Below are 72,089 nucleotides of genomic sequence, written 5' to 3'. Positions count from 1 at the left end.
CCAAGGTTGGAGACCCCTGCTCCAGAATGCCAATAACTTTCTCAGTCCCACTGTTGGTTTCTGGATGATGTGCCAATGACAGGCAGATTTTCACATCCAAAGCCGTCAGCCCTTTCCAAAACTGGGCTGTAAATTGAGTCCCTCTGTCCAATATGACCCTATCAGGTAAGCTGGGCAGCTGGAAAAAATGTTGGATAAACATATGGACAATGGCGCGAGCAGTCGGTAACCCACGACATGGAATGAAATGTGTCATCTTCGTCAGCATGTCCACCCCCACAAACACAGTTGTGAATCCAGAAGACGGAGGCAAATCCATCAAGAAGTCCAAAGAAATGGCACCCCAGGGTCTCTCTGGTGTCGGCAAAGGTTGGAGCAACCCTGGGGAGTCTCCCATTGCCAACTTGGCCTGTCAACAGTGATGTTTCAGGACCAGGCAAAGGTGCTGTTGGTGGCTCTTCTGGGAAGGAGAGTAGATCAGAATGTTGTCCAAATAAATCGCAACAAACGTGTTCAAAAGGTCCCTGAAAATGTCATTCATGAAATGTTGGAAGATGGCAGGAGCATTGGTCAGCCCAAACGGCATGACCAATACTCAAAATGTCTATAACAGATGCCAAATGCCATCTTCCATTCATCCCTGGAACGGATCTGAACAAGATTATAAGACCCTTGCAATTTAGTGAACACGTTTAGTGTTCTGAACATGTTTAGTGAACATGTTAGTCTCCTGAAGCCATTTCAATATTTGGGAATAAGGGGCAAAGGATACCAGTTGTGTACCGTGATGGTGTTTAACTTGCGGTAGTCACAACAAAGCTACAAATCTTCAGTCTTCTTTTTCATGAACAGGACCAGGGCAGAGAGTGGCAATGACTAGGGCCAGATAAAATTCTGAACCAAGTTTTTGTCCTCAAAGTTTCATAACATGGCCAACTCAAGGTTATATAAACGCTCCACTGGGTGTGGCACGTCTGGAATCAAATCAATGGGGCAATCATATGGCCGGTGCGGGGGCAATTGGTCCGTCTCCTACTTGCTGAAAACATCCACAAAGTCCACGAGGTCAGAAGGCAAGGACACCCCAGTTGGACCCTGCAGCTGGCCTGTGCAGACTTGGCAGGTGTGGTCCATGCATTGCAGGCTCAGAAAAGAGATGAACTTCTGAGACCAGTAGATCTGCGGGTCTTGTGACCGGAGCAAAGACCACGGGAAAAGGCTGCAGGCTGAAGGTAATATAAAACTGAATGGCCTCCTCATGAGAACTGATGGTCAAGTTCAAGAGTTGCGTGGTGGCCTTACTAGGCCCAGACAGAAGCACCCAGCCATCAATGGTCTCCACAAGCATGGGAGGATCCACTGGACATTGAGGGACTACATATTTGGCTGTAAACGCTGTGCCAATAAAGTTGACTGCGAAGTCAAACAAGCTGTGAGCCAGAATCCCCTGCAGACTATCAGACAAGAATACTCTTGCTGCCAGGATCAAGTGCCAGGGGGGTCCCGGCTCCACATCCGCTGAGCATGACTTGGTGTTGGTGCACGCCCGACCCAGGGTCTCCCCTAGATTGGGCTCAGGGCATTTCCCGACAGGGTTTTCTGTAACTTTGGCACTCTTCGTCACTTCTAGGAGCAAGAGGTGGCCATGTGCCCGGGTTCCCCGCAATACAAGCACACACACCCTGATCACCGTCTATTTTTCTCAGCCACCGACAGGTGGGGTCTGGCTGCGCCTATTTCCATGGGTTCCTCCTGCAAAACTGGTATACCCGGGCCTCCTGGCAGCCATGGCGACTGGTCCATATCTGCAACTGAGCATTGATCCTAAGGCACAGATTGACCAGCGCGTTGAGGCTTGGAGGGATATCAACCCAGACCAGCTCGTCCTACAACTCCTCCAATAACCCATCCTAGAACTCATTCATGAGGGCCACCTCATTCCAGGCCAAATCCTGGCTAAGCAGCCAAAACTCACTGACATATTCCTGCAGTGGGTTCCAGCCCTGCTTCAGGGTCTTCAGGCATCTGGTGGCAGTCTGCGCTTTGATGGGGTCCTCATACATAAGTCTGAGATGCTCACAAACCCCCCTGAAATCATCCAACAGAGGACTAGCCTGGACCAGCAGAGGTGTGGCCCAGTGAGCCACAGAGGCAGAGCGCAGGCTGATCATAAGCCCCACTTTATCTCAGTCAGTGGGGAAGTCCTCAGTTCTTAGACTGATGAAAAGCTGGTATTGTCCCATAAAAGCAGGAAACATAGCCTGATTGCCATCAAACTTGTCTGGCACAGCAACTGGACATTTTCTATGGGGAGGGGAAGCAGCCGGAACGTGGAGCTGAGCCATCTGTGCAGCTAACAAAGCTAACTGCTACTGAACCTGCGTGTTCTCGGCATGAAGCTGCTCCATCATGGTAAAGGTTTGTTGGTAATTAGCCTTGTGGGTAGGAAAGCAAACTATTGCGACCTAGGCCCAAATAGTTATTACCAGATGCAATCAGTCCTAAACAAACATATTTTATTAGAACAGCTGAGAATTACTTCATTCTCAGCTTAGTCCAAATTAATTTCAAAACAAATCCTTTAGAAAAAATCCTTCAGCCTTACCACAAAACTTTGTCTTCTTTGGCACTCTGCCAAAGACTTTTCTTGGCAAAGCACCACAAAGTTCAGAAACAAGAGACGCCGACGAGAAACAATTGTAGCAACATTGCTTTCCTACAAAGAGTCCAAGAGCCGTTGCTGCTCTTTTAAGCCTTACGGGAGGAGCCAATCATCTCCTGGCCTTACTCCCGAGTCATCCTTTTTCTTTAGCTACTCTTGCCTACTGGCAGCTCTTCTGGTTTCCACCATTCCCCTTTCCACCAGTGCGTTGAATGCTTTACAATTTCTCCATACATTTTTAATAAACATACATTTTAAATAAACATTTAATCAAAGAAACATTCTGTAAGCCACTTTCCAAATGAATCAAATTCATCTATCTGCTCTAATTTATTGCTATTTGTATAACTTGCAATTGTTCATTCGTATTTCTGATCAGAAGTTCTGATATGATACATTAGTTTTCAGGCTTATGCTGTATGATACAATTTGTTACACTGCAAATCTTTTGGGTACTCAGCCAACAATGCATCATTTAAATACAATTTAATGTATTGTACTGACAAATTGAAAGACAAAAAGGACAAGTATAAAAAGTGGAAAGAGGGGCAAATAACTAAGGTAGAATATCAGCAAATAGCCAGAGCCTGTAAAGTTGAAGTGAAGAAAGCTAAGGCTCACAATGAACAAAGGCTAGCGACAAAAGTAAAAAATAACAAAAAAAGCTTCTTCCAACATGTTAAAAACAAGAAAAAAGTCAAGGAAACAATTGGCCCATTGTTGGGAGAAAGTGGCAAGAAAGTGACAAGCAACAGGGAGAAAGCAGATCTACTTAACTCATATTTTGCATCTGTCTTTACACAAAAGGAAAAAAACAATCCAACCTATCAAAAACAGCACCACAAAAAAACAGATTAGAAACACAAGTTAAAATAGGGAAGAAAATGATAAGTGAACACCTGTCTACCCTAGACGAGTTCAAATCACCAGGACCGGATGGATTACACCCCAAGGTTCTGAAGGAACTGGCAGACGTGATCTCAGAACCACTGAACTATATCTTTCAAAGATCCTGGAGCACAGGGGAGCTGCCAGAGGACTGGAAAAGAGCTGATGTAGTTCCCATCTTCAAAAAAGGAAAAAAAAACAGATCCAGGAAACTACAGACCTATCAGCCTGATCTCAATACCAGGGAAGATTCTGGAAAAGATAAGCAACGAATCATCGAACACCTAGAAGCAAACAAAGTAATAACCAAAAGCCAACATGGGTTTGTCAAAAACAGATCATGCCAGACAAATCTTATTGCATTCTTTGACAAAGTAACAAAATTAGTAGACCAGAGGAATTCTGTCAATATAATTTACTTGGACTTCAGTAAAGCATTTGATAAAGTAGACAATAACCTACTACTAGATACTACTAGATAAAGTAGAAAAATGTGGGTTAGACAGCACCACCACCAGATGGATTTATACCTGGCTGACCAACCGCACTCAACGTGCAGTCTTCAATGGAACTACATCCACATGGAGGGAAATATGCAGTGGTGTACCCCAAGGCTCTATTTTAGGCCCAGTACTCTTCAACACCTTCATCAATGACTTGGACAAGGGGATAGATGGGGAACTCATCAAATTTGCAGATGACACCAAGCTGGCAGGAATAGCCAACACTCCAGAAGGTAGGCTCAAGTTACAGAAGGATCTTGACAGACTTGAACATTGGGCTCTATCTAACAAAGTGAAATTCAACAGTGAAAAAAGTAAAGTTCTGCATTTAGGGGGGAAAAAAACGCACAGGTACCGTATATGTGGTACCTTGCTCAGTAGTAGTACCTGTGAGAGGGATTTTGGAGTCCTAGTGGGCAACCATTTAGATATGAGCCAGCAGTGTGCAGCAGCTGCTAAAAAAGCCAACACAGTTCTGGGCTGCATAAACAGAGGGATAGAATCAAGATCATGTGAAGTGTTAGTGCCACTTTATAATGCCTTGGTAAGGCCATACTTGGAATACTGCATTCAGTTTTGGTCGCCGCAATGTAAAAAAGATGCTGAGACTCTAGAAAGAGTGCAGAGAAGAGCAACAAAGATGATTAGGGAGGCTAAAACATATGAAGAACGGTTGCAGGAACTGGGTATGTCTAGTTTAATAAAAAGAAGGACTAGAGGAGACATGATAGCAGTGTTCCAATATCTCAGGGGTTGCCACAAAGAAGACGGAGTCAAACTATTCTCCAATGCACCTGAGGGTAGAACAAGAAGCAATGGGTGGAAACTAATCAAGGAGAGAAGCAACTTATAACTAAGGAGAAATATCCTGATAGTTAGAACAATTAATAAGTGGAACGACTCACCTGCAGAAGTTGTGAATGCTCCAACACTGGAAGTTTTTAAGAAAATGTTGGATAACCATCTGTCTGAAATGGTGTAGGGTTTCCTGCCTGGGCAGGGGGTTGGAGTAGAAGACTTCCAAGGTCCCTTCCAACTCTGTTGTTGTTGTTGTTGTTGTTGTTGTTGTTGTTGTTGTTGTTGTTGTTGTTGTTATTATTATTATTATTATTATTATTATTATTATAACTAAAAATACAAAAATACATGGACTTTCATGTTTCCAGACAACACATTTCTTATCTCAAGCATTTCTAATATGTTTATCTATAAATTTAATCAGCCAAGGAGACATCATGCAACTTGTCTTACTGCTCACAAGTGACGAAGTATAATTTGGCAATATATGAGAATGCAGCATTTCAGAACATGGTTAAGTAGCTATCTATATGGTGCCCATAAACAGGAGAAGTGAGATGCTTTTTCACAAAACTACAAGTATGGGTATATGTAAACATATTTTCATATAGGATTTAAGATATTTTCTATGAGAATCAAGCTTTCATAACAAGTCAGATAAGGAAGTAGTAATAGTAAATAATTGCTTTTGACTGAGAAACGTAGTTACCAAAATCGCTGAAATGATTCTAGAAAACAAGAACTTTGCATAACCTCCTATGATTATACAGAACATGATCCTTCTACATAGAGGAACTTGAGAAATATAATGATTTTTCACTAACATCTGGGTTAACAATACAGAAGTAAAGCCCTCTCATTTCAGCTCTTAAATTGAGGAGCTTTTAAAGTCTGAACAACTTTAGCAGAATTACTTGGCCATTAATACAAACATAGTCATCAATCCTATTAAAACCAGTCTAAATATTTACCTTCATCCTCTCCAAAATGATATGCCTTGATTTATGTTGTTGATAAAAATATTCTTTGTTTGGTTCTTCCATTTCCATTCTCACTGTAACCTTAGGAAGGTCCTGCTACTTTGCAACCAACAATATTAAATACCATGTTATATATTCCATATATAGGAGCAGCACGGTGGCCTAGAGGTGAAGACACTCACCTCCCACTCAGAAGGTTAAGAGTTCAGTCCTGTTTCTCTATCAGGGCCAAAAAAGAAAATATCTGCTGCAAACTCCACATAGGAGTCAGGAAGGGCATCCAACCAGTAAATGCTCAGCTCCACTCCAAAGCAAGAGAATAAAAGGTCATAAAAAGTGTGTGTGTGCGTGTGTGTACTGTACACACACACAGAGAGAAAGAATTATAGAACTGCGAAAAGGAAAGGTACCTCATGGATTATCTAGTGTTTTTCAACCTTGGCAACTTTAAGATATGTGGGCTTCAACTCTCAAAATTCCTTCCAGAATTCTGGGAGTTGAAGTCAACTAATCTTAAAATTACTGAAGTTCAGAAAATTTTAACTAATCCAATTGTTTGCAATGTGCAGGAATAACAATTTCTTGTTCTTCCTTGAAAGCGAGATATGCAGCATTTTCTTAAAAGCTTCCCAAGATGAAAGATCCAAAGTTTCTCCGAATAATGTAGATCAGAATTATCATACAGCTAATATCACAACACTGTATTCCTTTATATCCAATATATAGATATTATTATATTTAAAATACTTGCTCTGCTAATAATTCCAAACAAAGGATAAATGATAAATAATAAACTGAGTATCAAAGACCGTTAGTCCCTGCCCTGAATCAGTTCTAAAATGCCAATATTATTTTGAGATATCCCAAAAGTGCTTTTTCAGGAGGCAACTGGACTTTCTTGTTTTTTCTTTTGAAGACGTTTCACTTTTCATCCAAGAAGCTTCTTCGGCTCTGACAGGATAGTGGGGAATGGAAGGATTTATATTCCTTCCAGACAACTGGTAATCTGTATCCTTTTAGAGGGTCTCTGAAGCATTTGGAGGGGAGATCAGCTACACAATTAACTTTGTGTGATAGAAGTGTTTTCATGATGAGCATCTGTTTTATATTTTAATTTTTTCAGAACTCCTAAAGAGAGTATTTTTTAATCATCTCTGGTGGATTTGCGATAAAGCAAAGAATCTAGAATCTTTGATACCAGGATCTAATTTTTACTTTAATTTAAAAGATTCTTAAAATAAATATAAAACTGAGGCCAGAAGATTTCCATTTAGATTTGATGGACAAAGAACTTGAAAGAAAATTTGAAACTTTGTTATTGTATATGTTGACAGCAGCAAGGATTTTATATGCGTAAAGATGGACACACCAATTCCCACAATGGACGAGTAGATAATAAAGGTGACAGAGTTGGCAAAGAAGGCAAAACTGACTTAAAGAAAGGAACTTATCTAATTTTGTTTCTAGTTAGAAACCTCTTCTGGACTTCTTGCTCAAAGATAAAAAAAATAAAATGTTGATTTTAGATTTTGATGTTAGAATTATTTTGTAATTATAGAAATACTTGAACTGCTGTGAAATGTAAAGCAAAAATTTGAAGTTGTGTTATTTTTTTAATCTACTGCACTGAAGAAAGTTGGAAGTCATTCTAGGGGCAAAAAGGGTGAGAGCTCCCTATTTAAGCCTAGTGAAAGCTCCGGATCCGGGATCTTCTGCATTAATTTATTAATGCAGAACAAAATGCCACGACCATCTCTGCTATCAATCTTAATTTACTTTAAGCAGATGGAGCAAAGACAGGAGGACAGGTTGATGTAAGCACGAGACCTCAACTCGATCTTTGAACGGTACTTGAGAAGAAAGGAAATGGCGCCTCTGCTTAATAGGGCATGAAAACGAAAGTTAAGGAAGTCCTCGTTAGCATCGTTAGCGCCCTTAACTCTGTTTAAACTTGCTGGATTTTATACTTATGTGAAGAAATGTTAAAGAGCAAAGTTGAAGGACTGCAGAATTGATTTACCCAACCCAAATAAGGAATTGATGAACAGATTTGACTTTGTTGCAAAGTATAAAGTAAGATGGCTTCTATGCAATTAAAGCCTGGTGTTTTTAAGGAAATTGGTGCCTCGTTAGCTCAAATATATAAATTACAAGAAGAGTTGAAGGAATTTCTAAAGGCTCAAATTTTTGTTATAGACCAAAAGTTCAAGGAAATTGAAGAGAAAATAATGAAAGTTAAAGATACCCTTGAAGCTCAGGATGAAGAAATAAAAGAAGATACGGTGGCAGCATTTAAAAGTTTTCCTGAATACACAAATCAGCTGGATGAAAGAGTTGAAAAGTTAATCAAGTTAATTTGGACTTAAAAAATAAAATAGAGGAGCTTCAGACTAAGGTAGACACTGCAGATGAAGAATGAGTTTTGTTGCAATATAGAGTAATGGAATCTGCATTGAGAGTGAGAGGTTTGAAAGAAAATAAGCGAGAGAATTTAAAAGATGTCTTTGCAGAGGTTTTTGCACAGATGATTGGACAGAAACCTGTAGATCTTAAAAGGCAAATTGAAAAAAATCTATCATGTTAATTCATGGGTTGCAAGAGAAAGACAGTTACCAAGAGATGTAGTGATTTATTTTACAACTAGGAAGATTAGGACTGAGATTTTACAAGCTTCTTATACAAATAAAACTCAAATATTAGGACAAGAAGTATTAGTGTTAAAAGAAATTCCCTCAAAAATTTTAAGAAATAGAAAAGAGTTTGCTTTTTTGGTGGATGAATTTAGAAATCGTCAGATACAGTTTAGATGGGACGTTCCAGCTGGACTAACAGTAAATTATGCAGGAGAGAAATATCGACTTAATACGGTGTTTAAAGCAAGAGATTTTTATACTAACGTATTGAAGGCTGGAACTCCATCACTGCTAGAAGTTAAAATGGGAAGAGAAGTGGATGTGGTTAAGAAGTGTAAGAAGGTAGCAAAGCAAATACAATCTAAAGTAGAGGCTGTGGCTAAGGAAGAAAGGTTGAAAGCAGCAGGGGAAGAGCAAAGAATGATTGTAATTACTAAACGTAAAGAACAAGGAGTAAAGAAGCAACAATTTCAAACGAAAAGAGCTTCTTTTTATGGGAAAGGGTAAATCACAAGCAAAATTTTTGGATATAAAAAGTAGAAAGGATAATTTATAATTGGCTTTAGTAAGTAGTTAATTAGGTAAGTATAAAACTCAGGGAAAAAAATTCTTATATAAAATGCTTTATAGATGGTATTTGGAAATTAAATTAGGGTGTATATGTCTTAATCTGTAATTTAAATGTGGGAGATATATTGATGTTATTATTTTATTATATATGGTGGATTTAGTTATGTTGGACAAAAACTGATGTTGGGTCATATAAAGTGTTGGGGGGGGAATTAAAAAAAAGAAATGGAATGGGTTAAGGCTTATATGACAAAATGGTTATAAAATATTTGGTAATTCATTGATATGGAAATATGGGGGAGGGAAAAATTGGTTTAAATGTTAATTGTATATAAGTTAAAAAGTTAAGAGAGAAAATTTTATAAAATTTTTAAAGTTTGGTTGATTATATAAAAAAAATCTAGAAGAAGATGTTTATTTAGTAATTGGTGTTATTGGGTATGGATGCTAAAAGTACTGAACTGTTGGAAGTGGTGGAAATTTCAGTGTACCTGAATGAATACCCACAAGAAAATATACTAGAATGAATAAGATGGATTGACTACAATTAGAACAATTATTGGATGAAGAAATATCAAATATCTTATGAATGAACATAGTTTTCCCCCTCTTTATTATGGAGGAGAGTTGAGGTTATAGGGGAGGGATGGGAATTTATGGATAATTAGTGTATTTTAGCTTATGATTATTAGATCTTATATTTTGCTCTGGAAAGTCCAGGTGGGGGGGGGTGAAGATGGGTGGGGGGAGGGGACTGGGATGTATTGAAAAAAATCTTTGAAAAACTCTTTAATAAAAAAAAAAGTCGGAAGTCATTAATTTCTTTTCTCTCTCTGCACTTTTTTCTCTCCTTTTCTTATTTTCCTAACTTTTATTTCTTTTATATTTTTTATCTTACAATGAAACTTAAATTAAAAACCTTTTTTTTTTACAGAACTCTATGCACAAATCATATTGATACCTATCTCGAAGTATTGGATTGCATCAGATTGTCCATTGTGGAGCTGTGCTGTGAAGCCCAGAAGGGGGCATGATAGAACAAAAATAGAAGTCTCTGCAGCTTTAAAGGTTTGCCATAATCTGCACCAGTCTCTATGTTGCTTCCACAGGTCAGAAAAACAAGAAGGATCTATGCATATCCTTCATTGAAATAGGTTAATTGTTTCCAGCAGCTTCCCTTAATGCTTTCAAAAGCAGCCTGAAACCTAGGGTTTAACAGGGTGAAACTTACTTTGCTGGTCCCTTGCCGTGCCAAATTCTGCCAATTTCAGTTCTCAAGTTTCTGGCTTGGGCTGTCCTTCAAGGTGTAAATCAGATTAAAGTCTCCATTAGTGCAGAACTATTTTCTCAGAGAAACCAACCAGATATTTGCAGGGAAGTCTGAAAGCCTTAACTATTATTTCTGACCAATAGACCAATATCTATTTGGTGGATGAGTTGGCAGGGTTTACCAAACCATAAACTAACCAAATACAGGTAGTCCTGGTCTTACAATCACAACTGATCCCAAAATTTCTGTTGCTAAGTGAGATATCTGTTAAGTGAGCTTTGCCCCATTTTGCGACCTTTCTTAGCACAGTTGTTACATGAATCACTGCAGTTGTTAACCCTTAATCACGGGGTTGTTAAGTGAATCTGGATTCCCCATTGACTTTGCTTGACAGACGGTGGCAAAAGGGGATCACATGACCCCAGCACACTGCAACCGTCATAAATATGAGTCAGTTGTCAAGTGTCTGAATTTTGAATTTTGATCACATGACCATGGGGATGCTGTAATGGTTGTAAATGTAAAAAACGGTCATAAGCCGCCTTTTTCAGTGATGTTGTAACTTTGGACGGTCACTAAATGAACTGAGGAGGACTACCTCTATCCAACTACAGTGTTTTACCAGCTGGTTTTTTAGTCTGTTTCGTGTGACACTAAAACCTAGATTGGTTAACCTAAGGATGGGCAATTGGTGTTCCCAAAAACCCTGTTTTCTGTCCCCTACCTCCTAGGGCCGCTCAACCTCCATTATTAGAAACCAGTGGCACAACTACTCACCATTCTGAGACAGGAAATGCACTAAAGCTGTATAACATGGAATTTAGACACTAAAGCACACTTGATAAAATAAAAACCTCTACCTCTCCACCGAACCAAACATCTGTGCCCCCCCCCCCTTTGATATCCTAGCTTCACACTCTAGCTTTTGGGGTTCTATTCCCTGTAACCCACACATCCCCACATCCCCAACAGCAAAAGTTTGCCTGCTCCTGGAGTAAACTATTATTAAATGCTCTGTGGATAGACATGTCCATGTTACATAGACATGTAACAAAGTGAGTGACATCTGCAACAAAATTCTGGAGCACCGGATGCAGCTTTTCCAAGTATATGCTAGCTAGCCAGTCAGTCTTGTTTAGTTCAAAGATACAGCCTATTTCTTCTCCCTCATTCCGGGGCTTTTGTGCTGGAATTCATCTTCAGTAAACTCCCACTCTGCACAGCCAGTGCTGACTGTTCACGAAAGGCTGATCAAAGTTGAAGTCGAGTGTAACTAGGGTATATGACTATTGCTGTTTTTTATTGTTTCATTGGGTTTTTTTTATACTAGTGTTATATTTACATTTTTTTAAAGAAAATTACATTTTCCTGTTGTAAGCCTCCCAGAATAGCCCCACAGAGAGATGGGTGGCAAACGAACAAATAAACAAATAAATAAATAAATGTTGGGTTACTTTTTCCATTGTCTCTTGCAATTCCTCTTTGTCTAGGTTCTTAAACACACACACACACACACACACACACACACACCACCACCACCACCACCACTCAGGCTGGTTTCTCACATTGTTCTAAGCCATAATATGGTTTACTCATAGCATTGTGAGCCAATCCAGTGATTGAAGGCAGCTAGTCCACGAGAGTTTTTACCATGAAAGCGTTGTTGGTCTTTAAGGTATCACAAAATCCTTTTGTTTCTTGTTTTTTTTAAAATCAGGGCAGAGTAATAAAATGACTTTTCTGCTGGTTACCACTTTTTAGAAAGAAGATTTTTGTCTCTCTATCCTCCAAATATATGGAGGAGGAGGAGAAGGAGGAGGAGGAGGATTGCCAACCCTATTGTTCTCTGGTGCCACATCAACAACAGCGCTAAGATATTTGCACAGAACTCACACTGTTTTCTTTGTGTGAAAAAGGAGAAAAGGGAGTGACAGCTATGTTCTGCCACAATTGTAGTGCTAGCAAGCCCTCCTTCTCAGAAGAGATAGACTGGGGTTATCACTGAGGCATTCCTCCTCAGAAGGGGGGCTGTCTACTCTCTCACCACGCACTCAGAAATGTAATGGAAGAAGCCACTGGGGTGAGGGTGAGTACTGCTGACCAAACACAAAGCTGCACTGAGGTTCTGCGAAGGATTCCAGCCAAGGAACAAGCAGTGCCTGGATGCAGATTCCATTCCGAGATAACATGCTTCAGTGGAAAAATTAGTATAGATCAAGCATTCGTGAACCTATACAATGGTCTCTCCAGAAGAGTAAATCTCAGCTAAATGACTCAAGGAACTTATTGGGTGCATAAAGAAGGCAAACTACTATTGAATTTCCATATTGTACTAGCCATTGTTTATTAAAGAGCTGTTGGCTGCTTCACTTTTTTTTTTTTTTTTTTACTGTGGCATGTTAAACTGTGGTACACAAGTTACAATAGCTGATTTCACACGTTATACCTATCTCTTCATTTTTCCTTAAGCTGCTTGTGTGTTTGTGTGACACACATACAGAGAGAGAGACAGACAGACAGACAGAAACAGAAAAAAGAGAGTGAGAAACACAGAGAGAAAGAGAGATTGTATTGTGTAATGTTCTCAAGTTCTGGGTTTTCCCTCAGTAAATCAAAAACCCCAAATCCATCCCCTGCACCCATCAGTCCATCACATGGTCCAATCATCATCCGTCCAATCTCAAGACATCATTCCAACCACTCCTTCTCCAAATGCAGGACTCTCATGACCTTGACAGAAAAGAAGAATGCTATTTTGTCTAACTACATTCCCTCTACTAAATCCACCCTCCTACTTTCCCACACACAAGAAAGTGGCAGTGTGGAAGCTTCCAATGCTAATATGGCTTCCAAAGCTGACAACCCAATTCCAACATCAGGCCCCTCTCCCACCTGTGGTTACATGAAGTTCAGGCATAAACAATCAGATCCACAAGTGAAGAGTTCAATTATCTATGCTACTGCTCATGCCTATAATACAGGAATGTTCTCAGACTGGTGGTTTGCACCTGGGCTAGACTATATAAGGTTCAGTATAATTCAAAGGCAGAGTCAGACCTTGCCCTCTTGTGCCTACATAGAGATTCTAGACCAATTCCCCACTTGACTCCTCCCCCTGATTTGCCCAGTCTCTCTCTGACACATGACTGCAAATTGGGTGTTCGATGGTCGGCTCACATTTGCAGCTGTTATCAGTGGTCATATTACCACGATATATAATGGTCTTGCCAGAAACAAGCATGTATGTCTGGTTTTTAGCAAAAACCATCCAGTTTGTGGCAAAAAAACCCCAACCCATAATGAGTTTTTTTGACAACCATCAGAAAAATGTTATAAAATCAGGTCTGGTCAGGTAGAGACCCACTTTACAACTGTCATGACTTACAACTGTAATTGCCAGGCCCAGTTATGATTGTAACTTGAGGACTACCTGTATATCTGTTTCTCAGACAGTCTAAGGTAAAGATAGACTGTACATATGATTCTACTAAATGCTATATAGTAGATTCCTTCCTGCTTGTATATATCTAATGTGCCATGGTCCTTGAATTCATTTTCCAATGCAGGTAGTCCTTGTTTAACAACTGTCCTGTTTAGCAACCATCAAAGTTACAACAGTCAGAAAAGTAACTTTATGACTGGTTCTCACACTCAAGGCTATCACAGTGCCCCCGTGGTCACATGGCCAAGATTCAAGTGCTTCACAACTGGCAGGTGTTTGTGACCGTTACATCATCCTGCAGCCATATGACTGAGATCTAGGCACTTCACAACTGACAGGTGTTTGGCACCATTGCAAAATCCTATGGTCATGTAATACCAGTCGCACATTTCCCAGCAAGCAGAATCAATGGAGAACCCTACAGTAAAATTCACAATCACATAATATCTCACTTAACAACCGTAGGTGATTGCTTAATGACTGCAGTGGGAAGTGAGGTTGTAAATTTGCTTAGCAATAGCACTGATGATCCCAATTGTAGGGAGGACTATCTGTGGAGGGCTTGAACCCCACTGAAAAAGATTGGGCCATGTACGTCTTTTGAGTCCCACTGTAGGACTTTTTTATGAATTTTGCAAACACAACTTATCCTTTTCATGCAAAAAACCTGGAACATCTTGCATCAGTACCCAGTCTATGGAATTGCTGGGGCACCCTGATTCATGTTTTGGTCCAGGAGTTTGCCTTGGTGCCTCATTACTGGAATCCTTACTATCCAGAGTGCATCCCATTAAATTTCTCTCAGCTAATACTGATGCCAGAGCTATAAGCTGGGTTTTGAAGACACAGCTATCTGGTATTCATGCCTATTGCAAGAACTAAAAAGGTGTTAAGAAAGATCTAGCAACTATCAAGATGCAGACCCGATCTATAGTAGAAATAAGGTTCAGATCTTGGGTGCTTTTAGTTTGTTCTGTTTATGCCCACAGCAGGTAGACTGGGGTTCTCACGGGGGCAGAAGGAGAACCAGTGGCCGCCTGTACCTTGTTCTTATAAAAGACTCATCTACTTTTGGGATAACTAGTTCTAACCAAGTAGCCACCATATTCCCCCCTCCAAGGAATGACTCTGAACAAACATTAATTAGTACCTGACAGCCACCTTGTCTCAATCCTATAACCACAAGAGTCCAGGGTCAGATATTAGACATTGCAAAATAAACTACAGCAACTGCTGAAGGCCAACTGATGTTTGGGTAGCTTCTCCTTTTACACATGTTTTTGCAATTGGCTGGGTTTGCACAACACATTTATAGCTAAGTTGTAAAGTATCATTGAGTGGCTTTACAACTTAGAAAGCCCAAACCAGGCCCCTTACATGTAGAAGGGAAACCCTGATCATTGCATATCACTGGTACCCCTCTGTGCTCCTTCAATACCATGAATTCTGATGCAGCTCAGTAAGCTGTTGACTATGGCCTGAATTCCTACTCCCAAGGGACCACACAAAGAGTTTTACAGCATTTCTTCTACAGTTGTGAGATGAGCAGTTCTCCATGTTAGAGTTCCCATTTGGTCTTGGTTTTTCCTTTTTCCTGTAGCTAACAATGCCACAGTGCCTTGCCATCTTCCCATCATAACTCTCAATTACACCAAGTCGTAATTTTGCATAATTTACATAGGGTATAAGCAATACTTGAGCAGGGTCTGCAGTATTGTCTAGGATGCTATACATCCTCTTCACAACCTGTTTTCCTTGTTGCCTTCTGGGAGGGGGCTTGGTGGTACACACATATGTGCTAGTCTTTCCCGACTCTAGGGGGCGGTGCTCATCTCCGTTTCAAAGCCGAAGAGCCAGCGCTGTCCAAAGACGTCTCCGTCGTCATGTGGCTGGCATGACTAAGTGCCAAAGGTGCACGGAACGCTATTACCTTCCCGCCAAAAATGGTCCCTATTTTTCTACTTGCATTTTTCACATGCTTTCGAACTGCTTGGTTAGCAGAAGCTGGGACAAGTAATGGGAGCTCACCCCATTATGTGGCACTAGGGATTCGAACCACTGAACTGCCGACCTTGTGATTGGACAACTTGGCCACTGAGACACCGCATCCCTAATATATGTGTATATGTATGTGTATGATGTATATATGTGTATACTTTCTTTTGATAGCAGGCAACAGAATTTCATTTTTAATGTGGACCAGTGTGCTTATAGTAAAAACTGACAATAAATGTTATCTTATCATTTAATAAGTATGCAAAAATTTATTCTTTCTTGCAAAAATTAAAGTCAGCTTTCTAAGATTGAGGTGTTGACTGGCTGCTAATCAATTCCTACTAGCAGCTCCAAGAGAGAAGGGGCAGGGGCATGGACCATTTCACTGAAATGCTGCTGTGAGGGGCAAATCCAGTGGCTGTGTAAAAGGGGCCTCAAACACACTGCATTGTAGGAGAGTGTGCTTTATGAATCCAATCAAGGTTAGACAGGACATCAAGATACATTTCTTAGCTTCTTTAGACCAGTACTCTTGTTCTTCATTGGATGAGTCAAAAATAGCTAGTGTTATATTGGGAAGTAAAATTGCCAAGATCAATGGCTTATGCAATCTTTTGGCTTCACACATTCTGTTCAAAAGTACCTGAGATGAAAACAATCACTTCTCCTTTCTTCACTCTATGACTATCTCAGTTTCTGCTACATTCCTTGCTGGACAGACAAAATACATATCCACGTAGCTTGATGATGTATATTACTCAACCATTTCCATATTTTCTCAAGCTTCCGATGACTCTGAGAACAAACATGTCTTCATGCAAGTTTGGTTCCTCGATCCTTAGGTTTGACTCAGCTCCAAACACTGACTCACACACTGCTCTCAGATGGCAATGATTTAGCCGAGTTGTATTTTTCTCTCCTTTCAGGTTTAAAAAAAACATCCTGGAGCAATTATGTGGGTTTGCCAATTTATTGTGTAGATGTCACCTTTTTGTCAGAAATGGGAGGCAAATGGGCTCATTAGAATCTGAATAAATATAAAATCTGTGTCTACATAAAAAGAAAAGAATAAAAATAAATTTTAAACGAAAAACACAAAAATGTATTAGTGAAAAGAAACCTAGATCCAATTTTAAAAAGTACTTAGCAGCTACAGTAAAACAAAGAACCCTGTCAGGACAGAAAAGAAGGTATTTTCCTATGGGCAAAAAGATAACAGAAAGGGGGAAATGTCACTCTCACCTTTTCAGCTGCTCAGGTTGCCAAATTTAAGTTATAGAAAGGAATCTTAGAATATATATAATCTAATGAATGAAACTACAGCATACCTGACAGATGGTCCTTCAACCTCTACCTCAATACCTCCAGAAAAGAAACACCCACCAATTCTTGAAGCTCTCTGATCCTCTATGAAAGCAGTGAGAAAGTTTTCTGTAATAATTTTCTCTAAATTCTTTTTCTTGCCCTTTCCAGGAATATACTTGGTGTTCAGATAAATCAGTCATCAATAGATGCACAAAGATAAACAACATTTATGTTCCATTCAAAAGGGAAAATAAAAAGGTTAAGAAAGAAACAAGCAGACCAGAACACATCCTATCCAGCAGCCTTCATCCGGATAAGTAATGATTAACACCAAACAATCAAGCAGAAAACAATACCTCAGTCAAGGAACTACCATGGAGAAAAGGACATCCTCACCAATACTGGTGGGCAAGCTACTTTACATAAACAAGGAGCAAATATCTAATATCCATTAGGTGTTGATGTTACCTAATTGGTAATGAAATGTCTGCACGCAAACAATCACGCTCAGGGAGCAAGCAATGCCTCCACAGTTCAAACCTGAGCTACCCCTATGCTCTTCTATTAAAATTAATGTATGGCAAATGTGCCCTCCTTTCATCTATCAAAATTAGGTATGTGATTTGCAGGATCCAATCCAAACACGACAGAGAAGGAAGTAATTCTAACGATGAAGAAGCAAATGGTGGGAAATACTTGATTTTATGCTTAACAGCAAAGCAAAGATCCTTGTATATAAGCTTTTTTTTTTTTACTCTTTCTCGTGTGTGTGCATACATATACAGATGCTCTCTATATCATCACTATCTCTCTACCTCTCTATCTTCACCTACTTACCTATCTAATATATATATATATATTAGGGAAGCAGTATGCTCCTCCCATATTTGGGTAGACCAGGTTGCTTCGATAGGAAAAAAACCACTTGATCTTTCTCCTGGTGCAGTTGACAAAGGAGAACCTGTGGTTTAGTGATTAATACATCTGCCTAACGTGCAAGTGAGCCTAGGTTCAAATCCCAGAAAGTATGGCTGGTTGATGAGAGCTAAATAGCTTGAAATAGATCTATACTAGTCTCCCTTTATTTCTTTGTCAGTAAATTTAACATGTATATATGAACTTTATTTCCAATTTTTTTTAGAGTGGCCACGATAACCAGAAAAGGACTGACTTGACTTACTCTTGTAGGAAGTTAGCACCCACCCCTCTCCTAGAATATTTCATTTTTCTAAGAAGAGGGGTTAACTCTATGATAGACATTCTGATATGCAGAAGCTTTTCATGAAAAAAAGATAACTAAGTTGATCATCCACAAATGCCAGAAGGACAGGCACAAGGGACAGACTATGCTCCAAAGTTTGAATATTGAGAATCCAATCAGAAATACTCAGGAATAGAGGAGGTAGTTCAGCATTTCCGTTGTGTTGAATTTCAGCTCCAACCATTTGTCCCAGGACACATATTAATGGGTGACATGGGAATCTGTAGTAAAAATATCTTGTGTCGAACAGATTAGTAAAAGAATTAATGTGCTATGTTATTGTATTATCCACCTTGCTCCGGTTCACACATGCCCATTAATGTTGCTTCCAGTAATCTGATCCAATTCAGAAAAACCACGGCTTGTTTAATGTATTAAATAAGCTGAAATTGGATAGGGTTCTTACAACTGACTATTAAACGTATTGTACAAGACTGTCCACGACTTGGGTTCCTTAGAAGATTTGCATGAAGCAACACCAGAGGCACATCCAGTTATCAGACCATTGCTGTACCCCTGTGGAAGTTTTGTATATAATTATGTCACTGGTGGGTTTCAAAATTTTTTACTACCGGTTCTGTGGGTGTGGCTTGGTGGATGTGGCATGGCTTGGTGGGTGTGGCTTGGTGGGCGTGGCTTGGTGGGCGTGGCAGGGGAAGGATACTATAAAATCTCCATTCCCACCCCACTCCAGGGGAAGGTTACTGCAAAATCCTCATTTCCTCACGATCAGATGGGACTTGGGAGGCAGAGAATAGATGGGGACGGGGCCAGTCAGAATTTTTACTACCAGTTCTCCGAACTACTCAAATTTCCACTACCGGTTCTCCAGAACTGATCAGAACCTGCTGAAACTTACCTCTGAATTACGTGGATGGTGTGTATACATTTGCCTCTCTTTGTCAAGTTCTCATCGCTATACTACGCTATAATACAATGCACTAATTCTTAAACATGGTTTAGGGTGACTGGCTTCACCCCATATATTTAAGGAAACAAAGGACATCACTGTTTAAGGTGTTTTGTGAAGCTACCCTATATTTTATATGATGGTTTAAATCTGATTTAACATATTATGTAGCCACCACAGTGAGTTGCAATTAATTGTAGGTGTGTTACCAGGTCATAAAAGAACAAGTTTGCCACCAATCATAATTAATGAACGAAAGAAGCTGTGCAGGTATTCATCTTAACCAGCCAGAGTGTTTACCGTGATGTCAACCTTGAGGAACCAAATCCATTGAAGGGCAACTAGAGACAATATCTAGAAGTCCATCTGGAGAAGGCATAAGAGAGACTGTAACTTGGACTATCCAAGATGAAGAAATACAGATAGTCCTCGACTTCCAGAATTACCCAACTAGCATGAGCTATCCCGTTCTTGATTGAAAATTTGTCTTTCTCAAAAAGCTGGATTTACTCTGGAGCAAGAGCAAATTTCTCATTTCTGCTCTTCTTCTCAAGTGGTCTTGTATATAGGACTCTGTTACAGTTACTTCTTGATTTATGACCACAATTAAGTCCAACATTTCTGTTGCTAAGTGAGACATTTGTTAAGTGAGTTTTACCCCATTTTGCGACCTTTCTTGCCACGATTGTTTAGTGAATCACTGCAATTGATAAGTTAGTAGCACAATTGTTAAGTGAATCTAGTTTCCCCATTGACTTTGTTTGGTGGCAAAAGGGGATCACATGATCCCGGGACTTACCAACCGTCATAAATATGAGTCATTACTATGCTGTGTGTCTGTGCAATGAAGAGGAGGAGGAGGAGGAAGGATGTAATTGATGTATATGAAGATAGTCCGCTTCTGTGAAGAAAAAGTCGATGGATGCAGGTGAATGAAAGAGCTAAAATAGTTGTGTAGATTGTTTTCAATATTAATGAGAATAGGAATTAATTGGTGGCTGGCAGTTTTATGTTGTGCTCTAAGGCAGAGGTCTCCAACCTTGGCCACTTTAAGACTTGGGGACTTCAACTCCCAGAATTCCTCAGCCAGCAAAGCTGTCTGAGAAATTCTGGGAGTTGAAGTCCACAAGTCTTAAAGTGACCAAGATTGGAGACCCCTGCTCTAGGACAGGGGTCCCCATTCCCCGGGCCAGGGCCCACTACTGGGCCGAGGCCTGTTTGGACCCAGGCCACACAAGAGGTGGACCAGTGGAGCTTTGTGCACACATGGGTGCGCTGGCCTGCCTGCACAGCCCAGTTCCCCTCTCCCTCCCCAGCCAGGCTGCCAAGCTACAAAGGTTGGAGGTCACTGCTCTAGGGAAAGGGTGATAACAGAAGAGCCAGGGATGAGTTTGAGGCAAAAATGAATGAGGTGATTGCTGGGGAAAACACTTGTTACATGATATGAATGGATCAGCAAGAAAGAGATGAAAGAATACAGAAAATGCAACAATCCAGGAAATGATCAAGAATGATAATTGTTTGGAGGGCATCTGTTCAGGAAAAGATCTGTTTCAAATACCTGATTTAAGCATAAGCCCATTCATGAGCATATGTGAAAAAATGATCAAAAAGCATAATTAATTGAAAACCATGGCTTTTTTTCCTAGTATTCAGTGCAGATCTAGAGAAAAAATAAATATGGAAATATAGTGGGATATGCACAGAGTGAAAGGTTGATTGGTGATTCGTTTTGTGGCGAAGGTTGTTGAGAGTGTGGTGGCACGACAGTTCCCCCAGTACCTGGATGAAACTGTCTATCTGTTTTGGATTGACTATATTCAAAGTAGATATCAGACTAAGAGTTATCAGACTGCCTTTGAATGATTATGATGTATTATTTTTGATTGTTTTCGGGGGAAGTTAGGAATTGATGAGAATTGTAGGGGTATAATTAAGTTGGGAGAAATTTTTTTAGCATATGTTTGTTTTATTTTTAACTATACCTTGTGCTTGTTCCGGGAAGTCGGGGGGAAGGGGGGTTGTGAAGGGAGGGGGGAGGGGGGGAAAGGGGGGGAAAATTTTCTGTAAAACTTTTTAAATAAAAAAAAAAGAAACTGTCTATCTGGACCCGTTCCAGTCCGGTTTCCGGCCTGGTTACAGCACTGAAACGGCCTTGGTCACGTTGGTAGATGATCTCTGGAGGACTCGGGACAGAGGTTGCTTCTCTGTCCTAGTCCTATTAGATCTCTCAGCGGCTTTTGATACCATCGACCATGGTATCTTGCTGCGGCGGCTCGGGGGGCTTGGAGTAGGGGGCACCGTTTATCGATGGTTCTCCTCCTACCTCTCTGGCTGGTTGCAGTGGGTGTTGGCAGGAGGGCAGAGATCGGCCCCGAGGCACCTCTTGTTTGGGGTGCCACAAGGGTCAGTTCTCTTGCCTCTTCTGTTCAACATCTATATGAAGCCGCTGGGTGAGATCATCTATGGTTTTGGGGTGAGGTGTCATCTGTACACTGACGACACTCAGCTGTACATTTCCACCCCTAACCACCCCAACGAGGCCGTCGAAATGATGTCCCGGTGTCTGGAGGCCGTACGGGTCTGGATGGGGAGAAATAGGCTCCAACTCAACCCTTCCAAGACCGAGTGGCTGCAGATGCTGGCAGCCTGGTACAGCCAGCTGATTCCATCGCTGACTGTTGGGGGCGAGTCGTTGACCCCCATGGAGAGGGTCTGCAATCTCAGCGTCCTCCTGGATGCACGGCTGTCTTTAGAAGAGCATATGACAGCTTTCGCCAGGGGAACTTTTTATCAGGTTCGCCTGATACGCCAGTTGCGTCCCTTTCTAGACCGGGTTTCCCTCTGCACAGTCACTCATGCTCTCGTCACATCTTGCCTGGACTACTGCAACGCTCTCTACATGGGACTCCCCTTGAAGGGCACCCGGAAGCTCCAACTAGTCCAGAATGATAGAGTGATAGAGGGAGCACCTTGTCGCTCCCATGTGACACCTCTCCTGCGCGGTCTGCACTGGCTCCCGGGGGTCTTTCGGGTGCAATTCAAGGTGCTGGTTACCACTTTTAAAGCGCTCCATGGCATAGGACCGGGTTACTTACGGGACCACCTACTGCCATCAGTACCTCCCATCGACCTGTGCGCTCCCACAGGGAGGGCCTCCTCCGGGTGCCATCGGTCAAACAATGTCAGCTGGTGACCCCCAGGGGGAGGGCCTTCTCTGTGGGGGCTCCTGCCCTCTGGAATGAGCTGCCTCCGGGGCTTCGTCAACTCCCTGACCTCCGGACCTTTCGCCGCGAGCTGAAAACGCTTTTGTTTCATCGCGCAGGGCTAGCTTAAATGCAGTTTTAAATGGGGTTTTATTCTTATTTTAGTTTTTTATTGGCCATAAATTGAATCAGTTTTTTATAGTGTTCTTAACTTGTTTGATATGTCTTTTATATGTATTTTATTGGCTGTGAACCTCCCTGAGTCCTTCGGGAGAAGGGCGATATACAAATCGAATAAATAAATAAATAAATAAATAAAATAAATAGTGCATAAGGCATCAGACTAGAAACCAGAAGATTGTCAGTTCCAGTTCTGTTTTATGCACAAAGCCAGGTGGGTGATCTTGGGCCAGTCACTCTCTCTCAGCCCTAGGAAAGAGACAATGGCAAAGCAATTCTGAAATCTTGTGATGAAAACTGCAGGGATTTATCTGATTCCAAGACACAAGAAACACTCAAAAGAAACAAAAAAAAAATGAGAATGTGTTTTGTTTTGGACCTGAAACAAGCATAACAGGTTTTCTGGAAATTCTGTCAAAACCATTCCAGATAGATTGCAGTTTGGCAGAAAGGAGACAAATCTTTGTCCCAGTCCATGAAATGGCTTGATTACTTTGTGATATGTGCACTCATCATACAGATGTACTTAATTTTTAGGCATCACTCCTGGCTTATGGAGCGGCTGTATGTTATTTATTTATTTATTTATTTATTTATTTATTTATTTATGTAAAATCTACAAAGAAATCAGGTTGTTATGTGTGGCTAAAAAGATGTTTGACAGAATGCTGATTGAAAAAATATGAGAGGAAACAGTGAAGAAATTTGAAAAGTCTAATCCAGTGGTACCTCAATACTTATTGTTAATTGGTTCCGGGAGGTGTGATGAGTACCAAAAACAATGAGTACCAAACAATTTTCCCCACAACGATTAATATAGTGAGTCACAAGGCAGCTGACACAGACAAGTTTTAGCTTGTGTGTTGAATAGCAAACAAATGATGAGTACAGGCAAGAGTTTTATGTCAAAATACATTGAATACCAGATTCGATGAGTTTTTACACCAGTTTAGTACATATATGTATTTATCAGGGGTGGGTTCTACTTACCTTTACTACCAGTTTGCAATGGGAGCGTGCGCAGAAGCTTCCTGATGACGTCCTCCCTCCAGTTTTACTACCAGTTCTTGCGAACTGATCTGAACCAGGGGCAACCCACTACTGGTATTTATACTAGGCAGGGTTTGCAGAACAAACTGGTCTTCAGCAGGTTGTGGAAAAACGTATAGAAGTAAAAATGTGTTGTTGTTTTTTAAATTATACAATATGGGTAGTCCTCACTTAATGACCACAATTGGGACCAGAAACTTGATTTGTAAGCAAAGCAGTCACTAGCTGAAACCACATCTGTGCTTATATCTTACTTTGCTTTACACACTTTCAAAGGTTGTAAATGTAAAATTAATTACATTAGATTAGTTGCAAAGTTGCTTTTTCAAGAGGGTTGAGATGCAAATAGTGGCTAAACAAGGCAGTTGCTAAATGGAGTCTATCTATAAAGAATACGATAGAACCTTGAATTATGAAACATTTTGTAGCATTATGGAGTTGAAAGTTGGTTTCTAAATGAGATAATGAAGTATAAGATGGAGCTAGGAAATAGGTATCGAACTGGAACTAGGGCAGGTATGTGAAAGCACTAGCTTTGTGGGGACTTCCGGTTTGGCACCGTAGGTGATGGCGGTGATCTTTACGATCACCAACCTCTGGATTATGTGGAATCGCTAGGACAGCTTAAATCTGCTGTCCAGCGGTTCGGAAAACCCCTTCTTTGGGAGAAGGAGAAGGTGGTGAGCTGAGGGCAGAGGTTGAATTTCCCTAAAGCCCCTGAGAAAAAAGGGGTTTGAAGGGTTAAGTTCCCTCCAGTAACCAAGTGCTCCAGATCCGAGGATTCTTCTGCTTTAGGAACCAATCACCACGACCAAACGCCGAGATTTATTTTGGACAATAAAGGATTATACCGGACAGAACGAAAGTGGGAGAACTTTATGCAAGTAGCCAAGCCGATTCCCCGATACTTTGTAACAAGCTTGAAAACAGTAAAAAAATGGAGGCGAATTGTTAACAAGTTAACGAGTGGAAAGCGAAAGCGATACTTTCAGCGTTCGTCTGTAGTTGGTAATTTGCATGTTACTTGCTGCTTTTACTCTTTAACTCTTTGCTGCCTGCTGATAGAATCTAGGGGAGATTTTTAAATACTGCTTTAAAAGACTGTGTTTTTCAGAGGTTAAGAAGATTTAAAGTGAATATTAAGTTGGAAATAAATAAATATATAATTTTATAGAAGATGGCAGCCAAACAATTAAAGTCTACTGTAACAAAGAGCTCTGGAACTTTATCAGCTGGTGCCTCTCCAGCTCATACAGCAGAGACTAGAACATTGAATTTAGAGGCATTACAAGAGAACTTAAAAGGCTTTATAGAAGAAAAATTTAAAGTAATAACTGATGAGATGTCTGAAATGAAAGAGCAGATATCAGAAATTCAAGTGAGAAATAAAGAAGTTAAAGAAGGATTTGTAATGGCAGTACGAAGTTTGGCAACGAATGTGATTTTATTGGAGGAGGAGGTTGAAGAAATTAAGCAACATAATTTAAAATTAGAAAATAAAATGGATGAATTTCAAAGTAAAATGGAAAAAACAGAGGATGAAATAGTTTTGATACAATATAGAAATATGGAATTTGCTCTTAGAATTCGAGGTTTGAAAGAAAATAAGGAAGAGAATTTAAGGGAAATTTTTTCTGAAGTATTTGCTGAGATATTAGCAGCTCGTCCAGCAGATGTGGCTTATCAAATTGATAAAATATATCGTGTGAATTCTTGGATAGCAAGGCAAAAAAAGTTGCCAAGGGATGTTGTTATTTATTTTACAAACAGAACAGTGAGAAATCAGATTTTGCAAGCTTCATATAAGGGGGAGAAGATTCAGATTGCTGGTCAAGATATTTTGATATTAAAGGAAATTCCACCAAAATGTTAAGGGCTAGGAAGGAATTTGCCTTCCTGGTGAATGAACTTAAAAACATCAGATTGAATATAGATGGGATATTCCAACTGGTATAATAGTATATTATGCAGGAAAGTATATCGTTCAATACGGTTGGAAAAGCAAGAGAATTTTATGTTGAGGTATTAAAGTTGGAAGTCTCCCCCCATTGGAAGCTAGAAGAAGGGAGGCTGAAGTGAAGGAAAGAGAAGTGAAGCAGGTACAAGAACAGATTGTGATGGAAGAAGATTTATTACAAGTGTTGGAAATACCTACGACGGGTTTAGATTCAAAAGAACAAAGGTTGACAAGAGCTGCTGCTAAACGCAAGGAACAAGAGATGAAGGCACAACAACAACTGGCAACTACTACAACGGAAACAGTGGAGGAGCAAGGCCTAAAGTAAAATGTGATCTGCGGCTGGTGTTCCAAAAGTTTCCTATCTTGGAATGTTAATGGCCTGAACTCACCGTAGAAGAGAAGGAAAGTATTTCATTATTTGAAACAATTTAAAAATGACATTACCTGTTTACAAGAAACACATATTAGATCTTGCTAAATGTTGGAGATGCGATTGTGAAGATGCTACTTATTACCATATATGGTGGACTTGTAAAAAAGTTAAAGCATTTTGGATTAAAGTATGGTGGATCATGCAGAATATTTTGAAAAAGAAGATTAAGTTTACTCCGCAGTTCTTTCTACTAGGAATAATTATGGACTACAGCTATAGAGACTAAATTGATTTTGAACTTAATAACAGTCGCAAGACTTTTGATTGCTCAGTATTGGAAGAAAGAAGAATTACCTACAATCAAGAATGGACACTCAAAGTATCAAATCTGGCAGAGATGACAAAATCTCCGCTTACTTGAAAGACTATACACTAGAAAAATATATTCTAGAATGGAAAATGTGGATTGATTATATTTAAAATAAGTATCAGATAAAAAAATATTGAATAGCATATGAGTAAATTTAGGAAATATTTTGTATTAGATATATTTTTGAAGGAGAGGGGAATTGAGAGTGTGACTAAGTGTGGTGTGACTAGAGATTATAATTTAGGAATTATTTTGGATTATGATTGTTAGTTTTGATACCCTGCATTTTGTTCTGGGAAGTCGGGATGGGGGGTGGGGGGTAAGGGGGAGGGGAATTGGGGGGGGTTTGGTAGAGATGGAGTGATGGTTAATGTACAGGGATTATTGAAGAAATATAATTAATGTAGGATCGGGTCTGCATAGTTACCATTTTAGAACGGTGAGGAGGGAGAAAAGAGAGAGTAGGAGGTAGGAAAGAGGAGAAGAGGAAGGAAGAGGGATAGTAGAGGGAGAAGGAAGGTGTAGGGTGGAGGGAGGAGCGGATGTAGATAAGAGAAGGAGAGGAAGGTTTGGAAAGTAAAAGAAGGTAGAAGAGGGAAGAGTGTTAAAAAGGGGGGTGGTGACTGGGCAAGCCCGACTAATTGTATATAACTGTACATTGGATGAATTATTTGATATGATTGTAAAAATAAAACTTTTTATGAAAAGAAAAAAAAAGCACTAGCTTTGTTATTTATTTTCTTTATGGGCAAATGAATGAGAACCAAATCATATAAGTGTCCACGGAAAAGTCAAATTTTCAGGATGATAGACTCAGTGTGATATTGCAAGTATTGCCTCTTTTATATATATCTATGAATAATATTGAGCCCTGGTGATACAGTGGTTAAAGTATACTATTGCAGGCTTACTCTGCCCATAGCCTGGAGTTCAGTCCTGACAGGGCTCAAGATTGACTCAGCCCTCCATCCTTCCAAGGTCATGATAGCAGTGTTCCAGGATTTGAAGGGGCTGCCACAAAGAAGAGGGGGTCAATTTATTTTTCAAAGCACCAAAAGGCAAGACAAGAAACAATGGATAAAAACTAATCAAGGAGGGACTTCTGGAATTAAGATGTGAAGTTCCTGGAATTAAGGAGAAACTTCCTAACAACGAGAACAATTAACCAATGGAACAGTTTGCCTTTAGAAGCTGTAGGTGCTTCTTCACTGGAGGTTATTAAGAAAAGACTGGACAGCCACCTGTCAGAAATGTAATAGGTTTTCCTGCTTCAGCAGGGTCTTGTATTGTAAGACCTCCAAGGTCCCTTCTAGATTTATACTGATTGAGGTCATAAAATGAAGACCCAGATTGTTGGGGAGGTTATACAAACAATGCTTACATTGCAAACTCCTCAGAAAGTGCTGTAATATATGTCTAAATATTATTGCTATTGTATTGTAGAAAAGGGTGGCGCTTAAATGGTGAAGCCACTCCCAGCATCTTGCAGAATTGGACGCCTACCTGAAGATGCCACTTAATCATAAAGAAAAGATAGACTAGACTAGAGTAGACCAGACCAGACCAGAATAGAATAGAATAGAATAGAATAGAATAGAATAGAATAGAATAGAATAGAATAGAATAGAATAGAATAGAATAGAATTTTTTATTGGCCACACAAGGAATTTGTCTTGGTGCATATGCTCTCAGTGTACATAAAAGAAAAGATACCTTCATCAAGAATTCTAAGGTACAACATTTAATGATAGTCATAGGGTACAAATAAGCAATCAGGAAACAATCAATATCAATATAAATCATAAGGATACAAGCAACAAACCATCATACAGTCATAAGTGGAAGGAGATGGGTGATATGAGTGAAGATTGAACGGGAAGACTAGCAAGAACACTTTCTGAAGATGGATTAAATAATAAAAGGCAGCATATGAAGAGCATTTAAATATGACAAAAGCAAATATGATTTGCAAGAATAGAAAGGCCTGATGATGCATAATGAATGAATGAATAAATAGAATGAATGAATGAATAGCATTTTATTGGCTGTGAACCTCCCTGAGTCCTTCGGGAGAAGGGCGGTATACAAATCGAATAAAATAATAATAATAATAATAAATAGTGCATAAGGCATCAGACTAGAAACCAGAAGATTGTCAGTTCCAGTTCTGTTTTATGCACAAAGCCAGCTGGGTGATCTTGGGCCAGTCACTCTCTCTCAGCCCTAGGAAAGAGACAATGGCAAAGCAATTCTGAAATCTTGTGATGAAAACTGCAGGATTTATCTGATTCCAAGACACAAGAAACACTCAAAAGAAACAAAAAAAATGAGAATGTGTTTTGTTTTGGACCTGAAACAAGCATAACAGGTTTTCTGGAAATTCTGTCAAAACCATTCCAGATAGATTGCAGTTTGGCAGAAAGGAGACAAATCTTTGTCCCAGTCCATGAAATGGCTTGATTACTTTGTGATATGTGCACTCATCATACAGATGTACTTAATTTTTAGGCATCACTCCTGGCTTATGGAGCGGCTGTATGTTATTTATTTATTTATTTATTTATTTATTTATTTATGTAAAATCTACAAAGAAATCAGGTTGTTATGTGTGGCTAAAAAGATGTTTGACAGAATGCTGATTGAAAAAATATGAGAGGAAACAGTGAAGAAATTTGAAAAGTCTAATCCAGTGGTACCTCAATACTTATTGTTAATTGGTTCCGGGAGGTGTGATGAGTACCAAAAACAATGAGTACCAAACAATTTTCCCCACAACGATTAATATAGTGAGTCACAAGGCAGCTGACACAGACAAGTTTTAGCTTGTGTGTTGAATAGCAAACAAATGATGAGTACAGGCAAGAGTTTTATGTCAAAATACATTGAATACCAGATTCGATGAGTTTTTACACCAGTTTAGTACATATATGTATTTATCAGGGGTGGGTTCTACTTACCTTTACTACCAGTTTGCAATGGGAGCGTGCGCAGAAGCTTCCTGATGACGTCCTCCCTCCAGTTTTACTACCAGTTCTTGCGAACCAGTCTGAACCAGGGGCAACCCACTACTGGTATTTATACTAGGCAGGGTTTGCAGAACAAACTGGTCTTCAGCAGGTTGTGGAAAAACGTATAGAAGTAAAAATGTGTTGTTGTTTTTTAAATTATACAATATGGGTAGTCCTCACTTAATGACCACAATTGGGACCAGAAACTTGATTTGTAAGCAAAGCAGTCACTAGCTGAAACCACAACTGTGCTTATATCTTACTTTGCTTTACACACTTTCAAAGGTTGTAAATGTAAAATTAATTACATTAGATTAGTTGCAAAGTTGCTTTTTCAAGAGGGTTGAGATGCAAATAGTGGCTAAACAAGGCAGTTGCTAAATGGAGTCTATCTATAAAGAATACGATAGAACCTTGAATTATGAAACATTTTGTAGCATTATGGAGTTGAAAGTTGGTTTCTAAATGAGATAATGAAGTATAAGATGGAGCTAGGAAATAGGTATTGAACTGGAACTAGGGCAGGTATGTGAAAGCACTAGCTTTGTGGGGACTTCGGTTTGGCAATAGGTGATGGCGGTGATCTTTACGATCACCAACCTCTGATTATGTGGAATCGCTAGGACAGCTTAAATCTGCTGTCCAGCGGTTCGAAAAACCCCTCTTCGGGAGAAGGAGAAGGTGGTGAGCTGAGGGCAGAGGTTGAATTTCCTAAAGCCCTGAGAAAAAGGGGTTTGAAGGGTTAAGTTCCTCCAGTAACCCAAGTGCTCCAGATCCGAGGATTCTTCTGCTTTGGCGGAACCAATCACCACGACCAAACGCCGAGATTTATTTTGGACAATAAAGGATTATACCGACAGAACGAAAGTGGGAGAACTTTATGCAAGTAGCCAAGCCGATTCCCGATACTTTGTAACAAGCTTGAAAACAGTAAAAAATGGAGGCGAATTGTTAACAAGTTAACGAGTGGAAAGCGAAAGTGATACTTTCAGCGTGTGCTCTGCAGTTGGTAATTTGCATGTTACTTGCTGCTTTACCTTTAACTCTTTGCTGCCTGCTGATAGAATCTAGGGAGATTTTTAAATACTGCTTTAAAAGACTGTGTTTTAGAGGTTAAGAAGATTTAAAGTGAATATTAAGTTGGAAATAAATAAATAAATAATTTTATAGAAGATGGCAGCCAAACAATTAAAGTCTACTGTAACAAAGAGCTCTGGAACTTTATCAGCTGGTGCCTCCAGCTCATACAGCAGAGACTAGAACATTGAATTTAGAGGCGTTACAAGAGAACTTAAAAGGCTTTATAGAAGAAAATTTAAAGTAATAACTGATGAGATGTCTGAAATGAAAGAGCAGATATCAGAAATTCAAGTGGAAATAAAGAAGTTAAAGAAGGATTTGTAATGGCAGTACAAAGTTTGGCAACAAATGTGATTTTATTGGAGGAGGTTGAAGAAATTAAGCAACATAATTTAAAATTAGAAAATAAAATGGATGAATTTCAAAGTAAAATGGAAAAACAGAGGATGAAATAGTTTTGATACAATATAGAAATATGGAATTTGCTCTTAGAATCGAGGTTTGAAAGAAAATAAGGAAGAGAATTTAAGGAAATTTTTTCTGAAGTATTTGCTGAGATATTAGCAGCTCGTCCAGCAGATGTGGCTTATCAAATTGATAAAATATATCGTGAATTCTTGGATAGCAAGGCAAAAAAGTTGCCAAGGGATGTTGTTATTTATTTTCTTTATGGGCAAATGAATGAGAACCAAATCATATAAGTGTCCACGGAAAAGTCAAATTTTCAGGATGATAGACTCAGTGTGATATTGCAAGTATTGCCTCTTTTATATATATCTATGAATAATATTGAGCCCTGGTGATACAGTGGTTAAAGTATACTATTGCAGGCTTACTCTGCCCATAGCCTGGAGTTCAGTCCTGACAGGGCTCAAGATTGACTCAGCCCTCCATCCTTCCAAGGTCATGATAGCAGTGTTCCAGGATTTGAGGGGGCTGCCACAAAGAAGAGGGGGTCAATTTATTTTTCAAAGCACCAAAAGGCAAGACAAGAAACAATGGATAAAAACTAATCAAGGAGGGACTTCTGGAATTAAGATGTGAAGTTCCTGGAATTAAGGAGAAACTTCCTAACAACGAGAACAATTAACCAATGGAACAGTTTGCCTTTAGAAGCTGTAGGTGCTTCTTCACTGGAGGTTTTTAAGAAAAGACTGGACAGCCACCTGTCAGAAATGTAATAGGTTTTCCTGCTTTAGCAGGGTCTTGTATTGTAAGACCTCCAAGGTCCCTTCTAGATTTATACTGATTGAGGTCATAAAATGAAGACCCAGATTGTTGGGGAGGTTATACAAACAATGCTTACATTGTAAACTCCTCAGAAAGTGCTGTAATATATGTCTAAATATTATTGCTATTGTATTGTAGAAAAGGGTGGCGCTTAAATGGTGAAGCCACTCCCAGCATCTTGCAGAATTGGACGCCTACCTGAAGATGCCACTTAATCATAAAGAAAAGATAGACTAGACTAGAGTAGACCAGACCAGAATAGAATAGAATAGAATAGAATAGAATAGAATAGAATAGAATAGAATAGAATTTTTTATTGGCCACACAAGGAATTTGTCTTGGTGCATATGCTCTCAGTGTACATAAAAGAAAAGATATCTTCATCAAGAATTCTAAGGTACAACATTTAATGATAGTCATAGGGTACAAATAAGCAATCAGGAAACAATCAATATCAATATAAATCATAAGGATACAAGCAACAAACCATCATACAGTCATAAGTGGAAGGAGATGGGTGATATGAGTGAAGATTGAACGGGAAGACTAGCAAGAACACTTTCTGAAGATGGATTAAATAATAAAAGGCAGCATATGAAGAGCATTTAAATATGACAAAAGCAAATATGATTTGCAAGAATAGAATGAATGAATGAATAAATAGAATGAATGAATGAATAGCATTTTATTGGCCAAGTGTGATTGGACACACAAGGAATTGGTTTTGGTGCATATGCTCTTAGTGTACATAAAAGAAAAGATACCGTCATCAAGGTACAACACTTACTACACTTAATGATAGTCATAGGCTACAATTAAGCAATCAGGAAACAATCAATATCAGTATAAATCATAAGGAGACAAGAAACAAAGTTACAGTCGTAAGTGGGAGGAGAGGGGTGATCGGAACAATGAGAAGATTAATAGTAGTGCAGATTTAGTAAATAGTTTGACAGTGTTGAGGGAATTACTTATTTAGCAGAGTGATGCCGTTCGGGAAAAAACTGTTCTTGTGTCTAGTTGTTCTGGTGTGCAGTGCTCTATAGCATCGTTTTGAGGGTAGGAGTTGAAACAGTTTATGTCCAGGATGTGAGGAATCTTATGAGTCTGATGAGTCTAAATATTTTCACAGCCCGCTTTTTGATTCGTGCAGTATACAGGTCCTCAATGGAAGGTAGGTTGGTAGCAATTGTTTTGGTGCTACTGTTTACTATATTTCCCTTTCTTTTATTTATCTCATGCCACTAGTTTCTTAGGCATACTTTTTATTACTACTTCTGCTCTTTGCATAACATTGCTTATACCCCCACCCCCACCCCCCAAAAAAACAGTGCATTGTACAGTGGAATTTCAGTACTCATCTTTAATTGATTCCTGGAGACATAATGAGCATCAAAAAACGATGAATGCAAAACAAATGTTTCTCTTAAGGAATAATGTATTGAGTCACAAGTCAAGTTTTAATATATCAAACAAACAATGAGCACTGGGACAAAATTTTCATGTCAAAATGCGTTGAGTACTAAAACCAATGAGTTTCAAAGCAGTTGAGTATCAAGATACCATTGTATTTAAGTTTGTATAATTTAGATAACACTTATATTAGTTTATTGATTTAACTCTGATTACCAGTTATACAAATTACTTTGTTTGCTTTGCTTGTAAGTGCTTAATTAGGGTGGAAATACATTACTTAAATGATAATGAAAATTTAGTATTACAGTACTATAGTAGACTTTAAGTGTATGGTGCCAATATTTTAATTAACATTCCAATTAAAAGCAAAATGATGATATGGCATTCATCACAGAATGTACTGAGTAACTACTAGGCTTATCTGCCCCATATGTTTTGTACTGTATACTGTAAAAACTGAGAATAGCATTTAGGATATCTGCACCTAAAAAAATTTACTATTTTGAGACATTTGCAAGCAAGCAAGAGTTCATCTGGATGAAAAAACACACATACACAGAAGTATGACAGATATGCAAATCCTGGGTAAAGGTAAATAAACCAAGTAAATCTGGTTAAAATATAATAGCATAGAACAGGGTTTCAGGCTACTGAACCTGTTACAGATAATCCTTGAGTTATGTCCATAATGGAACCTGTCAATTGAAGTCATAAATCATGAAGGTCCGAAAGCAGGTCACCATAGAACCTGATTTTACATCATTTGCAACAGTCTTTAAGTGAACCCATTGTTTGCTATGGGGCAATTTTTGCTACAAACTAGAAGTAAATGCCAGTTTTCAGCAAAAATGTCATAAATTGTAATCACATGACCACGGGACACTGCAAATTGCCATAAATGCCGACCAGTTGCCAAGCACCTGAAATGCAGCCATATGACTTTGGAGAAGCCGGGGGGAGTGACATTAGAACTTCGGAACTGGGTCTTAAGTAGCTTTTCGGGTCTGTTGTAATTTCTAGTGATCGCTAAACAACTGGCTGTAAATTGAGGACTTCCTATAGTTTGTTTTTTAAATCGTAGTTCCCCTGATCAAGGGGCAAAACTCTAAGGTAGTTTTTCCTCAACTTTGGCCACCTGAAGGTGGAGTGGACTTTCAACTTCATGCTGGTTGTGGGATTCTGGGAACTGAAGTCCACCCATCTTCAAGTTGTCAAGGTTAAAAAAATACCAGTTTTCTAGGGATAAAATTTTTGCCTTTGAGTGAACTTTTTTTGGGAGGGAGGGGTGGATTAGTTTTGCCCTTATTCTCTCACATCCAGTTTGTTTTCAGTTCTGCCAAAACCAGTTTGAAAAACCCTGGGGTAGAAAGTTATTGTGAAGAAAGGCTCTTGGTCAGCATTTCACGATCAACAGCCCTGGTCAGTCTTCCTGTAATTGCCTCTGGAAGGATCATTATGGCTTTGTTTGTGATGCAAACTTAGGAGTATTATTTTGGTATGGCAATTAATATGGCCACATTCCATGATCTTTTCTTCACAAACAAAATTTCATGTTCTTAAAATCTTGCTAGCAAACAGAAAATAAAACCTGGTCTCAGGAAAAAAATACACAAGCTAAGGTTAGCTTTTATATTTTTTCCTGAGACCAAGTTTTTATTTTCTGTTTGGTAGCAAGTTTTTGTAGCAAAATCCTATTTGTGAGAAAAATTAAGTGTAGAGTTAAGGCATTGAATGATTTAGGACTAACAAAATATTACAAAAGAACATAACCTCGTGTCATCTTTCATTACTCTTGATGGTGAACTATGGAAAAATTGCAAGTTATTTAGCTATTGTGAGGAACTTTAGTTGGTTTTTACTATTGGCCAAACATACTGTAGGTGTTAGGAAATCTCCCTTTGTTGATTTTCTTTAGGATGCTGTTGTTAAACCACCAGACATCCCACAGCTTATTCTCTGAACAGCTTCCACTTTTCTGTTCCTCCCGTCCTCCTCCTCCTCCTCCCTTTTCCCATCCCAGAAATGAAAGGACCGGATCTCTTACCAGTAGCTATATACATTTGCAACATTCATTGTCATGCCCCAAAAAGAGGCAGTTTCACACCCACCAGGGGGTTATTCAACTCCTATGTATGCATGCATGCTCTTATGTATGTATGTGCACACATATATACACGCTTTCTTGTTCTTCAGATATCTAACCCAAAGAAACTGACACACTGGCTTGCATCCTGAGCCACAGTGCTACCTTTATCTAACTTAAGCTTATCACAAATACCAAATTAATAAATAAAGGATCCAGTGTTGAATCAACGTAACACTAAGGCAGGATTTGCGCATTCATTCCATGCTAAAGCCGAACAAACCATGTTGTGGTTCAGCCGAATGAGGAAACACAATCCCAATTTGTACCTCTAAAGTCCTTAGTCTCATCTCAAAGGAGTGTGATAAATGGACAAATAGCCTATTGGACTACCAGAGTCCATAAGTCTCAGAAGGATAGCAGGCCCTAAAAAAAGCTACATGAACCAAAGTTTAGATAAAAAGATTTCAAGGTGTATAGGAACTATTTGTAATCCTGCTGAGCTGTTGCTGTGAAATGTGATTTTGCAAAGTACGTGGTTTTGAGATATATTTGGAATCAGAACGTTGAAACTGTGAGAAATAGGGAACTGAAAGTAGCCGATGGATAGAGGTTTGAGATGTACACGGGTGTACTTGGAGACTTGTCTGTCAGTAAGACAGAACAAGGAAATGAGTTGCGTGTAGAAAAGTATAAAAATAATGTCTTGGGTTGAGTTCAGAGCCTCTGGCCATAGCTACTCCTTGCTGGACTTAGCTATGTCAGTGGACCTCATTGCAATGGGTTATTGATATAAGTTGTGTTATGATGGCTGTTCGTGTTCAAAATTGCTCATGAAATAAACCTCTGAAATTTTAAAGTAAGATTTATTGCTTGTGTTGCTGTCTCCTATTTTCCTTTATTGGGGTCTTTTGATAACAGGAGGGATACCTAATGTCACACCCAAGTAAAGAAAAAGGAGCTTCGCGTATGCTCAAAAGCATTTGGGTCACCAAGTGCTTGGTGCATATAGCTTTTAGATCCCTTGTTTGTTCCTCCCCAAAAGGGATTTGGGCTCCCAGCCCCCAACCTTCTTGTTCACTTCCTTGTTGTCCCAGAAACTCAGGAATGTAGATCTCCAGTGGTCTCCAAGCTAACTCTTCTTTGTGTTCCTAAGCACACTTGAAGAATGAAGTCCCTTTGCAGTTCAAAAGAGCAAACTGCTGGGGACACATCTTTAGGACTGTTCTCTTATTTTCAAACTCTGTGGCCTCAAATGAAGGTTTTACCTGCTTTAATGCCTTTTAAAGGGGGGGAGGGGTGTTTGCTTCCAGCTACTCAAAGGAAAACTCCTTGTTTGGAGGTAGCGAACCTCTAAGCACTTGTCTTCTAGAAACCACTGACCTTGATTGGCCATAGATGCTGTGGATCAGATGGATTTTTGTCTGGTTTCGCAGAGGTTATTTTTATAGAAGAGGAGTAGGAAGGAAACTTCTTTTATTCCAGGGGTTGCATTCCTTTGTGCAAACCCACGGATAATGGCATACCAATGGGAGGGAGGAGTTACTGACACTCACCATTCACTTACACCTTCATACTTCAACCCACACAGACACAAACACACACACACACACACACACACGACCTGCACAAGATATTTGGCTGCCTGAAGCAAAAACAAAGCACCCATCCACCCAGTTCATGCATAAAGGTTGATTCCAACCGTCAAATTTTACTTAGACATTGCAAGTAGGATGCCCATGAGAAATCAGCCGGCTACCTTAGCGGGCAAATTTAGTGGGCACAAGACAGGCTACTTTGCTTTTTCCCCCAATTTATTATTCCTGATCCCTGGACAGGTGGACTTCGACTTACAACAATTTGTTTAGTGACCGTTCAAAGTCACTATGGCACTGAAAAATTCAGATGCTCAGCAACTGGTTCATACTTACAACCGTTGCTGTGTCCCACAGTCAAGGGATCACCTTTTTTGACCTTCTCACAAGCAAAGTCAATGGAGAATCTGGAGAATCATTTAACAACCGGGTTACTAACTAAATCAGGGGTCTCCAACCTTGGCAATTTTAAGACTTGTGGACTTGTGGACTTCAACTCACATAGTTGAGACTTGTGGACGTCAACTCACAATTCTGGGAGTTAAAGTACACAAGTCTTAAAGTTGCCAAGGCTGGAGACTCCTGAACTAAATTATCAACTGGAATGATTCACTTACCAACTGTGGCAAGAAAAGTCATAAAATGGGACATATCTCACTTAACAAATGTCTCCCTTAACAATGGGAATGTTGGACTCAGTTATGGTCGTAAGTTAAGGACTACTTGTATCTGACAGTAGAAAAAACTGTCCTGTTTTGTCTTAGGGTAAGTCTGGAACTAATGACGCTCATAAAAAGATTGTTACTGCAATGATGATGAATATAACCTGATCTATCACAAGACCCTCACTTGATACACCCACACCTGAAGCCCTTATAAGCAGAAGAACACTAACATCCCCTAAACTCTGCTGAAGATGTTACCTGGCCTGGTAAAGAAATGTTTGGAAATCAGCCAACAAGCTCGGAGAACAAACCTTCACCCTCAAACATTGTTACTTTAGAGAGTTAATTTGAAACCCAAATCCATAGAGTTGATCCTACCATGTCTGAATAACAGTTCCTCTGAGAAATGAAGAGGACAGAAAGCACCAGAACTGCTGAATTCCAAATCTTTTCTGTGTCATCAGTTAACCTGAAATATGGCAATAGTAGTAATATAGGGACATTTCTGGGAGGGAGGTGGTGGAGCCTTCAAGTTAGTTTTTGAGTCCGGGCAACTGCCTAGACAAGTCCCTGCAGGTTTTGGGGTTTTCTTTGCAAGCCTTTTTTTTTAAAAAACAACAACTGGTTTCTTCCTAAATCTGAGAGAGATTGACTGGGCCAAAGTCATCCCACTGGCTTTGTACTTAAGGCAGAACTTGAATTCAGTCTCCCGATCTTTATATCCTGACAACTACTATGTCAAACTGAATCTTTCCTTTCCCACAGTACTTCTTTCTAAATGTTCTATCTGCACGATCAAGCGACTTCTTTTCTCCCACAACCATCCTGTAAAACAGAACAATACTAGTACATTCATACCACAGACTGGAGAAACTGAGGCTGGAACAGTGACTTGCTTGTCTGAACATCCAGGAGCCCTAATCTGAAGCCTTGGTTGTGGGGCAGAGGTCCTTCTCTCATCAGGTATAGAAGGCAGTTTACCAAAACTCAATCCAAGGTCCTCTGACGGAAGGTCTCTTTGTAGCTGAAAAAGACAGAAAGCTTTGCAAATAAATTAGTGAAATAACAGGACAAAGTCCCAAGTGCCATTTATGGAATGAGTAGGAGAGCATTAGGTGACCAAAAAAAATTATTATTTTTTTAAATCAGGAAGTTCCTATGGCACCTTTTCCGGCTAATAAAGTTCATCAAGAGCTATAAGTATTGTGAGCTTCAATTCATGAAAACCTATACCTTTTATTAACATTTGCTAATTGGAAAAGGTGTGGCTAGACTTCTGATTTTATGATGGATGAGAGATGGGTGGTTGGATGGATGGATGGATGGGTGGATGAAAAGTGGGTGGTTGGGTGGGAAGGCAGGCAGACAGACAGACACAAATAAGCAGCAGAAGTCATCTCAAAGGAGTGTGATAAATGGACAAATAGTCTATTGGACTACCAGAGTCCATAAGTCTCAGAAGGATAGCAGGCCCTAAAAAAAGCTACATGAACCAAAGTTTAGATAAAAAGATTTCAAGGTGTATAGGAACTATTTGTAATCCTGCTGAGCTGTTGCTGTGAAATGTGATTTTGCAAAGTACGTGGTTTTGAGATATATTTGGAATCAGAACGTTGAAACTGTGAGAAATAGGGAACTGAAAGTAGCCGATGGATAGAGGTTTGAGATGTACACGGGTGTATTTGGAGACTTGTCTGTCAGTAAGACAGAACAAGGAAATGAGTTGCGTGTAGAAAAGTATAAAAATAATGTCTTGGGTTGAGTTCAGAGCCTCTGGCCATAGCTACTCCTTGCTGGACTTAGCTATGTCAGTGGACCTCATTGCAATGGGTTATTGATATAAGTTGTGTTATGATGGCTGTTCGTGTTCAAAATTGCTCATGAAATAAACCTCTGAAATTTTAAAGTAAGATTTATTGCTTGTGTTGCTGTCTCCTGTTTTCCTTTATTGGGGTCTTGTTTCTCCTCTCGCTTCCTGTCCCAAGTCGCCAGTTTCACCTGTCGGTGACGTCTTCACGGGATGGGGAGGGGTGTGGTTTGGGGAGGGATGAGGGGAACGAGAGGGGTATATAGCCAGCCCCATATAGAAAGGTGCGTGCATTTATCCTTTGCAGAGTCCTGTCCGGCTGTAGAAACGAACTTGAAACTTTATCTTTAACTGAACAGGTAAGAGTCGGATCTCGAAGAGGGAGACGGAACACTTGGCTTTTATGATATGAGCGGAATACATGCATACACACACAGAAAGAGTATATATATATATATACACACTGTATATATTTAAATGCTCACATTTGTATGTTGCAATGGTGGCGATCATTTAGCGATATGAAAGCTGGGTTTTATCAGCGTTGAAAACTTGTGGATCAGGGGCAGTGTTTGGTGTGTGTAGAAGTGGCGCCAAGACACCTTTCTTGTGTCCCCAATCTTAAGAGGAGACGAGGGAGACTCGAACCCGACACCTGTTTTCTGCTCCAGCTCAGAAGAGCCTCGTGTTACTAGCCGAGCGCTTGGGACAACCTGCTGTTTTGAGTCAGGCAGCGCTCAGGCGCGCCGATGCCTAATGGAATCGGGGTTGTTTCTACTTATCCCAAATGTACTATGCGGGAGGGGGACTTAACCCCAAGTTCTAACCAGCTGTATTGAATACGGTCATCGTTAATCTTTATTTATTTACTTCATATGTCTATTGGGTTTATATTGCCTCCCATCTCTAATTCATGGCTCTGGGCGGCTAGCAATATTCAAAGTATCCCGAAAAAAACATGCAGCCGCCGATATTCGGGAACTGAAATTTAAGTGTTCTTCCTTCTAAAGGATTTTAATCTCTACTGGCGGGTTTCGGACAATAGATCCTGAATATTTTCTCTTCCCCACCTTCCTGTCCTTGAGTTTCTTTTCTCTTTCCTTAGATCCTGCCATAAAGCGGGAATAATGCAAGGTAGAAGTAGAAGAAAGAGGAGGAGGAGGATAATTTCCTTTCCTTTCCTTTCCTTTCCTTAGGACTAAGAAACGACAGGTGTATGGAGGATCGTGCGGTGGGCAATTTCGTAAAACCCTGGCTCACCGCGGTCTTCTCTTTCCCCCATGAAAGGGACGGCCGTCTTTCCTTTCTTGATCAGGACGAGGTTGGGTGGCGCCCTGAAGTTTTGATGGCGCGCGCTAGTTTTGTAGAAAAACTGTCCTGTTTTGTCTTAGGGTAAGTCTGGAACTAATGACGCTCATAAAAAGATTGTTACTGCAATGGTGATGAATATAACCTGATCTATCACAAGACCCTCACTTGATACACCCACACCTGAAGCCCTCATAAGCAGAAGAACACTAACATCCCCTAAACTCTGCTGAAGATGTTACCTGGCCTGGTAAAGAAATGTTTGGAAATCAGCCAACAAGCTTGGAGAACAAACCTTCACCCTCAAACATTGTTACTTTAGAGAGTTAATTTGAAACCCAAATCCATAGAGTTGATCCTACCATGTCTGAATAACAGTTCCTCTGAGAACATGAAGAGGACAGAAAGCACCAGAACTGCTGAATTCCAAATCTTTTCTGTGTCATCAGTTAACCTGAAATATGGCAATAGTAGTAATATAGGGACATTTCTGGGAGGGAGGTGGTGGAGCCTTCAAGTTAGTTTTTGAGTCCGGGCAACTGCCTAGACAAGTCCCTGCAGGTTTTGGGGTTTTCTTTGCAAGGCTTTTTTTTTTAAAAAAAAACAACTGGTTTCTTCCTAAATCTGAGAGATTGACTGGGCCAAAGTCATCCCACTGGCTTTGTACTTAAGGCAGAACTTGAATTCAGTCTCCCGATCTTTATATCCTGACAACTACTATGTCAAACTGAATCTTTCCTTTCCCACAGTACTTCTTTCTAAATGTTCTATCTGCACGATCAAGCGACTTCTTTTCTCCCACAACCATCCTGTAAAACAGAACAATACTAGTACATTCATACCGCAGACTGGAGAAACTGAGGCTGGAACAGTGACTTGCTTGTCTGAACATCCAGGAGCCCTAATCTGAAGCCTTGGTTGTGGGGGCAGAGGTCCTTCTCTCATCAGGTATAGAAGGCAGTTTACCAAAACTCAATCCAAGGTCCTCTGACGGAAGGTCTCTTTGTAGCTGAAAAAGACAGAAAGCTTTGCAAATAAATTAGTGAAATAACAGGACAAAGTCCCAAGTGCCATTTATGGAATGAGTAGGAGAGCATTAGGTGACAAAAAAAAATTATTATTTTTTTAAATCAGGAAGTTCCTATGGCACCTTTTCCGGCTAATAAAGTTCATCAAGAGCTATAAGTATTGTGAGCTTCAATTCATGAAAACCTATACCTTTTATTAACATTTGCTAATTGGAAAAGGTGTGGCTAGACTTCTGATTTTATGATGGATGAGAGATGGGTGGTTGGATGGGTGGATGGATGGGTGGATGAAAAAGTGGGTGGTTGGGTGGGAAGGCAGGCAGACAGACAGACACAAATAAGCAGCAGAAGTCATCTCAAAGGAAGAGGAGCACTCCAAACCCCAAATGAAAATCATCAGAAGATCTTGGTTTCAGAGTGGCCATATAAACCTAGTACGTGGCTTGCTTAACCTCGTCTTATAAATAAAGATACTCGTTGTTTTCCTGCAAAGAAAACAGAGGACGTTCTGATTCAGCGCGAAACTAGTTCTTAGAAACGTCCCTACTGACTAGTCACTTATCCCTCTTAATCTCGTCCTGCGAGGTTTTGGCAAGCCCCGCTGAAGCCCGGGATTCGTCCTTTCACCCCAGTCAACGTGAGGAACCGCAATACTAGTCCAAGCATGTTGCATCCAAACAGCCGATATCCCCACCCACCCGCCTCCCTCGTTCGCATTGGGGTCTTGTTTCTCCTCTCGCTTCCTGTCCCAAGTCGCCAGTTTCACCTGTCGGTGACGTCTTCACGGGATGGGAGGGGTGTGGTTTGGGGAGGGATGAGGGGAACGAGAGGGGTATATAGCCAGCCCCATATAGAAAGGTGCGTGCATTTATCCTTTGCAGAGTCCTGTCCGGCTGTAGAAACGAACTTGAAACTTTATCTTTAACTGAACAGGTAAGAGTCGGATCTCGAAGAGGGAGACGGAACACTTGGCTTTTATGATATGAGCGGAATACATGCATACACACACAGAAAGAGTATATATATATATATACACACTGTATATATATTTAAATGCTCACATTTGTATGTTGCAATGGTGGCGATCATTTAGCGATATGAAAGCTGGGTTTTATCAGCGTTGAAAACTTGTGGATCAGGGGCAGTGTTTGGTGTGTGTAGAAGTGGCGCCAAGACACCTTTCTTGTGTCCCCAATCTTAAGAGGAGACGAGGGAGACTCGAACCCGACACCTGTTTTCTGCTCCAGCTCAGAAGAGCCTCGTGTTACTAGCCGAGCGCTTGGGACAACCTGCTGTTTTGAGTCAGGCAGCGCTCAGGCGCGCCGATGCCTAATGGAATCGGGGTTGTTTCTACTTATCCCAAATGTACTATGCGGGAGGGGGACTTAACCCCAAGTTCTAACCAGCTGTATTGAATACGGTCATCGTTAATCTTTATTTATTTACTTCATATGTCTATTGGGTTTATATTGCCTCCCATCTCTAATTCATGGCTCTGGGCGGCTAGCAATATTCAAAGTATCCCGAAAAAAACATGCAGCCGCCGATATTCGGGAACTGAAATTTAAGTGTTCTTCCTTCTAAAGGATTTTAATCTCAACTGGCGGGTTTCGGACAATAGATCCTGAATATTTTCTCTCTTCCCCCCACCCCTTCCTGTCCTTGAGTTTCTTTTCTTTTCTCTTTCCTTAGATCCTGCCATAAAGCGGGAATAATGCAAGGTAGAAGTAGAAGAAAGAGGAGGAGGAGGATAATTTCCTTTCCTTTCCTTTCCTTTCCTTAGGACTAAGAAACGACAGGTGTATGGAGGATCGTGCGGTGGGCAATTTCGTAAAACCCTGGCTCACCGCGGTCTTCTCTTTCCCCCATGAAAGGGACGGCCGTCTTTCCCTTTCTTGATCAGGACGAGGGTTGGGTGGCGCCCTGAAGTTTTGATGGCGCGCGCTAGTTTTGTAGAAAAAAAACCCTTTCGCCCTAAAGATGGGGGGAGGGAGGCGAGTTTCGGTTGAAGGGCAAGGAAAAAGCCCGCAGGGCGTCCCCGCCCTCTTGTCGTCGCCCCCACCTGAGCCCCGCCCGAAATCATGCGTGAATCACTGGGGGGGGGAACCTTTGTTCTCTGGAGCGTAGCCGCTCGATGACCGCGTGTCCCTTTTGCCTTGAGAGTTGGGTAGATGAACTAATGAGATCTGGGTGACGGTTGGTGAAGGTACCCTTAACTCTCTGTAAATAATTATTTCCTCCCTCCCCCCCCCCCAAGAAAAGGATGCCTAAAGCTAAGGATGAAATTTTGAGTATTTCCTCCACCACACAAGGACAAACAGGCACTGGCAATAAATAACTTATTCTCAATAAATCGGGAAAAACAAAGGTCAGGGTCAATCCCTACCGGTTTGTATTTGCACAAATGAGGCAGATATACGTGTCCCAGGATAATGATGCAAGATCGAATTTGGATGGGTCACCGGGACCAGAGATTTAATCTTCTGAGCTTCCAGACTCATGTTGGAGCCCGTTTTTCAGGGAACTGTATTTGCACAACCTGTTGTAAAAAACTATGTCAGGTTATTTATTTTTTAAATGGATTTAATTGCGTAAACTGAATTCTGGCTAAGTGCATCTTGCAACTGTGCCTGTTTGAAATGGACTGTAGAGATGGTTTCAGAAAGTGAACCTCTTTCTGAGACAAGTTGGGGAAGAATACAAAGTAAATATAATACAAATACGAAGTAAATGCAAAGTATTTGTACTCTATGACTACCATTAAGTGTTGTACCTTAGAATTCTTGATGAACATATCTTTTCTTTTATGTACACTAAGAGCATATGCACCAAGACAAATTCCTTGTGTGTCCAATCACACTTGGCCAATTTAAAAAAAAATCTATTCTAAACCACTAGAGAACAAATGCTTTGATTCTTCTGAAATATTTCAGAGTCCTAAAGAAGAAACCCGAGTTCTGTTTTGCAGTTATTTATCTAGCATATATCATATCTTGCATGGACTAGTAAGATATATTAAGGTTTCATCTAGATTAACAAAACTCTTTCTGTTTTGCAGTTTCTCTGTTTCCTAGAAATGGTGTTAGCTGGGATTAAGAAAAGCCAGGCATAAGATCTTATATTAAGTGTTATACAGAAGTATTGCAACAGGTGAATTCCTATACACCTGTAGCTTTAAGCAATGACACTCCTGTCTGAATAGCCATCCCGCCTCCAGTCAGAACCCTAATTTAATTCCAGTGCCTCTGTATAGCAGTAAAGTTCTTCCCATCAGAAATAACATAACCCCTCCTAACTGAACTAGACTTTCTTCTTGAACAAAAGATGGTGACCATTTCTCTTTGTTACAAACAATGGTTACAGAGATGATATTACTGGCTGTTCTAACCAGATTAGTTAAGACTAAGTGAGATGGCTTAATCTGTTCAATGAGCTTTAACCGACGAATAGCATCCTATTTTACTTCTGAATTTGTCTTTTGAATTTTTAAACAATTGACCTTGCTCATAGATTGGAGAAGTAGAACGGGATGCCATTCTACTTAACAAACAAAAAAAGATGACGTGGAACTGATCCTGCCACCATAATGTAAAATGATACAATCTCGTAGCCTTAATTGAATTTTGCATTAACTACTAAGTTGACCTCCTGAACTTGAGAGACAATATGAAACAGTGATTAAGAGACTGGGCTTGGTCCATGGTTCCATTTAAATACTAAGCACTGAATAACCAGTATAGCTAACTGGCTTACGAATTTACCACATAGAGTTATTGTTAAGGGAGAAAAATACCTGTGTATTTTGTGTACACTGAGCTCCCAAAGACAAGGTCAGGTATAAATAGAATACAGTGGCAAAAGCAGTTGTTGTGTTGACATGACACATTGAGGCACAAGTTAGCCAACCAATTTGTAAAACAGTATGTTGTGCAAATTGAAACCCAAATTGTGATTAGTTCATGGCACAGTTCATGAATCCAGAAATGAGATTAATTGAATAAATTGTTGTTCAGTTAACTCTGGGTGTAAGCATGTTGTGGGAACACAGCCAGTGGGGAAGCTGTCATCTTCTGGGTAGACAGCATTCAGTCTGTTCTCAGATTAAAAACAGGGAACTATTTTGAACTCTATAACTTGATGTCTGCTTGCCTGCTTTACAATATATTTCTCTCATTTTCCCTCTTGGAAAAAGTCTCTGGAAGAAACTTCATGGGCTTCATGAAAGCTTGTGCTTCTTAACCAAGTGTTAGTCAAAAAAAAAAAAAGTGCTTCCAGATTCCTGACTTTGTGCTACCATGGTCTAACATGGCTCTTCTCCCACAACGATTGGAAGAAATTGCAACCTAACTGGAGGAAGACTGGTGTTTTTCAGCCTAGGGAGAGAGGAAAGCGGGAAGATTGGTAATGCCTGTCTATCTTTTCTGTCCAAACACATTTACTTTCCACAGCTGGGATTAGAATTAAGGAGTTTAGTTTGCCAAGAAGCTTACAAAATTCAGAAACGTGAAATGCACATAAACACACAGCAGATAAAACAATCAAAAAGATCAGTTATATAGAGACAACCCCACAAATGCAGGTAGTCCTCCACTTAAAACCACAGCTGGAACCAGAACTTCCATTGCTAGGTGATGCATTTGTTAAGTGAGTTGCAACCAATTTCGCTACCATTTTTTGCAGCCGTTAAGCAAATCTGGCATTCCCCAATTGACTTTATGTGTCAGAAGCCCCCAGGTAAGTTACAAATGGCAATGACATGATTATGGGTTACACTGGGATGGTCATAAGTGTGAGGACCAGTTGTAAGTAAATTCTCAGCACTGTCATAACTTCAAATGATTGTAAGTTGAAGACTACCTGTGCATGAATACACAAATATATGATCACTAGAAGGAACCGCTTCAGTATATAAACAGCCCAAACAGATACAGCCCATAGTGGACTTCAGCTGTTCTTGGAAGTTAAGCAGCAGTGTTAACTCTGCTTAGGACTTAGATGGGGCTGTTGAGTAAAGAGAAAAATTCCTGGAAGAAAATTGAGGCAAATAACTTTTATCATTGCCCATATGCATACACTGTCACCAAGCTGAGCTTGACCAGAGAGAAAACTTGATGATGTCTTAATATATAAGAAACTCCTCTCCGGCTTATATTATTTTACAGATTTTAAGGATTGCTTACGTACATGGAGGTCTATAAACATTTTAGATAATGTTACAATCAGACTAAAGAATGCAGAAATTGGAGGAAAACTCTTCACCACCACCACCACTTCTGATGAGGTGTAAGATACCGTCTAGTACAGTGTTTCTCAACCTTGGTGGTTTGATGCTGTGTGGACTTCAACTTTTAGAATTCCCCAGCCAGCCATGAATTTTGGAGTTTAAGTCCATATATCTTTAAGCCACCAAGATTGAGAAATGCTGGTCTGGTAGATAGCAGTATCACTGAAACAAAACAAGCAATGTTATAGGTCTTTTTACCCAGGGACTAAAGACTTCAGTGGGAGCATGAGCTTTCAACAAGACAATCCATTTGTGTTCTTTTCCTCCTATACTTCATTTAAAAAAAAAGCCACCCTGTTTTAACCGCACCAGTGATTTTCATTGATAAAGTAGCCTAATTGCAAATCTTTGTCAAGGGCTCTATAAAAATGATAAAAGACAGCAGCGGAAATCATTCACTTCACAGAGCCCCTAGGTGTCCATTTCCAATCTCAGTGTCCAAGAAAAATAATTAAAACCCAAGGGTCATTCCTTAAAAAAAAAAAAAGTCATTCCGCCCATTGATTTGGGGCAACCTGATCTTGGGGTACTGTTTGTCCTGCCTGCGGGTTGAAAGTCTTGGAACAAAGAAAACAATTGGGACAATCACTCAAACAAAACAAAAAAAAAGTAGTTTTGCTTTAATTAGACATTGCAAATAGCCTGCCATAAGGGGATACAACAAATGAAATTGACATTGTAGAAATTTGTTGCCAATAGAGAATATTTGTAGACATTTGTTAGTTTTAACATTTCAAGGTTCAAGGATATCTTATCCAAAGCCTTGTTTAAACATGTACATTTGTCCTCATCCTGCAGGAGATGGGTTTTTTTGGGTGGAGTGGTCAGTTTTGTAAAAGAAAAAAAAAGGTAGACATTTTAAGGTGGAGTTAGTTATTTTTGTTTTCCAGCCTAAATCTTTTTTTTTTCTGTTCTGTCCATCTCACCTGAAATTAATTTTACTGCCAAACGAAGTATGAGAACTATATTTTGTAGTTGGTCTTATATTTTATATTTGGAAAGTGTTTCAGTCCCAGGTTTTCTTTCCTTGGATGGGGATGTGGAGCTTCTAAGACACTAGCTCCTGCAATTTTTTTATTCTAAGCATATGAAAAATGTACTAAATACAGATACAATATGGCTGCTTTAAAGTCAAATAAAAGTCTCCAATGGTCCACTCCTGGTACTATTAATTTTGGATACTTGGGCCATACTTTTCTAGAGGTGTCATTTGCATAGATTACCAGGAAGAATTTGCTTGTTATTCACCCTTAATCCTAGAAAGTTCATCCAAAGCATGGCTTTCATCTAATATTATTTGTCTTGGTGTATTGTTTTTTTTAAAAAAATGGGTGGGTCTTTCTTGCACAGTAGCATAGGGAAGGGCTTTTGGCTTGCAGGATCTCTTTTTTTCTCTATCTACATCCCTCAGCTGTGACAACTTGATACTGATGTCAAAAGCAAAACAAAACTCAACAACAGCGAATATGGAGGTGCAGTACAAAAGGGTTTTGAGAATAGGCTCAGCCTTAATCAGGTTTTCCTTCACTTAATGCCATGTTAAAATGTTCAGCAACAAACATCATCAGCCAGCTCATCTTAAGAGTTATACCAAACACACCTTGAAAATGCTTGGCTAGAGGAATTATTCTCTGAAAATTCATATTCTACGTGAGAAATTAAAATGTGAGACCGCTGTAGCACAATTTGCCTAGGATTGATGAGAGACTGGGTTCATACATTGGGCTAAGCCTTGCTTTGTTTAACATTGGTTTTTGAATAAACCCCAGTTTAGATTCACAGAACATGTTTAGCCAATGTTTGAGCTCACACAGTACATTATGCCCAAACCAGGTCAATTATGTATATGAGAACACTGGACGAAAGAAGTTTTAAGGTTGAGGGATGAGTTTAGAAGTCAAGGGCCAAACTTAAGCAGGACTGATTATTTTTAAGAAAGAAAAGTCCCTGGCTGGGTATGTATCTCCTGTCTACTAGCCAGGTCAACAGTTAACAGATACCTGTTATTTCCTTTGCTTACTGTTGCCAATCAACTCCAGATGACTCCCATACAGCCCTGAGGGCAAGAGATGATACAACTACTGAGACAGCTTACAATGAAACTATCTTTGACCTGTTGCAATCAAAGGAGGAAAGAAGCTAATTGCCCAAGAGCCATTTATATTCTAGGTACATGACTAATTGGAGGAAGAGTTGAAAAGCTCCTACTCAAGATGAGATAAAAAAGGGGGGGAAAACCAAGTGCCTGAGCTGGCCTTGGAACAATTGTTCGAGTGATGAATTTGGGTAAACCTTGTATTTGAAGCCAAACCACTTTTTTACGCCTCCACCTTTAGGCTGAGTCAGGTTGAGGCTGATTTTCCTGAGTCAAATGTCAACATCATTAAAAAAAACAAAAAACAAAATCATTTAAAAAAAACAAAAAACAATTTTTTTTCTCCTTCTGGAAAAAGAAAAATCCAGCCTCCCGACTACTTTCCCTGCCCATTTAAATAAATGACTCCAAGTTTGTTTGGCTTCCTATTCCTTTGAGTCGTGGTGGTGCAGTGGTTAGAATGGAGTCTTGCAGGCTACTTCTGCTTTCTGCTGGTTGTCAGCAGTTTGATTCTCACCAGGCTCAAGCTTGACTCAGTCTTCCATCCTTACGAGGTTGGTAAAATAAGGACCCAGATTGTTGGAGGCAACATGCTGACTCTGTAAAACCACTTAGAGAAGGCTGTAAAGCACCGTGAAGCAGTATATAAGTCTAAGTGCTATTGCTGTTGCTATCACGTATGACCTCTCCCATGGTGATTTATATCATAAAATTTCAAAGAAGTCACAATTTGTGTATAAACCTAGTGATCTTTCCATTTTCTTTTGTTAACAATTGCAGCAAGTGTTAATTACTATTTCCCACTTGGTCAGTGATGATATTAAAATATCCAAATATCATATCTCAAATCTCCATTTGTAGCAAACCCATGAACTATATAATTTAAGATCCTAATACTGCAGTGGGGGAAAAAAACATTCCTTTCTGAATTAAAATTGACCAAGGTCTAGAATTTTGTAATTTTTATAGCTAAAGAATTACAATTAATAAAGATGCTGGACCAGGAGGAGGAAAACCTGAGTTCTAATTCTCCCATAGGAGTGAAACTAATTGTGTGACTTTGGGCCAGTCACTCTTTTTGAGCTCTATTGTAGGAAGGTCACTGGAAACCAATTCTTGGCCAAGAAAAAGGCATGTGGTGGGTAAACTTGAAAGACTGGCAAAAACATCAAAAATAACTACTAAGCTTAATCAAAATTAGCAAAAGAAAATGAATAAGACTTATGCAAAATATATTTTACTTTTCCAAAAGAATTAATCAAGCAGGATGTTTTGAAAATCAGGAGATGGGTCACATTGCCACAGAGAATATAAATTCTTGAAAGTACACTTATAGCTATTTGGTAATTTGGACATGATTCTGAGGCAGTATGATTCATAGAGAAAGTGTGAGCATAGCCTTGAAGAATTTAACAGATACTTGGCAAAATGACAAAATTAGCTTTTTAAATCATCAGCTGTAGAACATAATGCAAATTCAGAGAAATGAGAATGATACTGTGATGGAAACCCTTGTATTCACATGTATCTTTCATGATCTGACTTTTAAAAACATTTTAATTTGCAATTGCATCTGAAGTAACAGATTCTGATTTATTCTGCATCTCTGAAGGAGAATTATAAACCTGATTTAAATTTTTGGCTTGGCTGGGTGGTAGGAGAATTTAAAAAGCAGTATTTGTGGCTAGGATGCAATTACAGATTCATTTGCAAATTAAAGAGGCAAATTGTTGAATTGGAAGACAGGATCTGCTCAAAGAATGGTAGAACAATGGCTTTGAATGGCATGTGATCAATTCTACAAATTTTGCAGGTTACAGTCTTACAGTGAAATGTCTAAGCTTTAACTGATAATGGTTAAAATGTTGCCCTTTAACTGGGAAAAATAAGTTCAAATCCCATTAAACTCCATCATTGTTAGATTTATTTTTGAATCGACTTATGCACTGGAGCCAGCTTGCACAGGGCCACAGGAAGCGACTGTTAAATATTCAGGAATTTTGAGAGCAGGAATTCTGAGCCACAATGCCTAAAGTACGAGTCAGCTATTTGGTGATTGACTGATTGATTGATTGATTGATTGATTGATTTTGTCACAACAGTATATATAAGCATAAGCATGAAATAACTACAATATATAAGCATATATATATAAGCATTTGCCGCCTAATGGTGGCAATGGAGCCCACTGAGCCAATTGTTATACATTTCTTCGCACATCACTACTCATATCCCTCCTTACCTTTGGGAGCTCAAGCAACATTATGCATAGTGTAGCCTCCTCCAATTTTTTCCATAACAACAACCCAGTGAGGTAAGTTGGGCTGAGTGATTGAGTGACCTAGTGAATTCCCATGCTGAGCTGGGAGGACTTGAAACTGGGACTTTCCAGTCCACGGTTTGCAAATACCATTGTGGCTTTATGTGGCTAAGACTATTTATTTAACTTGCAATCCAAGTGGCTCCAGGTGGCATACTATACATGGCTTAACTACCTCCAAGTCCCAATAACACAATTAGCATAAATAAACACACAACCATTATAAAACACATGCACACCTAAGAACTTGGGGGTCGAATGCAGCTTCTGGATATTCCAACTTTGCCTCCTCTAACTTAACATCTTTTCTTAAGTCAAAGGTGCCCAAAACTGCATGGTGAGATCTTTTACATATAAGAAGTCCTTGTGAACTAGCAATGGTTCTTCTCTCAAGGGCATTTTGTGGGATTACTTATACTAATGCTGAGAAAAATTCCTTTAATGGTTCGGTTGCCACAGAAAAGTTTATCAACTATTATTTTCCAGGCTTGCAAAATGCCTACCAGCTATCCAGCTTTTAATAGAAGTGACTGGATCTAGAGTTAATCTCCAAAGAGCAAGGAAAGAACTCTCCAGTTCCTTATTTGTTTTAGATGTCCTATTCCATGGGAAGAAAAAGCAGTCTGGAATTTGGAGAATAAATGCTGCCTTCCACTCCCCCTAATATTTAAACCCTGTAATGGGCAAGCAATGGGATGAGTGAGAGATTCTTAGTTTGCTTGGGAAATAAGCACACAACTAATCCTTACTACGGGAGGGGGGGGGGAAGGGTTGGCTAGGGAAAACCGGCTCTGCAAGAGGTAGTCTGTAACATCAGCACAATGGGCTCTGTAACTTCCACGATGGTTGGCTCTTATGACCTCATCATTACCTTTTTGTTTGTCTGAAGTTTAGATTAACTGTCTTTATTATGTTTGTCTAGAGCAATGTTTTTCAACCTTAGCAATTTCAAGCTAGGTGGACTTCAACTCCAAGAATTATTCTACCACCACCACCAGCATGTTGCTGCCTGGGGAATCCTGAGAGATGATCCACCTATCTTAAAGTTGCCATGGTTGTGAAACACTATCCTGGCTTCTCAAAGGTTTGCCACAAAGAAGCTTTATTGGATTAGATCAAGGATTTTTTTTTAACCTGGATTTACAGATTAGATACAGATACAGAGTTAGAAGTCATCTAGTCTACTACCTTGCCCAAGCAGGAGATCCAATACCGGGTGTCGGCAACCCGCAGCTCCAGAGCCGCGTGCAGCTCTTTCATCCCTGTGCTGCAGCTCCCTGTTGCCCTGTTGCGGCAGAGGGATGAACGAGCTGTCACCCTGTCATGGCAGTGGCAATGGCCAGAGCATTAGTGCGGGAGTGAAGTGCCCCTGCACTTGCCTTTGCATGGAAGCAGGATTCCGCCTTTGTCATGGTACATTTGCTGTTGCCGCCAGCAAAGAGGGTTGGGAGAGAATGGCGGGGCAGAACTTGTGGGGTGGGGGCCATCTCCCAAGCCTGGCCTATCTGTGCCTGGCCCACTGGACCATGCCAGGCAGACAAGAATTGTTTGCGTGCCTGATTTGTCCCAGATAAGTGGCTTTGCACCTGCATGGGCAAGTTATATTATTCTGTCTGTTCTTGTGCAAACACACACACACACACACACACACACACACACACACACACACACACACACACAGACAGACAGACAGATATATGAGGGATTCAATGGTGAAGAGCTGTCTTTTATACCTAAACACTATTCTTGCAGCAACCTGCTCTTGCACATGGATGCAGAACGGCTGGGAAGGGGGCTGCTTTACAAATATACACTCACTTGTTGGGGTTTTTTTTAGGGTTCTTAGAGCAGATCTTTCACATCTGTTCTTTCTCCCTCCCTCCCTCTCTCTCTCCTCAGACGTCAGATTCCCACCACCATCCCCCAGGGGAAAGAGAGAGAGAAGAGACACACAGAGAGAAGAGACACACACAGAGAGAAAGAAGGGAGACAGAGAAAGAGAGAAGAGACAGAAAGAGAGAGAGAGAGAGAGAAGAGACACAAAGAAATAAAGAGAGAGAGAGAAGATACAAGAGAGATAGAGAGATAAAAAGACACAGAGAAAGAGAGAAAGAAAGAGAAAGAAGAGACACAGAGAAAGAGAGAAGAAACACAGAGAGAAGAGATAAAGAGAAAGAGAGAGAGAGAGAGAGAGACAAGAGAGAGAGAAAAGACAGAAAGAGAGAGACCCATTTCCCACAGAAAAGAAAACACCAGGAACCACAAAACCTGGATAGGCATGGCTAGGGTGGGTCATGTGACTGGATGGGAGTGACATAGAGTTGGCCATGCCCACCCAGATTTTGTGGCTCCTGGTGTTTTCTTTTCAATGGCAAACGGGTCCAAATGGCTCTTTGAGATTTGATTGCAGACCCCTACCCTACACTATTTTTTACAAATGACAGTCCAATCTCTTCTTGAGACCCTCCAGTGATGAAGCTCCCGCAACTTCCAAATGTAAGCTGTTCCATTGGTTGATTTAGGCCTGCTTGCCCAATCTCATGCCCTCTAGAACTGTGCCAAATAAGTCTAGAAGCCAAAGACAGGATTCAAAAGCTTTACAAATCCTTGTTTCTCTCTAGCAGAAACGGGGAACTGTCCTCCTGCTGAACACAAAGTTTTGGTTTTACCTCTTCTAGTTCATAGTAGTTGTGGACTTGTCCTGGATCCTCAGTTGAATGCATGCCAACTTGCATTATTCTGTCCTTTGACCTGGGAAATATAGTAATATGAGTTATGCCCCAGTAATGTTACAGGATCATCTGGCATAATCCCCCTCTAAATCACTAGCTAAATTAGTATCCATCAGCAAATCTGGGATTTTTTTACTAGATCAGATGCTCTATAGAGAAAACTGTAGGTGGCAAAGGAAGCATAGCTTGGTCCCTACAGCAGAACTGAGCCACTTTTTATGGAGGCTAACAGTTAACAAACTGCAAGAGGCAGCGATTGCAAATAGCATTTGTAGCATGGGAGAGTCAGTGACATCAAAATGCCACTGACTGGGCAACTAAAACTCACAACCCTTGCACTGATGATGTTACCTAGTTAGGGTAATGAGACATCTGCAAGAAAACAAGCAAGCTCAGAGAGCACCAAGGACCCTTGCAACAATCCTTGCACTAGATGCAAAGAAGGTAAGTTACATCCTGAAAATAAATTTGAATGAAATTTCCTGGGGTTTTTTGTTTGTTTGTTTGTTTGCATAATATCATTTTGGACTCCTGTTAAGGGCTTTATGTGTTTCCTGTTTCAAAGTGGTGGGAAATCAATGGATAGTTCAGGCTGCATCCTTGGCAAATGTTAAAATTTAGTGATCCGGTGCACTGTTCTTATGGTACATTTTGGTACATACCAAAATTTTCATGGTACATTGTTATTTCTCTCCAGGACTGCCTACCTTGAATCATGGTGTCAGCTGCTTTTCAAATCATGGGCATGGCCCTGTCTATAGTGGGCTGGATTGGGGCCATCATCACCTGTGCCTTGCCTATGTGGAAAGTTACGGCTTTCATTGGTACCAACATTGTGACAGCCCAGACCACTTGGGAGGGGCTGTGGATGAACTGCGTGGTGCAGAGCACTGGCCAGATGCAATGCAAGGTCTATGACTCCATGCTGGCTCTGCCTCAGGATATGCAAGCTGCCCGGGCTCTCATGGTCATCAGCGTGCTTCTGGCCCTCTTCGGCCTGATGGTTGGCATCGTGGGTGCCAAATGCACCAACTGTGTGGAGGACGAAGACGCCAAGGCACGCATCATCATTGTTGCCGGGGCCATCTTTGTGGCATCAGGAATCCTTTGCCTCATCCCAGTCTGTTGGTCAGCCAATACTATAATCCGGGAGTTCTACAGTCCATTAATTGTGGAGGCTCAGAAGAGAGAGCTGGGCTCGTCCCTCTACCTTGGTTGGGCAGCGGCTGCTTTGATGATCCTCGGAGGAGGATTGCTGTGCTGCAATTGCCCCAAGAAAGAGGGCAACAACTACAGTGCTCGGTACACAGCTGCTGTCTCTCAACCCCGCAGCGATTACCCCAGCAAGAACTATGTTTAAGAGAGTCACGTTGTTGTGATGATGCAGTTGCCATCCTGAAGGCTCATTACTGGTGGATTCCCCGAGAGCAACAGAACTGCATAATGAGCATCCCTATGGGGAACAGAGCATCCTGCTCCACAATTTCCCAACATTTCTGGCCCATCAGTATTCTTTTCTCTGTCACTGTTACCACTAAATAGATTTATTCCCATATGTTTCAGCTCTTCTTTTGAAGAGAATCCTTGATTTGTGATAGAAGAATTCAGTATAGGTAGATACAGTAGGCTTTGAATCAATGTCCTATTTTCAAGTAGTTTGTGATTAATGCCTTTGGGTGTTGTTGCCCTCTCCCCTCCATTACACCATCCCAAGTAGCCTGTAATTGCTCAGAGATCCTATCCTGTTCAATAGGATGATGTGGGAGGGCAGGGTGGGGTGGGGGCAGAAATGGTTACTCTATGTTTTTGAAGCTGTGACATGTTGTACAGTATTTTATGAAGAAAGGGGATGTGGCCTTTTAGACCTGTTGTTTTTAATTTTTTTGCAATTGCCCTTGCATGCATTTCATACCAAAAGCCAGTTTTTTCCCCTCTCTTTTTTTAAAAAAATATATAACCTGAATAAAATTAATGCTTTTGTATATAGCAGTTTGCCTTTGTCTTGTGTGTGTGTGTGTGTGTGTGTGTGTGTGTGTGTGTGTGTGTGTGTGTGTGTAAAACTCTGATTTTAAGTCTTCTTTCTTTTTTTCGGGGTCATGGGCTCAAAGCATTTATCATGTGACTCTTTTCATTTTATTGAATCTGGAGGTGAGGGTGGATGGTTTCTCACAATAGGGCATTCCCAAAGAAGAAAGGAGGCTTGCATGGCAGAACAGAAAGAACAACTTGCGTGGGAGGACTGCACTCATACCAACTACATTTCTTTGCCCAGCAGAAAGCAGGAAACCATATGATGATGAATGGTTGAATGGGGACACCCCCACAAATACACTTTGTTGTGGTGGTTTTTATTGCTGGGTTCACAGATAAGTTATAACGGGATTTTACAGGGTTTCAATTTAGAGCAATATTTCTCAACCTTGAGAACTTAGGTTGCCATGACCGACTAGGAAATTCTGGCAGTTGAAATCCACATATCTTAAAGTTGCCAAGGTTGAGGAACGCTGACCTAGACTGTTGTATGAACTTAGATAGCTGAAGCTTATTCACTAGCCATGCCAGCAGAGTTAGATGCAGCACCCAACCAACCTTGACTTAGCTCAAAGAGCTAAATGAAACTGATTCTGATCAGTAGGACCTTCATTAGATTGGAATGCGTTTCTGTATTATGGTCAAGAAAAAAACTGGTTGTCTGTGAATGCACCCCAAGCTCAGACTAATGTAGCCTTTACAGTCCTTGTCTAGTCTTCTTCAATCTGAAGTTATCTAGAAATGGTGACTTGAATGCCCAGAATTTCTTAGGCAATATGGCCATTGCTGAGAATTGTGGGAATTTTAAATCCTTTAATATGGAGGTTGATCAGATGGGAGATGGCTGCAGAATATCATGAGTAGGCAAGCTGTTAGTACTACATATGTTTTTTGACATGAAAGCAGCAGGGATTAGTCCAGGCAGTTAGTAGGAATCAACAGTGCCTTGAAGGCACAAATTAACAAAAAAAAATGTTAACACAATCATTGTGTACAAGCTTTTGGCACCAAAAAGTCATGGATGAGTGGATTACATGAAAAGAAGATTTTTATCAGGCTTGAAACATTCAAGTTTAGGGTAATGATTCCATTTCTGGCCTCCATATGCCCCAGGCTGAGAATATGAAGCACAATTTCTGTAACACTAAACAAGGTCTTCGTGCAAGGGAATAAGAGCAGGTCAAATTTGGGAAAGGATATATAACAGTTGCATTCACATACACAGTCAACATTAAATCCCTTGGCCCAATATTTTATTTTCCATCCCGTAAATTCTAAACCTTTTCTCTCAGATCCACAGACAAATCACGAAGTTACAGGTCTTTCCTTTATCTTGCCCAGATATCCTTTCTTCTGTAGAAGGCCTTGTTCTTTCAATTCTCAGCAAAAACAAGCCCACCGCATCACTATCTCAAGGAGAAATTGTTCTATAGAAGAAGGCCTTAATTCTTTAAATTTTCAACATGTGGTGATGGAGATAATAGAGCCCTCTGCACATATTCAGAAGTTCCAAAAAGATTGGTGGTGTAGTTTTGGGTTCAAATGAAGCTGTACACAGCATCTCAGCCAGATGTTATCCAACAAGCCTTTCTCAGAGAGATAATTCTACAATTATGGCTTCAAAACTGTAGATAAATAAATAAATAAATAAATAAATAAATAAATAAATAAATAAATAAATAAGTATGGAAGCAAGAACAAAAGAAGATAAGCAATCACATTGCCCCAAGGAAATATGTACATTCCTGATGAAGATACTAGAGTACAGTACTGTAGCAAAACCACAGGAATCCATAGCCTTGAGGCAAGGCTAGCTCTTGGAAGAATTTAGGTTTTTCCCAACATATCTTCATTAAAGTCATACTACTGACCAAGCAGAGGTATCAGCATAAAGCACAAATAGCAATAGAGCTCGTGTGCACAAAATAGTTTGATTCTCAGGAAACTGCTGAGCAAATTCAGTGAGCAAAGACAAGCTAGAGAACTAGGAATTGGCTAAAGTTGAGTATAGACAGAAAGGGATAAACCAGGGGTAAAATTCAGTTGGTTCTGACAGGTTCTGGAGAACCGGTAGCAGAAATCTTGAGTAGTTCGGAGAACCGGCAAATACCACCTCTGGATGGCCCCAGAGTAGAGTGGGAATGGAGATTTTGCAATATCCTTCCCCCAGGAGTGGGGAGAGAATGATGATTTTGCAGTATCCTTCCCCTGGAGTGGGGACGGAATGGGGATTTTGCATTATCTTTCCCCTGCCACACCCACCAAGCCATGCCCACAGAACCGGTAGTAAAAAAATTGAATTTCACCACTGGGATACACCAAGAGCAACTAGATGGAAAGAAGTTGGCGATGAATGAAATTGGGGTTGAAGCAGGAACTTAACGTAAGTGTTGAAGACTGGAGTTCTGCACACAGATATCAAAGAACTGGGTGATTGCTGGGAAAAGATTGCTGGGAGAAAGACTAAATACCCAGAAAATGAAAATATAGTACAGAGCTGAAGTGTTGGGGGGAGGGGAAGGATTTTAAGTCATGCAAGTCTACCATTAAAGCAGCAGTTTTAAGCAACTGATTTTAGATGCCAAGAAAGGGCAGCACACGGTTAATTGTTTAACTAGCTGTTGTGTTTTTACTGCCAGGGAAGTGAAGCACTTAAAGATTTCTTGCCTCAAATTCCACAATGCCACAAGCGTTACACACTTGAATTAGCAGAGATTGAATTTTCTAGTCTGCTTCAAGCAATAAAATGGCTTCGTCTAACCCCATGCTTTGGAATTGGAGAAGACAATGGCTTTTAGTTTTGATGCTAATCTTCTCTTTTGCCAAAAAATGTGAGGTTCGGTGCCTCTCATTTTATCCTCAAGGAAATGTTATAAAGTAGATGAGGCTGAAAGAGAGTTCTTGCCAGGTTGCCCAGTAGGTTGGGTAAAGATTCAGACTTGGAATTTTCAAATATTTCATTGTTGTTTTGCTTTCGAGTCGGTCTGACTCCCGGCGACCACCTGGACAGATCCCTACAGTTTTCTTGGCAAGATTTGCCATTGCCTCATTCCTTGGGCTGAGAGAGAGCGCGACCGGCTCAAAGTCACCCCGCTGGTTTCACACCTAAGGTGGGAGCAGATCACACAACCTCCCAGTTTCCAGCCTGGTACCTTAACCATTGCACCAAACCAGCTCTCATGCTAACATTGGCCATTGTTGGCATTGCCCCATCATGAGAAATGTGTATGGGTTTCAGCAGGTAAATTTAGAACGTAAATGTGACAAAGGTCCAGCACCCCCAAACTCAGCACTCCAGAAAGCGAGCTTCAACTCCCAGAATAATCAGCAGCTAGGTATTGGCAAGTACAGATAGGCCTCAACTTAGGATCACAATTCAACCCAAATTCCTGTTGCTAAGTGAAACATTTGCTAAGTGAATTTTGCCTCATTTTATGACCTTTCTTGCTATGGTCGTTAAGTGAATCACTGCACTCGTTAAATTAGTAACACGGTTGTTAAATGAATCTGGCTTCCCCGTTGACTTTTGCTTGTGAGAAGATCACAAAAAGGGGATCACATGACCCTGGGACACTGCAACCGTCATAAATATGAGTCCATTGCCAAGCATTCAAATTTTGATCACATGACCGTGGGGCATGCTGCAATGGTTGTAAGTGTGAAAAATGGTCATAACTCCTTTTTTTTTCAATGATGTAACTTTGTATGGTCACTAAATGAACTGTTGTATGTCAAGGACTACCTGTACTAATCTTAGAATTTGGCAAGCATAGGAGGTTTTCAACCTACTACTACGTGCAGTACTCAGCATAGTAGAAGCAAAAGATGGAATTAGAGGCAGTAATCCAACTGTTGGTGTCTTGGATGTAAACAATTAAGATGACATGGGACTTGCATTCCATCCCTCCCCACCGCCGCCTCCCTCAAATGTTTCTTGCTACAGTTCCTCCCTTGGCAGTACCTTGTGCCTCACAAACCAACGTAGATAGAGGAAGCTGTATTTCATGCCAGGGGGGAGGCTGGCTTGTCCCTATGTGCCTGACTGTGGAAGGCTCAGCCTGGCACTGGAATGTACTGGTACCTGTCCAAGAAGCCAGGCAGGGATCTCGTCTTACAAGGGTCGACTTCTGGGCCCACATCCAAGAAACCTGAAGTATTCTGCCCGGGGGAGAGCAGGAGGGGTGGCGGTGGTGAGGTGGGGGGGAGAGAAACAAAACTATAGGTCTTGCACTTCTGTGTTCTGCTTAAAGGAAAAGGAAGCCAGGCAGCCAGGTTTTTCTCCTCATGGCCCAGATTCCTAGCATTTGAGTTTCTTTGAGAGAAATATTTCTAATCCAACTCCCCATCCTGGGGAACAGGATGTTTTGAGCAGAAGGATATTTGGTAGAAAAGAAGCAATCATATGAATTATGGGATGATTAGATCTGGTCAGTGGTGGGATTCAAATAATTTAACAACCGATTCTCTGCCCTAATGATTTCTTCCAACAACCAGTTCACCAAACTGCTCAGAGAGTTAACAATCGGTTCTCCCGAAGTGGTGTGAACTGGCTGAATCCCACCACTGGATCTGGTTCTTCCTTTTTCTGTTTCTATTATTTTTTTTGTAGATTAGCTTTTTTCACGTTGTCAATGCAGTGGAGGAGGAAATGGATCAAACATTACAGGTAGTCCTTCCTTGACTTATGGCCACAAACTGAACCTAAAATGTCTGCTGCTAAACAAGGCAGCTGTTAAGTGAGTTTTGCCCCATTTTGCGACTTTTTTGCCACAATTGTTAAATGAATCACTGCAGTTGCTAAGCGAATCTGGCCTCCCTCATTGACTTTGCTTGTTAGAAACCATTTGGGAATGTTGCAAATGGTGATCACATGACTCTGGGACAGTGCAACTGCCATGAATACATTCCAGTTGCCAAGTGCCTGAGTTTTGATCAGATAACCATGAGAATATTGTAATGGTCATAAGTTGAAAAACAGTAATAAGGCACTTTTTTCAATGGCAGTTGTGACTTTGAACAGTCACTAAATGAATGGTTATAAGTCGAGAACTACCTGTACTTATTTACTTCAGGAACTGTAACCTGACCTGCTGTTTGTTTGTTGCTCTGTCCTCTCTTACAAAGAAAAAGAAAAGGGTGAAGTGGAAGGTTGAGGAATTCTGGGAATTGAAGTCCACGCATCTCAAAGTAGCTGAAGCTGAGAAACACTGTTTTGAGGGATAAGTCTCGTCTCTCAGTCCTAACAATGGAAACCGAAGGAAAAAAATACAGTCCTGATCTGTGGGAAATGCAAATGTTCCTGTAATTTACTACACTCTCCCTCCAGTATTTGACGCTGACAAGATTTTGCTCATATTATATTTAGGTTCCCATGTTGTGTGCTCTATAATCCAACTTGTTTGGTTTTAGGGGATACGAACTAGTTCTGTGTTAGTCATCCAACCATGATTAAACATGGCGAAAGGTGATGGAAAACCTGTCCAATCCCTATAAAGGAAATATTGTGTTCTTTCATGCTCATTTAATTTCAAATTCTAGGTTTAAACCATTCTTCTATGAAGAACACAGGAACTGAATTTTCTCTCAATGGGGAAAGCTATAGGTGGATTCTCTTCCGTCTGCCACATATCAGGAAAATCCCTAGGATTCCCCAGGAGTGTGATGCTAAGGAATAGGTGTCATTGATTCTGATGCCCTGGGTATTGGATATATGAGAAAGCCACGTAGAGACCAAGCCATTCCCAACATCTGCCCCTTGGGAATATGTGGAAGGGGGAAGAGGTCAGTAATTATCTACAGGTAGTCCTTGTTTAGTGACTAGTTGCTTAGCAACCATTCAAAATTACAACAGACCTCATCAAAAGCTATTTATGACTCAGTTCTGGAGTTCTAATGACTGCATTCTCCCACAGTCTCATGAACGCACTGTGAATGCTTGGCAAGCAGTTCATCTTTCCACAGTCACTTGTCCATATTTTTTTTGCCATTTTTTAGCCTTTTCAGCCAGTTTTCAGCAAAAAAAACACCCGTCCATAGGAATACATTGATTCGCTTAATGATCTTCAGAAAAAAAGTTGTAAAATGGCATCTGGCCATGTGGGTTGTTTGATTTAACAACTGTCATGAGTTACAATGGAAATCTCTGGCTCCATTACAGCTGTAACTTGAGGCCTATCTTTATGAAAATGGTAAATGGCAAGACAAATGCTTTAATCTTAATTGCTGTGCCTTAGACTCAGCCTCAAATTTGAGCAAAATGGCTCTTGGTGAGCTCTTTCCTCTGTTAAACTGTGCTAGCAATGTGGCAAGCAGCAGTGGTCTATAGTTTTAACATATAATAGATTAACAGAGTTGGAAGGGGTCTTGTAGGTCATCTAGACCAGGGGTCTGCAAACTTGGCTCTTTTAAGACTTGTGGACTTCAACTCCCAGAGTTCCTCAGCCAGCAAAGCTTGTGTTGAAGTCCTCAAGTCGTAAAAGAGCCAAGTTTGCATACCCCTGAACTAGACCAATCTCCCCATCCAAGCAGGAGATTCTACGCCATTTCTGACAGGTGGCAGTTCGGTCTCTTCTTGAAAGCTTCCAGTGATGAAGCTCCCACAACATCTGAAGGCAAGCTGTTCCATTGGTTGATTGCTCTCACTGTCAGAAAATTTCTACTTATTTCCAGAATCTCTCCTTGTTCAGTTTCCATCCATTATTCCTTGTCTGGACCTCAGGTGCTTTGGAAAATAGCCTGACCCCTTCCTCTCTGTGGCAGCCCCTCAAATATTGGAACACTGCTGTCATGTCTCCCTGGTCCTTTTCTTCACTTGACTAACCATGCCCGGTTCCTGCAACCGTTCATCATATGTTTTAGCCTCCACTCCCCTAATCATCTTGATTGCTCTTCCTGTGCATATACACACATATATACTCCATTACAATTTTCTATAATTATAATATAAAAGGATTCCCTTTTCAGAATTGTGGGGAATTGAAAGAGATGGAAAAGGAAACTTCCTAGGTAAATATTAATAGCCAACCTTGTTTGAGGGATCATTGACAGCAATTATTATTTATGGTATTATTTATGGTATATCATACATGGACTAGCAGCATATATTAACATTTCACCTAGATTAGTAAAACATAATGAATTATAAATTTGTAAAAGATTTATGTTCAGATACTAATGTCTAGATCATCTAACCATTGAAGCACAGCATTATTTATATTAAAAACAATCAAACAGAATAGAGCTGGAAAGGACCTTGAAGGTCTTCTAATCCAACCCCCAGCTCAAGCAGAAGACCCTATACTATTTCAGACAAATGACTGTCCAGTCTCTTCTTAAAAACCTCCAGTGATGAAAACCTCACAACTTCTGAAGGCAAGCTGTTTCATCTGTTAATTGGTCTTACTCTGAGGAAGTTTGTCCTTAATTCCAGGTTGTTTCTCTGCTTGATTAGTTTCCATTCATTGTTTCTTGTCCTGCTGTCTGGTGCTTTGGAAAAATAAATTGATGCCCACCCACCCACCCACCCTTCTGTTTGTGGCAGCCTCTCAAATACTGGAATGCTGCTATCATGTCACCCCTAGTCCGTCTTTTCTCTAGATTAGTCAAACCCAAATCCTGCAGCCGTTCTTCATATGTTTTATTCTCCAGGCCTTTAATCATCTTAGTTGCTCTTCTTTTCACTTTTTCCAAAGTCTCAACATCTTTTTTGTAATGTGGTGACCAAAGCTGGATACAGTATTCCAGTTGTGGCCTTACTAAGGCTTTGCAATCAGATACTGGACCTGTATATGCCTTCAATTTACAGCTGGTCACAATCAGTGGTGGGTTGCCCCCTGTTCGGACCGGTTCTATAGAACTGGTAGTAAAACCAGCGGGAGGCTCCGCCCACTGACCCCATCAGGCACGCGCGGCCCCATTGCAAACCAGTGGTAAAGATAGGTAGAACCCACCCCTGGTCACAGTGTAATCTACAGTTTGACATGGGATCCTGCAGTCACACTGAGGGATGGATACTATGTGCCCTTTATATAGAAAGTCCCAGTAGACACCATGTGAGGTGTGAATCCTATTCAGGATTGTCCATTGTTGGCATGGTAGTTCAAAGCCTGGCACCTTTTTTGTGGGGTCATGTATATGTCTGGACGTTCAGTGACTCATTGGTTTTCCATTGGAAATCGATATTCAAATTATTGAGTAGATGTTCAGCAAGTACCAATGGGGACTTCCTGGATGTGAATCTATTTGAGCTATGCTGATGGCATTTGTGACTTATTGAGGTGCTCTTACAAAGGAGAATGGGAACACCACACACTTCACAGTACATACTGTATCTATTGCCTGTATTTTACACTTTGAACACACATGTAATTCAAGCTGGAGCTCAGTCTCAAAAACTTGATATTTGATTAGCACTACCATCCTTTTCCTTTGATAGCAGGGCTTTGGCCTGAAATATGCAAAGAATCAAAAGGAATGAAGTGTGCCTAAGTATGCTTGAAATGTATTCTTGCATTTTCCCCCAAACTACCAGCCTTGTCTTCTCTCTGTGGAGTGTAATACGTCTGTCTCCCTTTACACCAGGGACCTTAGTCCCCAAGAGCACATGCTGGGAAGAAATGTGTTAGTTTTCAGGTGCCAAGATTCTTCAGGTGCCTGCTCGGTACTTTTCCTCTTATTTGCTAACTGCCAAGTATACTATCTCTGCATTTGCATGATAAATTGCTGGCATATTTTTCTACACCACAGAGTACAATCAATGGTCTTGGTAATTTTATATCCTCTCATTACGGTGCTTAATTTGAGGCTTGTTGCATTCTCTCTCTCCCTTGTGATCAAGAAGCGTTTTTCTTCCCTTTTTTTTTCTAATACATTCAACTTGGCTGAAAAGAAGAGTACTTCTGAGTATGTCCAGACTGTATCCAATTCTGCTGAACAGTTTCAACAGATTCAGGATTAAGAGTGGAACCAGTTTCAAAACTGGCCACAAACTCCTGTATCTTTGTTGTTTTTTAAACACTTATATGATTTTTACTTCCAAGTACAATTGTGCAATTGCATTAGCCTTACTGTACATCCCTGTTTTGATTTGAAACATTTGAGATTGAAACTGTAGGAGAGCTTAACTGTGGATCCACTGTAGATACTCAAGATCAGGAACTACAGAGTCAAACAAGATTTGGCATGAAATATCGTTTTCTTAATATTTGGCATCAGTTCTGTGCAAAATGAAGCACTGTGGGAAATAGTGAACATTGGATGGCACCCTGTATGCTCATGACATTCTTGGGCCAAATATAGTATTAAGGGCATGCATTTGCCCAACATGTCATACTTGTCTAAATTTAATCTTGTTTTATTTTGTTTTCTTGTGGCTGTCTTGTGCAGACTGGTCCATTTGATTCAGTGTCCTGTGTCACTCTTAAATATGAGCTAACAAAAGTTAGCAAAATAAGTGTATTCTGCAAAGCCTGCTCCCCACCCTTTGACAGTTAGACTTTTGTGTTTATGTTTGTCCTGTGTTGTGTCATTGTAATAAAACCAATAAAAACTTTAAAAGCGACAGTTAGACTTTTTCATTGATACCGCGTTTCAGAAATCCTTTACTCTCCCCTTCCCTACTTCAAAAAAAGTCAGGCACAATTAGGTTACATTTTTTTTAATTTATCTGAATAATATCGTAATATAGTTGTCAGTTAACACTATACGAGCTTATGAAAAGGATCCCTATAATATCTTCCAGCTTAAGCGAATTCCAAGATGTTATTTCAGAACATCTTTGAGAAACCAAACACATAGAGCAAAACAAGAGAGAAATAATCTTTTTCCAGGGAAAAGTCAAACAGATTTGCAAGCCGGAATATCTCTGTAAAAGGAATGGGGCTTAATGCATTTGTTCAAAGTCCTATTTCTTTCTGCTGGATTTCTTTCTATCCAGGTCTGAAACAGGTGGTTGTAATAGGTAAAGATCAATGGTCAGGGAGGAAACAGACCCCTTTGTTTACCCAGGCCCCTGAGAATAGCCAAATCCTCCGATAATTATTAACCAGAGAACAAATAGCGCCAGTCCCATGCAATTGTAGGGTCAGGGTTCTTTCCCACCCACCCTGTCTGCACCAAACCACTTTTTTCTTTACTAAATCTAAACTAATGTCTTTGCTCCCAACTTCAGTCTTCTTTTTCCTGCATCTTCTTTGCAGGGAATTCTGGCCTTTGTCCAATATTTACATCTTTCATGAATCATTTGTTATTTATGCAGGTTTGGGTTGGTTACTATTTTTCTTCGCAAGTCTTCTCATATTCATTAAATCCCTGATCTTTCAGTCAGACATGCATTCATTTCTCTTGTTTTCATTTCAGAATTAAATTCACTTACATTTTTCTTCAACTCTGTTTCTCTTTATTCTCTAGATGCTGATTTTGACAAACCCCCCCCAAAAAAATGGCTTTTGTATCAGAGTAGTCAGAAGAGTTTATACAACAACCAGTTCTCAGTGCCATTTTCTGTTCCTCTCGTTATTTAATTTGTCTGCTTCTTGATCTGTTCTCACAGCCTCGTGCTCTTTGCACATCTGCCTAAGCATATCCAAAGCAGTGTGCTGATTGAGACAAAGGATATGTATTTATTTATTTGTGTATTTAAATGGAAGGGACATCCAACTCCAGGTCACGCTGAGCAGCTTACATTTAAAAAAAAAATAAGAAAATCATATAACAAGGGGAGGAAAAAACGTACATTCAGGAAAAAAATATATATCAAGGAAACAACTGTCAGAAGGTTTACACCCACCTTACCTTCCAAAATATTTTGGAATGTCATCAGAATGAGCGCCTTAGAGATATCTGGATGGGATGTTGTTCCAGAGGATAGGTATTGCAATAGAGAAGGCATACTTCCTAGGTTTCCACCCTGCTTAATTAAAGAAATTTGGAATGCATCATCGGTGCCTAATCTCACTGGGTGAATAGAAATTGTCAGAACAAACCTGTAGAGGTTCTAAGTCATGCAGGTCATGGTTGTCCCAAAGGGTGCTTTTTCAGGAGGCAATTGGACTTTCTTGTTTTTTTTCTTTTGAAGACATTTCACTTCCTATCCAAGAAGCTTCTTCAGGTTCCCCATTATCCTGTCAGAGCTGAAGAAGCTTCTTGGATGAGAAGCGAAACGTCTTCAAAAGGAAAAACAAGAAAGACCAGTTGCCTCCTGAAGAAGCACCTCTGGGACGATCAGAACAGGCAATTCATCAAATAACCAGGCCAATGAAAGCCTTTATAGGTAATAATCAGCACCTTGAATTATACCTAGACACAGAATGGGAACCAGTGCAGCTCACGCAGCAGCAATGAGGGGCCGGTGAATAGCGCAGGCTGGTAAAGCCTGTTATTAAGCCTGTTATTAAGAACACAAAGCCTGCAATTACTGCAGGTTCGAGCCCGGCCCAAGGTTGACTCAGCCTTCCATCCTTTATAAGGTAGGTAAAATGAGGACCCAGATTGTTGGGGGGGCAATAAGTTGACTTTGTAAAAATATACAAATAGAATGAGACTATTGCCTTATACATTGTAAGCCGCCCTGAGTCTTCGGAGAAGGGCGGGGTATAAATGTAAACAAAACAAAAAAAATGATAAATGAGTAAATCATAGCATGAACATCACTGCCTGCACTGCTGCATTCTGGAACAGTTGTAAGTTCCAAGTGGTCTTCAAAGGCAGACTCATGTGCATTGTATATTGCAGTAGTCCGTTCACTAGCTCTCTAGGGCCTAGGTGAACATCTAAGCAGGGTTCTCCAACCTTGGCAACTTTAAGCCTGGTGGACTTCAACTCCCAGAATCCCCCAGCCAGCAAAGCCAGAACCCCTGATCTAAAGGGCCTCCCAATCTAGGTACAGCTGCAACTTGTGCAAAGCCCCCCCCCCCACACACACACACTATGGCCACAGCTTGCTACCTGCTCTTTGAATAAGAGCTATGGATCCAGGATGATCTTCAAGTTGCCTACAGTCTAAAGTGGAGAAGTACTATCTTATATAAAACTAAAGATGGAGAGTCCCCAGATCAAGGGTGAGTGGGAATATGCAGTCCATTTCGTCTTGTCAGGACTGAATCCATCTGTTCCTCCCCATCGAGATCCTCCCCATCGAGATCTGAACCCCATCGAGACCAGATCACAACGTGATAGGACATTGACATCATCACTTGGATCGTCTGGGATCAAGATGGGTATCATCTGACACTGGTGATACTGACAGATGACTTAGTCCGACAGTTTCATGTAGTCGCTGACCAAGAGGGGAGGAGCATCAAGTTCTGACACACCTTAGAAACAAAGAGCTGCAACATCCCCTCCCCAAACACTGATTGGAGCAAACCCCCTGGGAAAGACGAGAAGCACTATAAAATGATGCCACCCTTCCCCAAACTGGTCCAGAAGGATACTGAGATCATTCATCATTGGTACTGAAGCCTCTGAGAGATCAAGAGCACCATTCCCATACCAGCTTCCCCAAAGATCATCAGCAAGTACGGCTAACGCTGTCTCTATCTCTTTATTGTTCTGTACTCTACTCTACTGTACTATACAGTAGGGGTGTCAAACTCAAGACCTGCGGGCTGAATACGCCCCATAGGGTGCTTAGATCTGGCCTGCGGGGCCACCCTAGAAACAGTGAGGCCTACGGTGCCTCTGCTAGTGAAAATGAGATCCGGAGGGGGGACAGCGCCCCTCCCCAGGCTTCATTTTCACTGGCAGAGAGTTAGCAAAACAAACTAAATGCAAAACAAAATAAAAGGAGCAATGTTTCCCCTTTTGCATTTGAACATCCAATGGACAGGAAAGGAGAAAGGGAAAGAGAAAAGAAAGAAATAGAAAAAGAAAAAGAAGGAAAGGTGAAGAGAGCAAGGAAGGAAAAATAAGGAAAGAGGAGAAGGAAGAAGGAAGGAGAAGGAAGAGGGAAGGAAAAAGAAGAAAAGGGAGGGAGGGAGGGAGATTATAATGAGAGGGAGGGAGAGTCTGAGGGAAGTCCTACCTTAGCACTTGGCCACCACAGGTGCCCCTGACACGAGTGACGTTGAGCTGCCCACTCCAGCCCCCCCCCCAAGGTCAAACACAACTCTGATGCAGCCCTCATGAAATCAAGTTTGACACCTCTGCTATGTAGCCTGAAACCCGACTTAAATGGATCCAAATAATCTCTTTCCTGCAAGATCCTCTGCTGCAGATGCCTAACCACTTTTCTTTATGGCAACATTCTATTCAAAAGTCAACTGGTTGGAAACTTAACTCATACTTCATCATCCCTGACAGACCCGCTTATGACGTCATCCAGCCAGTTTAGAAGCCCAAGGCACATCTGGTATCTCACAGTGCAGTCTTCCAAAAGAAGGAACAGCCTGAAGTCTTTGAAGTGACAACAGGAAAAAAGGAGAAGACCACTACTTTGGCCTGAGATAATTACAGTATCTCATTCTCCAGATGGCAAAGCCATTGCTGTCATGGTGTTTCTGTTCTTCTTCATCTACCTTTTTATTTTTCACCTCCACATACATGTTTATACACTGTTAACTTATCCATACACTTGTGGTATAAACCTGCACTTGTTTGTTCAGCTGCCCCATTTGTTCCTGCATTGCACTTGTGTTTGCTGATGTATTCATCTCATTTTAAAAGATTTGTTCATTCTCTCTCATATCCCTTTATTTGTTCACATTTCCTCAGTCACTCACATCACTCATTATACTTGTATACCCACACATACACACATATATATACATGCACCAACATTCCAGAATTGCCAGATAGCATAGCTGAACCCAAACTGATAAGGTTGTCCTATCTTCTTGTTCCAGAAGTCCTTGGGCCAATAATGCCTGTCTCAGTTTGGGGTCTTGCAGTATCTGGCAAATTTCATCACCACCTCACCACTACAACTGCTCAGACATAATCTCGCTTGTCAATCGTACTGCCTGGTGGAGCAGTAGATCTGGCTGGAACAGAATATGCAATACGGCCTGGGTAACGGTTGTCCCGTGGCGGGCAGGAGCAGCACAGGAGTGATCCTCCAAGGAGTAGTAAGGCAGAAGCTGCCCAACCAGTATAGAGAGCAGCCCCCAGTTCCCTTTTGAGAGGTTCAGCCACAATTGGATTGTAAAAGTCACGGATGATGGAGTTGGCACACCAGCAGACAGGAATAAGTGCGAGAAGTCCTGAGACGATAAAGAAGGCACCTGAGGTAATGACAATACGTGCCTTGGCACCTTCTTCTTCCACACAGTTGGTACACTTGGCTCCAACAATACTCACCAACAATGCCAGGACAGCAAGCACCACAGAGATAACCATGAGGGCCCGGGCAGCTTGGATATCTTGAGGCAGGGCTAGCATGGAATCATAGATCTTACACTGCATCTGGCCAGTACTTTGCACAACACAATTCATCCACAGTCCCTCCCAGATTATCTGCGCCACAACAATGTTGTTTCCGATGAATGCTGAAACCTTCCACATGGGCAATGCACATGAAAGGATAGTCCCCAACCAGCCAAAGATACAGAGGCCCATTGCCATGATCTCTAGCCCTGCAGAGGCCATTATGGGTATTCTTCACCTTGGCTATAAAATGCACACCTTTTTTTTTTTCTTTCTTCTGCTGCCCTCCGGGAGGACCAAAGATGGTGGTTTATGGACAGCAACACCAAGTTGTTCTGAGTAGAAATCAGCGAAGACAAGAATTCCAAAAATACAACCTCTAAATGGTAGTACGCAACATCAGACGTCTATGTTTTCGCCCTGAAAGCAAACTCCTAATAAATAAATCCTAAAAGAATATTGCACTGAGGTGGCTGTCCAAGACAAAGAAACCTACGAAGCTTTTCGGCAAAATTAAGTCTCTCTAGTAGATTAGCGAGCAGAACTGTTACAGAAGAGGCCTTCTTGGGTTACCTGCATATGGAAAGCAGCCTCGAAGGTGGCAATCTATAGCTTCCGAGAGTCTGTTTTTGATGTAGGGTCATCCAGAAACAACTGCCTATGAGGTGTCACTTTAGGAGCTGGGTTGGAGAAAGGTAGACCAAAGTCTGAAAGGTGAAGAACCCCTAAAGGGGAAATAAGGATAAATCCAGTGCTATCTTTTCTCTGTGGCTCCGGCAACCTGCTTGTTATTGCATTGTTCTGCTTCACAGGTACCTGTTGTCTAGAAGGATCCCAAGGGAGCTTGAGCTTAGGGACAGCGAGGGGCGGGTTATATGAACCCCCAACAGGTGGCTGGGAGGGGCACCAGACCAATCTGAGAAGGGCATTGGGGGATCCATGGTAACCAAGACCTGGGTGGTGGTGTTATGGAGAGAGTTTGAATATTTCTTTATTTTCTGCTGGCTAGTTGGGAAGCTGCCCATTCCAGAGGAGAAAGAGGGGGGAGAGGAAGAGGCCGAGAAAAACAAGCAAGGGTGGAAAGGGAGGGAGGGAGGGAGGAGGAAAGACAGAGAGACATAGAGGGAGTTATTGTGGTCAAATTCTTCTAGAAGGGAAATTTTAAAAAAATGGAAACTATTGGATCTTCTTTATGCCAACCAGGCAAGTTATATAGATGTATCTCATCTGCTATATAAATTAACTGAAAGCTTTCACAAGGGTCTACATGCATGCATGTGCATACAACCTGCACACAAACATCCTGTAATTTTCATTACACAAATGCAACTCTCTCTAATAAATGCATAACAGAAGCTTTTGTGAAGTTCATTTCGTAAGATAAAATATTATCTTGAGGTGCACTGAAAGAATAGACAGCACCACTATTGTTAACAGTGGTTGATCACAAAACATTTGTTGCGAGCAGCATAATCTGACATTAGTACTCTATGTTAATGTGCATAATATGATTAAAAACACCCACAATCTACTTCTAATTCAAGACGGAATTAATTCTGATTATCTGTATTTTAGTGGATTCAGTCCTGTTGTTAACTGTATGTGTTTGACTAAGTCGCTTTTGATTCAACATGTTGGGAGAACCCAGTCAATTAATTAATAAATGCTATGTACTAATCTAGTCATTGGG

General features: G+C 40.6%; 2 protein-coding genes across 3 annotated transcripts; one reads left to right on the top strand and one right to left on the bottom strand.

The window, feature by feature from the left end:
• The first annotated feature begins 42,398 nt into the window (after window positions 1-42,398).
• LOC131198684 (claudin-4-like) lies at window positions 42,399-55,970 on the top strand. 2 transcript variants are annotated; one of them, XM_058183589.1, is made up of 3 exons: window positions 42,399-42,509; window positions 53,175-54,451; window positions 54,705-55,970. In XM_058183589.1, exon 3 carries the CDS (start codon window positions 54,723-54,725, stop codon window positions 55,365-55,367), a length of 645 nt encoding a protein of 214 aa, XP_058039572.1. In that variant the 5' UTR covers window positions 42,399-42,509; window positions 53,175-54,451; window positions 54,705-54,722; the 3' UTR covers window positions 55,368-55,970. The 2 variants fall into 2 exon arrangements, with proteins under 2 accessions (XP_058039572.1, XP_058039571.1); XM_058183588.1 differs by lacking the exon at window positions 53,175-54,451 and having other exon boundaries at window positions 42,449-42,509.
• Window positions 55,971-69,862: 13,892 nt separating this feature from the next.
• Window positions 69,863-70,627, bottom strand: LOC131197689 (claudin-9-like). The gene has a single exon (XM_058182055.1). It carries the CDS (start codon window positions 70,619-70,621, stop codon window positions 69,965-69,967), a length of 657 nt encoding a protein of 218 aa, XP_058038038.1. The 5' UTR covers window positions 70,622-70,627; the 3' UTR covers window positions 69,863-69,964.
• Between the last annotated feature and the right edge of the window lie 1,462 nt (window positions 70,628-72,089).

This window comes from Ahaetulla prasina, chromosome 4 (assembly GCF_028640845.1).
Source record: "Ahaetulla prasina isolate Xishuangbanna chromosome 4, ASM2864084v1, whole genome shotgun sequence".
Lineage (NCBI taxonomy): Eukaryota > Metazoa > Chordata > Lepidosauria > Squamata > Colubridae > Ahaetulla > Ahaetulla prasina.
Note: the sequence above shows the minus strand (reverse complement) of the source record. Positions and strands in the feature narration are given on the sequence as shown.

Excerpts from the sequence above, each read along its gene's own strand:
- LOC131198684 (XM_058183589.1), top strand. The coding sequence starts at position 54,723 with ATGGTGTCAGCTGCTTTTCAAATCATGGGCATGGCCCTGTCTATAGTG.
- LOC131197689 (XM_058182055.1), bottom strand. The coding sequence starts at position 70,621 with ATGGCCTCTGCAGGGCTAGAGATCATGGCAATGGGCCTCTGTATCTTT.